The sequence below is a fragment of the Mesoplodon mirus genome (genome assembly GCF_964341445.2).
Source record: "Mesoplodon mirus genome assembly, chromosome: 13".
Lineage (NCBI taxonomy): Eukaryota > Metazoa > Chordata > Mammalia > Artiodactyla > Ziphiidae > Mesoplodon > Mesoplodon mirus.
Window position 1 is genome coordinate 72927559 of NC_138989.1, and position 72089 is coordinate 72999647.

Below are 72089 nucleotides of genomic sequence, written 5' to 3' on the forward strand. Positions count from 1 at the left end.
CTTAATACAAGGCCTCTCTCCTCCTTTCCCGGGATAGTGTCTAAGTACCAGACTATGAAGGGCCAAGGCAATGGAGGTGGGTGTCACAGGGAGAATGTCTGGGCTGCAGTCACATCAGATGTAACCGATGGTCCCCAAGGCCTCCACGGCATCTTCCTGGCTCCCCACTGCCGGGCCTCTGAGCCCACTGTCCTCTCCCCACCCCTGGGCCTCTCCTAAGCACACAGAAGACAGTTGGCCTCCCCATACCTTGTGGAGGGGTGCCTGAAGGTTGCTAAGCAAAGTCCAGAGGAGAAGCTGCTCTTTGGGCCCTGGTGCCCCCTTGTCCCCTGCTGTTCATGCTGCCGTGGGCCTGGCCTGTCATGTATACACCCTGGTTTTGAAATCCCCACCCCTTCCTTGAGCTCAGGAATTTAGACTAAAGCAATCAGATTATGTGGAGAAATACCATGAACATCAAAATATGGATTAACCTTCCGTGGAAAGTAGTTGCTAAATAACATAAATAAGTCTCTCATTAGGTGAACATGATGGAAGAGGAGTTTTGTTTTGGGTTTTTTTTAGCAGTCTCTTACCTATTTTTCCACTTGGGCAGGTGAACACACACACACACACACACACACACACACATCTGCATGCTCTAGAAAAACAGGGATCGGGAATCTGGCAGCAGCTACCAACAGATTGCCACTCCTGTCCTAAATGAACTGCCCGCCTGGGCCTCCTTTTCATCTCAAAGGCCACTTGGCATGCCCCCATTCATCTGCACAGACTGTCAAATTCTCTCTCCCAGACTTCTCCTGTGACCTTCATTTTATTCTCTGCTCTTGCCTGAGTGTGGCGGCTGAACTGGATTGATGAAAGTTTTAGCCCTGTCTTGTTTTAATTCAAGAGCTAAACGGAGCATTTAAACGAACTCGTGGCAGGACCAACTGTCAGAATCCTGAAATCCGGTTAACGTTTCTCCTCAGCAACACCACCCCCCATTATCACTGCTCTGGCTCCAGGTTGGTTTCTGGGTGATGTTCACAGCTGGTTCAAAATGACATCATAGGAGCAAGTGAGAGTAGATTAATGTTCATTTCCATCCATCCATCCATCACTGGAGGTCCTGGGTTCATTAACTGTGCTCCGGTCACGATTGCCCTCCACTTCCCATAATTCACCCAGGGCTCTAATGAAGCAGAATTGAGTTTGTCAGTTTCCCCAGTTTTGACCGGAAGGGAAAACAGTCCTCTGGTGTCGAGCATCTTTTATCCTGGAGAGAGAATGTGAGGAGAAGGGGACAGAAAGCTCGGCACAGTGACATAAATGTCAGAACATGCTCATTCATCACTTCTATTTACAAACACCGAGAAGGGCTCCCACAAGATCACGGACACTGAATTCACATCTTTTCTTCTGCCCTTGGTCTTCAGTCTGATTGCTGTTTTCCAGGGAGCCACATGGTCCCTCCATTCTGTTTTTCCACTGTAATTATCTATGGCTCCTCTTATGACAGAGGAAGGGACCACGCGAGAAGCAGCGCAGGCATCCATCACCCAGGGCTGGATCAAGCATATAACGTCACAGCCATGTCCCCGCTAAATTCTCAAGGGTCTGCTCATCCATCCATGCATCCATCCAAGTCAACCCATTCAATTCAACAAATATTTATCACTCAACTTCTCTGTGACAGGCACTGTGCCAGGTGCTGGGGTGTTTTCAAATGTACCAGGGATTTTGGTTTTAATTCAGGTTGAGTGAGGCTAACAGATCATGAGATAACTGTCCCTAAAAGACAGTTTCTGACACCCATCAGCAAGTCCTATAGATTCCATCTTGAAGCAGTGGAATACTACACAGCAATAAAAAGAGAACAAGCTACAAATACATGCAATGACATGGATGAATCTTGGAGATAACGATGAGTGTCAGAAGACAGATGCAAAAGAGTTCCATTGATATGAGTTTCAAGAACATCTAAAACGTATAGAAGTCAGAATAGGGGTTTACCTCTGGGTGGGTGGGTATTGACTTTCAAAGGGTACAAAGGAAATTTCTGGGATGCTAAAAGTGTTACATAAGATGCTCTGCATGGTTGTTATATGGATGAATACAAACATGAAAAAGAAAAGATAGTTTGATCCTTATAATTCCCAAGGGGAGGGTGTGCACCATGCCACACCACACCATGCCATAGCAGGGCCACACAGGGAAGCGCCAGGGTCAGTCAGGAGGCAGAAGAAGCAAGGAGAAAGCAAGGGCAAGTGTCTTTATGGCGGTTTTCTGTTTTCTTTTTTTTTTATAAACTTATTTATTTTATTTGTTTATTTTTGGCTGTGTTGGGTCTTCGTTGCTGTGCGCAGGCTTTCTCTAGTTGCAGCGAGCAGGGGATATTCTTTGTTGCAGAGCACGGGCTCTAGGCGCGTGCAGCCTTCAGTAGTTGTGGCACGTGGGCTCAGTAGTTGTGGCGCATGGGCTTAGTTGGTCTGTGGCATGTGGAATCTTCCCGACCAGGGCTCGAACCTGTGTCCCCTGCATTGACAGGTAGATTCTTAACCGCCGCGCCACCAAGGAAGTCCTTTATGGTGGTTTTCATGGGGAGGAATGGGGGAGGCAGGGTGAGCAGTGGAGCAAGCTTGGCATTGGATAGTTTGAAGAACTTCCACAGGCTCTGAGCTATAGAGAGATGGTCCCCACTTCTCTGGTACCCAGCCCTGGGGTGATTTAGGACCAGAGGATAATGTCCTAGACTGCGGAGCCTGATGAAAGGAGGTGGGTGTGGTGTATGGACTTGGGGATTGGCTGGTTTGCATATCAAAGGCATGCTTGCAGGGCTTCCCTGGTGGCGCAGTGGTTGAGAGTCCGCCTGCCAATGCAGGGGACACGGGTTCGTGCCCTGGTCCGGGAAGATCCCACATGCCGCGGAGCGGCTGGGCCTGTGAGCCATGGCCGCTGAGCCTGCGCGTCCGGAGCCTGTGCTCTGCAGCGGGAGAGGCCACAACAGTGAGAGGCCCGTGTACCGCAAAAAAAAAAAAAAAAAGTCCCTTCCCTCCACTCGGTTTGGGCGTGAGAACAACATCTGGGGACAGATATCTCGGGGTCACCTTCGTCATGGGGCTCAGTGTCCCCCCCTCTGTGCAATCCAGAGTGGACCCTGACCTCTCTCCAAGGACACCCCTCACCCACTTCTGGTCCCGTTTACAGGCTTTTTCCCACCTCGGCATCTTATCTGCAGCCGCAGGTCTCGAGCCGGGCCGGGCTCTGGTCCTTCCTGCTGCTGTGAACACTTCCCAGGCTGCTGTGGAGTGGAAACCCTCCTCGTGTGCATTTTTGAAAGATCTTGGAAACCTCAGCATAAATCAGTAGCAGCCCATTTATGATTTTAGAATATTCTGGATAATTTATTTGGTGTCAAGGAGCCTGAACCCTCACTTTCCACCTGGGCCCCGCAGGGCTCCACTGCGTTTCCCTTGCATGTTTGTTTTGGTTTGCCCTGAAATGCTAGCCAGCCACAAGGAGACCTTTATCATTATTCCAAATAGATTTTTCCCCTTTGTAATGACAGACTCTGGGGAGGTTGGACACTGAGCCAGGGCTTCTTCCCCTTTTAAAAAAAACAGCGGCTAATATAGAAGTCTTCTTTCCATGCCGGGCAGGCAGCAGCTCTCAGATTTCAGCCTTGGTTTGCTGTCCTTCCTGAGAGCTTGAACACTGAATGTCAGCACAGAGACCCTCTCCTGATAACTTCCTGCCGCCTTCCTGCTGGCCAGGGCAGGCAGCACACAGAAAAGTGAGCCTGGTTAAGATGAATTAAAAAATAACATCTTCCACCCAGCAGGCTCGGATTGGGGACGCTGCATACTCTCGGGACTGTCCTTCCAGAAACGGCTGAGAAAGATGCAGCTGACATTTTTAGCAATTGGCGTAATGTCCCTCCCCCGAGGCTCCCTCACATCCTTCCTGGCCGTGGATCGAGATTCAGATGCGCAGTGCTCCCTGCTTTTTTGCTCTCTCAGTATTTCCTCCACCCGGAATCATGTGATCCAGCCCTAAACTCCTGTCCTTGGAGGACAATCAGAATGACACCTTTAGTGTCTGTGCCTGATTTTATGGCCTCATGATCTTGTGCCCTTTGGAGTTCAAAGGTCACATCAGGCAGCAGGCAGGGAGGTTTTTGATGTAACCTCTGAACCCCAGAAAACAAAAAGACAGAGGCCCACAGCGACAATCCATCTAAAAATGGTCATACGAAGAATGCAACTCAATCAGCCCAGAGCATGCAAATTACCAAACATTTTTATGGAGCATCCTGCTAAACCCAAACTTAGACCAGAGAAGGGACACAAACCCCATGATCCCAACACATAAACCAAAGCTTGAGAAGAGCAAAGAAATGAGTTTACAACCTGCTCAAAATGGAAGGATTTGTAAGATGGGATTTATAAATTGGTTTCCTCCCCTCCTCCCCCCCACATCCACATACATACACACACACACATGCTGGTCAATACGCCACCACCATTCGAAAATCAAGCATTTTCCTTTCTGAAGTTTTGCCCAGCAGCAAAGCCTGCCGTGGACAGTTGTGTGAGGCCCATCAAAGGCCAAGGGCTTTCTCCTTGGCCACCAGAACCATCCTCAGAAACAGGCTGAGAGGCAGTGGATCAAACAGCCAATAAGAAAGACAAGGACGTGTCAGATAAGTGAAAGGTTAGCCCCACAAAGCAGGTCATGTTCTGCAGAACAGATGTCACCTCCCATACCACACAGATTGTCCCTCATCAGCCCTTAATACCTGGCACACATGCCCCTGGGCAAAGGTCAGACTAATTTCTGAATTGATGAGAAATACAATTCAAATAGTTCAGGAGCTGAACAGGCGGTGCTCTCATTGTTTATTACTATAGCAGTTTTATTTCTTTAAAAAATATACACCAAAGTATATCTAGCTTAGCCAGAGAAGATGCTGGTGCTGGGAAGCTGATGAGTAGATCTTGAGAACTTTGCCCAATAACCTTGTATGAGCTAAAGTTCTGTTCAGAGACTAGACCATGGGGAGAAAAACATAGATGTGCCTTATCGTTTTAAATAAAGATTTGGTTTGCAAATAAAATGGTCTTCTTCTATAGTGAAATGGAAACATTATATAGGATCATCCAGATCCTCATCGCAGACCTTCCGTTTGGAAGATTTTTCTCTCTGCTCTATCTCATACAGCCTCCTCTTTTCCTTTTAACTTCACATCAGATGGTCATTTCCCTGGGAGGGGTGACTAAATTTTTAATGATATCTGAACAGGAGCACAACTGCGTTGAATAAAAATGTGTCCTGAACAGTGGGACCTAAAAGTCATTGTGGATGAAATAAGAACCCTAGAAAGAAAGAATGCTGGTCTGAGAGTTGAAGACCAGCTCTGTGTGACCTTGACCAGGTCACCTCACCTCTCTGAGCTTCGATTTCTTCATCTGTAAATTCAAATCGCACTTGTGCCTTCCTAGGGCCTGCTCAGCACAGGCTCTGCTCAGGTGCCAGGACAACCTCTAATCTGTCATGATTCCTCTGTTTCTGGACAATCGTACCTCAACACGGGAGAATGGACCAAAGAGCTGGTTCTCTAACCCTATTTTTTAACTCAGGAATCCCATAACCTGCTTCCTTCTCAGGAAGCGAAGTACAACCCACCAAAACCATTTCCCAAAGGGTAACTGAGCAGCAAACATTATTTTTAAATGGGCTGCAAAATCCCCCATACTATTTTGGAAGCCCAGTCTAAGAGTATATAGGAACTCTACTAAAGCTGGTCAAAATTGAGAGTTGCCAGAGCCTCGGAGCACTCCTCGGTAGTTTCTGCCTGGTTGAGGGTTCGAGGCCACTGTGGCTGGAAAGGGCTAGGCATCACTTTGTCAGAGCACTGCCTCTTTATCTGTTTCATTGATACTCAGAGAGGGCAGGACCCACCAGAGGTCTCGTGGCTAACTGGGACCAGGCAAGATGGAAGCACCCAGGTTCCTCCATTCCCAGCCCATAACAATGGCTACCATAGTGAGTGATCACTCTGGTCCACAGCATTTGCTTTTTACCTGTCATCTCGGTTTTTCTTTACAACAAGCTGCTAGTAGATATTACTCTTATCCTAGAGATGAGGAACCAGCATCCTGAGAGGTTTGATTACTCAGGTCTCATGTCTGGTACATGGGGAGCCAGGGCTGGGTTCCAGGTCCTGTTGGAATCCAGGCTTGTGCTTGTATCCACCCACCTCAGCCCTGAGACCCCATTTCTATGCTCTGACCATAAAGCTGGAGATGGGAGCATCCCAGATCCTGAGGCATGTGTGGGAATGGCTTCTGGGAAAGGCAAGACGGGGGCTCCAGGGGGTTGAAAGGGATCTCCCTAAAACACGTGTCTGTGGCTTAACCCACAGGACCTAGGATGTGACCTCTTTTGGAAAAAGAGTCCCTGCAGATGTAATGAAGGATCTTAAGGTGAGATCACCCTGGACTATCCTGGTGGGCTCTAAATCCAACGATACATCCTCTTGTCTGAGATGACAGAGAAGATGCAGACACTGAGGAGAAGCCATGGGAAGATGGAGGCAGAGATTGAAGTGATGCAGCCACAAGCCAAGGAACACCTGGCGCCACCAGAAGCTGGAAAAGCCAAGGAAAGGTCCTCCCTAGAGCCTTTGTGGGGAGCATAGCCATGCCAGCACCTTGGACTTGCTTTCCAAACAGAGACAGAATAAATTTCTGGGATTTTTAAGCCACTGAGTTTGAGGTACCTTGTTACAGCAGCCCTCGCGAACTGAGATGACATGGAATAAGGATTTCCTCTCGGAAAAGTTGTGTGCATTTTTAGGACTTGTGGAGCCAGAGGGAGCCGACCCTATCTGTGTGCTGCATCCTAGCCCTTCTCATTAAGCCAGAGTAAGTTAGTTACTTAGGCTTCTGAGGCCAAAGCAGCAGGTCCTGTCAAACTGAAATTTCTATTCTTGCAGGAGGGATGAGAACGGAAAGGCCACCTGGTAAATTAACACCACCCCCCAGCCCAGACACCAACGTGCCATCCTCATGCCCTTTACCATTATACAGCTTCTAATAATGGTTTTTTGGACTATTATTCCATCTACTTTTTGCCTAATGGAGCCCAGTTTCTTTCTCAGGAAGACTTGGCAACTGACCCCAGACAGGTTCTAGCCTGAGTCCAAAACCCAGATTTACAAATTAGCCGAGGTGAGAGTGTGTTAGAGAAACATTCTTTACTTTGTTGATGTTTCCCTTTAGATTCCTTTGCCTCCCAAATACATGTTAAATGTAATTAGATTTAGGAAATTCCCTGGCGGTCCAGTGGTCAGGACTCCGCGATTCTATTTCAGGGGGCACAGATTCCATCCCTGGTCGGGGAACTAAGATCCCACAAGCCGCACAGCATGGCCAAAAAAAAAAAAAAAAAAAGGAAAGAAAAGAAAAGTGTAATTAGATTTACAAAACCCACTTCCATAGAAATCTTAGGGACACGCTTCTTACTTAAAGTATGGTCCACGGTACAGATTGCTTGTTTATTCACGATGAACCCTCGGGTTGTGAGATGAAGGGAGCTGGACTTCCTTCTAAGATGGATCTTCTAAGATGACAGGCAAACCAGCAGGTAGGGCTGATGGACTGGATCATCCGTCCCTGTACCTATTCTTCTCAACTATAAATCGGAAGGACCATCTACCCCAAATGAGGGCAGCTTAGAAAAAGAACAACACAGTTTACTTCTTACACGGTACTGTGGACACAGAGGTGCATTTGATTGTCATCCCTGACACTTCTTTCCAGCATTTCCCAACCTTTTTCAGGTAGAACACAGGTCAGTTCCTGCTTTGTATGTGCTGCTCCGAAGAGCCTGGAACAGCACTGTTCTGACGGCCAGAGATGAACATCCTGGGAGGTCAGGCCAGTGTAGGCCACCCCTGTCCACCGCAAGGGCTGAGAGACCAGTAAGCAGCCAGACCACGAGAAACCTGCCCGAGCACAAGAGTCAGCAGGTTCTTCCTTACAGATATTTTTAAGTACCTATTTAATACTTAATAAACCCAATTTAAATTAATAATAGAGTCCCAATCATCAGACGCAAATCTTAGAAAGACAGAAATATTTGAAGATGCCTCCAAAAGCAGATAAAAGGAGAGTAGAGGTTTTTAAAAATAAGAGCTTATGCTAAGATTTTTTGATAAAATGAAATCAGCATAATAACAGATTCTCTGGGACTCTGCCTGTACCTGTGAATCATGCTGAGAATTAATCCTTAGACTCTGGAAAATCCTTGTGGATGTGTAGTTTGGGGAATATATACAAGCCCAGCTTTCCTCCACTTTCAGAACAAAGACTCCTTTCCTCCAGCTCTCCCAACCTTCAGGTGCACGCACGCACACACACACGCACACACACACACACACACACACACACACACACACATAAAATGAACCAAGAAAGAAGGAAAGAGATCCGTAATGAGAGAGCCCACTAATGGGTTGGTTTATGTATAGAACAACAGCCCATCGCTGTTCCAGAAAATAATCAATCAAGCACTTAATTTTAAACATAAAAGTAAGCTGCCAGGAGACTGTTAATAGATAACCAAATAAATTAACGGTTGTAGGTGGGGTTTGAAACCAGGTCAGATTTCCTTCTTCCCCAAGCTCCGAGCCCGCGAGTATAAAGGGTCTCCCCAGCTGGGCACTTGATGGCACACTGTTTCCAAGTGGAAATCCCCTCTCATCCAATATCCCCTCTCAGCAGGCTGGTCACTTCAGGGAACTGTCCTTCGTGCGTCTTCCATACATTTTATAACGCTGCTACTTTACAATATTGATGGGCAACTTGGCCTTGGCCCAGACCCGCCGTGGGTTAGCATGGACACGAAAACCTTCAGAAGCGCAGAAACAGGAAGGAACACATTCCCCGCTGACCTTTCTTAAAGGGACAACTGTGTAAGTGCAGTGGTTACCTGAGTTGGAGGCCGGCCCGGCTTTGATGGATGGTTCTGCCCTCTGAGAGCCACACGGGGACAGGCTGGCAGGCAGGACACACACAGGCAACGCTCAGGTACCTGCAGACCCGTAAAGGGTAAGTGAAATCCACACATAATCCCCCAAGTTGTTTAAACCTGAAACTCAACTTTCTCCCAACATTCAAACTGTTTGCGAAGTTACTGATGAAGAAGGATCGACAGCTTTAGAGTCTGTCTCTCCTCTCTCTACCTGTGACCTTCTCGGGGCAAGTGACCCAAAGTAAATGCAACAAGGAACATAAAAGGCAGGACTAGAGAATTGATCCCTGATTCCTGGAGGCTCTGTGAGTGCTCTGAACTTTGAGGATAACATTCGTTCTGCCGTCACATCTTCATGAAAAAACAACACAGTAAAATTCCACCTCCTAGAATAAAAGTCACACTGAGAACAAGACAGCCATCGTCTGCTAATCAAGGGAGTAACACAAGTCAATAATAGCTACCATTTATTGGGCCTTTAACACACACACACACCACACAAACACTGCACCTTACTAAATACATTATGCATGTGATCTCATTTAATCCTCTTTTAAAAATCTGCATAAACATCCTTTGATCCAGAAAACCCACTTCTAAGGGATATTTCCTGCGGAAATGACTGAGAATACGTACAAAGATTCTGTCTATAAGGATGTTTATCAAATATAAGCAAACCTTCGCTTCTCAGGGCCCCTGTTAGTACAACAGGCCCATGGGATTTTGTTGGACACAACTGGCATCTTACTAAAAAGATTAAAATTTCTAGTAACCATGGGGTAGCTTCCATTCTAAAGAGACAGCGATCTACAGAGCGAGCTACCTCTCTCTATGTAATGAATCTGGGAACAATGCAAGTATGCGATCCACATAGGCCACGTCCATCATCCCAGAAAAGTTCCGTTTGAGGCAGGAGTGTTTTGGTAAATGGTCAGCAACCAGCTCTCTGAAAAAACAATCTATACATACAGGTGTGTATGTTTATTATAACTTTTACCAGTATAAAAGATACAGGATGCACAATTTACAAGTAATAATAAAATACATAATTCTCTTTACTGTAAATTCCATATAATCAATTAATTCTCAAAGAATGCTTTTGTTGACTTTTATCAAGCTCCTGCATCTGTAGCCAACCTATATAGTTCTGACATGAATGCTGATGTTTTTATTTACATTAATGAGTAATACAAATGTAAAACAACTTTGTATATCAAAACTTCACTTGTATAAATCGGCTATTAGTTTTCACATAATGGGAGGATATTTCCTCAAATTTTTGTGCTATTCACGATGTAATGGCTAGAGACATGACAACTTTTAATATGTATGAACATTTTTTCCACCACTTTAAGTCTAGGTAATCAACAAAACAATCAAGGAAGCCCTAAGTTGTAGTCTTTGCTGATTTCCAAATGTAAATAGCCCTACTGTAGCCAATTTCAAGCTACCAACACGGTCACTGAACAAAGCTGGAGACCTACAGTAGCTCATCATCATTATATAGTACTTTCACCATATAGGTATCATAAACATAAATAACCTCTAGAATAAAGATGATAAAGTATAGTAAAATAATAGGGAAATGATTTTTGAGTATCTGTTACTTTTTAAAATATAATTAAACTGTAAGATATAACACTTTTAATGACTGCTATGTGTAACAACCTGAAATTTTAACAATGGGCCAGCAAGCCCCTGCTTGTATGCCTGTGCAGTTAATCCCATCTCATGTATATAATTTTTTTTTAAATAAGGAAAAGGTAAAAATACCTCGTGAATTCTCAGGGTAAAATCTATTATTTCTTAATATGTCAGGAAAGTAAAGCTTCAACCCCTTGGGGAGAGTGGAAGGAAAAAAGCCGGACTGCGTGATTTCATTTCAGGAAGAGGCTGCTGATAGCGCACCTGGAACATCAGAGTGACAGCTGTCAGACAACCAGAAACAGGACCCGGCCGACTCCTGCCCAAGGGCTTATAACACAGCTTCAAACCAGGCTTTTTTCCAAAAATGTTTTTAATTCCAACATCCCTCCTAATGGCTTACTGTAGACTAATTTAGCCAGGAGCTGTTAATGCTAAAAATGGAAGCTAATGATTTCAGCTAAAAACGACTAAGCCGACACTATCAGAGTGTATTGTAAGAAACTGATTATCACGGGTGCATTTGTTTTCCACTTCCTCTTCCCTGTAGAAAGGCTTAATAAGATTCCCACAGCAAAAGCAGAAGCACTTCTTCCTCTCCTGGGAGCCTAGATTGTGAATGTGTTCTCTGGAGGTCACCCACTCCCCAGAGCCCTCCTAAGACCCGTCTCACGCTGGGAGCCACGGTGCCACTAAAGGGCGCCCACTGCTGTTGCTTGTCATATTGGTGCCATTCAGCGAATACTGACAGCATCAGCTTCTTTCTCTTGAGTGCCCACTGGTATCCACCACTCACCTCGGTGCCTTATAGCTTGGCACACTTTATACTTTCCAAAATAAGTGTGTTGTGAAAAGAAGCATGCCTTTTAAGGCAAAGATTAGATAATAGTCATACCACACAACTGTCCAGCTGGAAGAAATCTAGCCAAAAAAAAAAAAAAAGATCAAGTTTTCAGGTGCCACTGTTTGAATTAACCAGGGATGTTAGAAAGCAAGCACACAAAACTTCAATATAATTATGACATGATTAAATATTTCAACTGGCAATGATTTAAGCAGAATTCAGGTTTCTTGAGCCATCCGATATTCAGGCTTAATTCATTTGAGGTACGTTCCCTGAAACCTTATGATGCTAGCTTCTATAAAAAGAAAGCTGAATGTCACAGAAAGCCACCTGGACTGGGAGAAGTTACTGAAGGGGTTTTTTACAATGGAATCTCAATTATTAGGCAATTAGAACAACACTCCTAGGAATGATATTTACAAAGTCTGGGGTACAACCTTGATGAAATGTTTTTAATTTTATAATTTTTAGAAATAAGGAAAGAAAAGATTAGCTTTTGTCTTTCTCTGAGGATTCCCATATTAAGATGGAGAAGCTGAACGATCTTAATTTAGGACACTAGTTTTGGGGTCAACTCAGAATTTTCTTTTTCCAGCTTGCAACATCTCAATGTATTTCCCATTTCCACCCAATGTTGGGAAGCGTGTTCCTGGGCCATCTTCAGGATCCAACAGAAGGGGTTTTATAGGCTGGGTTGAGAGCTTAGAGATGCAGTACCAAGGGTGCAGTCAAGGGCTCTAGGCTTACACACCAGCGCACGCGTACACACACAGGTGTCAGTTCTTTCTTATGGCCGCCAGCTTTAAACTCTGCCTGCTGGCTAACACACGAGTGGCTCCTTACCCCATCCCGCCAAGGTCACTCAAAGCCTACCTTGAACCTAGTCCCCCTAAAGTGGGTGGAAACAGAAGAGGAAAATTCTAAACAACTGTCTATGCCTTGTACCCTCTTCTGGAAACACAATCTACTAAAAGGAAAGCCAATTTGGAAAAAAAAAAAAGTGTAGATGCTACTCAAATTTCAGAGCTGTTATCATTGTGGGAAAACTATTAACTAACGTGGATGGCATGTTTCTTTTCTTGTACTACAAAGTAAATTCCTCTTATTTAATAATTTTGATTAGTAATGAATTTGGATTACTTTTGATTTAACAGAGAGAATGAATCAGACTGGTTAAAACCTTAATGATGTCATATTTATTAATATAGTAAATACTGAATATAGAAGATCTATGACTCCACTAATACTTTCACTGGCTTAAAAAAAAAGAAATGCACTTTCAAAGAACAAAGTTATAAGGCTTAAAGGAAAGAGAAAGTAATTATTACAAATTCACGATGGATCCATCAGAGATTTTTAAAATCCATATAAATCCAGGTATAGAAGATCTGACTCTGATCCTACATTATTTTTACAATTTAGGACAACTTTTCACTCACAAATTCAAGGTTACAATGGCATCTAAAATATCCACAGGAAAAGACTAACATGAAATACAATAATACGAATAATACTTGTTGCATTAGAGTGGTTATTTTCCTTTTCTCTATTTTTTAAATTTCCTATAGCATGGTTATATAATTTTTATAATAAAAATTGTAAATTAAGAATTTGAGGTTACCACACATAGTTGACTTTATAAAATAAATCTTCAAACAAATATGCGGAAAGGGGACATTCAACCAAGATGAAGAAGATGCTCAATGGAAAGGTCCACGAGGTCCTGAGAGGAGCTCTGGACATGAAGCCCTTCATTAGCATTTCCAGCCCCCCTCTCCTGTGGCACCAACGATTCCCACCAAGGTGGGCATGATGCAGGATTGCTACACGTTTATCAGCCCTGTGTGCCTGGGGAATCTCAAAGCACTTTTGGAACCTACACTTGATTCGGTTTCATGGTGAGGAGACTGAGATTCACACACAAGGACCAAAATGACCGATTAATAGTGACGTCACTGGCAAGAGCAGCCACTGTAGGAACCACATCACCGGACCAGCATCCTGTAACCCGCGGGCTGAGGGGAAGATTAGGTACCCCTTCTTTTTTCATATTATATTTAATTTACTCAACTATGTTCACTTTAAAAAACAAGTATGAGATTGTAAACAGACCTCACTCACTCTGACAGCCCACAGAGGGCACTCTCTGTACCCCTGCAGGGGTTTTTTGGGGCAATAAAACCAAAATCGGTATTGAAAATACGTGTGCATCTCATAAGATAAACTTTTAAAACTCATTTTTAAAATAGCCTAGTGGACATTCCAAACTAGTAACTTTAACCCGGAGAGGGGAACTATAAACGCTTACTGATTTGGTCTATAAAAATACCCCTCAATAAGGATTTCAGAGTCCATTCCTCAAGAAGGTACACAATTTGTGGCCAAAGGCTACGCCCACACCAATGTAACTCCCTCCCTAACGCTAAATACATCCTCCTCCACCTCGGAGGCGTCTGGAGGCTGGGCACCTGCCAAATCCCAGTGGTGCTCTGGCAGGGTCACAGCTGCTGGCTGCTGAAGAAGAACTTGGTCTCCCTGCAGATGGGATTCACGCAGAGCGGGCAGCTCAGGGTCAGCTGCGTGGAGCAGCGCTCGTTGGACTGGATGTGTGAGTGCACCAAGTCGGCCAGGGCCTGGAGACAGACAACAAGAAGGAGAGACCCATCAGCAGCAGAGCGGCCGCTGCTTCCCACACCTCCCCTGGCCCATCTCCCCAGAGGAGCACTGTGGCATGAGGTTTCTTTTCATTCAAAACCTATTGAAACCTTTGAACCCAATTCTATAATGTCTTCCTTTCTTAAGAATTCTCAGCTTAGAGAAAAGTTTCAGATACAGGTTTTAGAAAAGGAAATCCTCTCACCCCACCTGCTGAATCTTGTCTCTGAAAGGCAGATTTTTAATTAGACATAGTGCTAGGTGGGTAGAAATAAGAAAACGGGGGCTCTCTAAAGGAGAAAAGAGCGGGAGCATAAGGAATTCGATTTTATTTTTGTAATTAATTGGAACTCAAAATGTTCTAATATGTGAGAAAACCAATATTCTGTAAGAGTTTCTCAGAGGACTGCTCTTCGACATGTTCTACTAAAATGGTTGTAACACTAGAGATACCTTCGAGAACAGTGGATTTCCATTAAGAGACTCTGCTCTTCTGATGTTTTCAACCCCACACTGAAATCAAATGAGAAAAGGGAGGAAAAACACATACATGTTTTATTTTCCTTTTTTTTTTTAAAGAAACTGCTACAAAAAATAAAATAAATAAATAAACACACATACACGAACACAACTCAAAGTCTTAGTACCAGAGTGTTCCCAGACTACCCAGAAATGAAAAACAGCCCCGGGACCAGACACAGATGCTGATTTTCACCCCTTTATCATAAAATTGCTCTTCAATTTCTATTCCTTCCCTCATCCCATTACCTTCCCATGGGTGCTTTGTTTCCAAACCATTTTTGAGGTTTGTATCTGATAGAATACTCAAGTAATTAAATCTGCTTACTATTCTTTTTTTAGTCTACCTTTCTAATGCATACTTTTACAGACTCTACCTAAGCAGAATGTTGCTTTAATGACTTAAATTTTAACACATGTTTTGATTCCAAGTGCCAAAAGAGGTAAATTAATTTAATGTATATTGAAACTAGATTGGATCCAATATGCAGAGTTGGGTTTTTAAATATATTCTTACATAGAAAAATCTAAATTAAAAACCTAAGGATTGTTTACAACCATCCCTGCTCCACTTTCCAAAAATATCCAGTTGATTCCAGCTAATTATCCCCCAAATAACTGAGAAATATCTAATTCTTATTTACTCAGGTAGCTAGGATCTTCTCTTTCCCTTTCTGAAATGCTGATGGCTTTTTTGTTGCTTTATCTTTTAAGTTAGAAGACTGGAAAGTGGAAAATGGTGAGATTCAGCAAACCCATAGTTCTCAATTTAAAAAGAGATCGATCATAGTCCAAAACTTCATGGAGAAGTAACAGCAGGATAACCAGTTGGTCAGTGTTCTCAAACACTGTTTTTTTCTTTCGGGCCACACTGCACGGCATGCAGGATCTTAGTTCCTGAGCAGGGATCGAACCCATGCCCCCTGCAGTGGAAGTGAGGAGTCTTAACCACTGGACCACCAGGGGAGTCCCAAGTGTTCTCAAACACTGTTCATTGGAGACTTAAAGGATGTATTTCTGTAGGACAATCCAATAAAATATGTATCAACATTTACATTCCATTGCTAGGAATTATTTCTAAGAAAATAATCGGAAAAATGATGTTTATTACAGAGCAGTTTATGAAAGCAAAAAATTAGAAACATCTTAAATGTATGCCTCCTAGAGAAATGGAAATAAAAACAAAAATAAACAAATGGGACCTAATGAAACTTCAAAGCTTTTGCACAGCAAAGGAAACCATAAACAAGACCAAAAGACAACCCTCAGAATGGGAGAAAATATTTGCAAATGAAGCAACTGACAAAGGATTAATCTCCAAAATTTATAAGCAGCTCATGCAGCTCAATAACAAAAAAACAAACAACCCAATCCAAAAATGGGCAGAAGACCTAAATAGGCATTTCTCCAATGAAGATATACAGACTGCCAACAAACAGATGAAAGAATGCTCAACATCATTAATCATTAGAGAAATGCAAATCAAAACTACAATGAGATATCATCTCACACCAGTCAGAATGGCCATCATCAAGAAATCTAGAAACAATAAATGCTGGAGAGGGTGTGGAGAAAAGGGAACACTCTTGCACTGCTGGTGGGAATGTGAATTGGTACAGCCACTATGGAGAACAGTATGGAGGTTCCTTAATAAACTACAAATAGAACTACCATATGACCCAGCAATCCCACTACTGGGCATATACCCTGAGAAAACCCTAATTCAAAAAGAGTCATGTGCCAAAATGTTCATTGCAGCTCTACTTACAATAGCCCGGAGATGGAAACAACCTAAGTGTCCATCGTCGGATGAATGGATAAAGAAGATGTGGCACATATACACAATGGAATATTACTCAGCCATAAAAAGAAACGAAATTGAGTTATTTGTAATGAGGTGGATAGACCTAGAGTCTGTCATACAGAGTGAAGTAAGTCAGAAAGAGAAAGACAAATACCGTATGCTAACACATACATATGGAATTTAAGAAAAAAAATGTCATAAAGAACCTAGGGGTAAGACTGGAATAAAGACACAGACCTACTAGAGAATGGACTTGAGGATATGGGGAGGGGGAAGGGTAAGGTGTGACAAAGTGAGAGAGTGGCATGGACATATATACACTACCAAACGTAAGGTAGATAGATAGTGGGAAGCAGCCGCATAGCACAGGGAGATCAGCTCGGTGCTTTGTGACCACCTAGAGGGGTGGGATAGGGAGGGTGGGCGGGAGGGAGACACAAGAGGGAAGAGATATGGGAACATATGTATATGTACAACTGATTCACTTTGTTATACAGTAGAAACTAACACACTATTGTAAAGCAATTATACTCCAATAAAGATGTAAAAAAAATGTATACTAATATACTTTTAATGTATACATAATACATTTTTAAGAGAAAAAAAGTTACAAAAACAGTGTGAATAAAATACCATTTTTATTAAATGTGTAGAAAATTACCACTTTCATTAAGATACACGCACATTTAGAGGGAAAAGGGGACTTATTTTTAACAAAATATTAACATATCTCTCGGGGGTAAGAGTCTGAGTGAATTCTACTCTCTATGTCATACTTCTCTGAAATGAGTTCTTTATTATTTTTATTATCAAAAAGCAATAATTTCTATTTCAGGCAAAAATTTCAAACTACGTTTTAGAGAAAGTTAACAGTTTTAAATGTAGTGTATCCTCCCTTCAAAATAATGAAATTAATTGTAGTAGATGGTTTTCTTTATTCTCTATATAGGCTAATATATTAGTCACTAATAATCCATTTGATTACTAAGGAATGACCTCAGTTTGGTAATATGAATGAATGTGAATTATCATGCAATACAAACAAACATTTGTTTTCCAAATACACTGGTAGGAACTACCTTTGCACTTCAGTTTTCTAGCAAGGTCACCATTAGCCAAGGTCATTGCTGGGATACAGAAGGCATCATTTTTTTGTTTTGTTTTGGCTGTGCCTCATGGCACGTGGGATCTTCGTTCCCCAACCAGAGATCGCCTGTATCTGTAGTGGAAGTGCAGGGTCTTAACCACTGGACGGCTGGGGAAGTCCCTCGAAGGCATCGTTAAATGAAGTCCATAGACAACCCTACGACCTCAGTTTAGCCAACTACAACTTTCCCATAAATTCCTTATCGGAACTACTGACAAGTAACTTAGGCACCCTCTACCTTCATCAAAGTGTGGTTGATGACCAGTACGTCCGTACAAAAACCTGTGGGGTCGGGTGCTGCTGAAGCTCTCCCCCAGCCCACTCTCCACCCTTCCTTGCACCTGCCACCTGGTCCCAGAGAGGGTGAAGTATCCTTCGAGGCCAGGGCCCCATCCATCACACGTGGGATGACCGGGGCCAAGAGGTCTGGTGGAAGACGAGAGGGAAGGGCTCCTTGGGTCCCAAGGGTTCCACAATTCCCATAGAAACAATGCTAAGAAGTGGACTCAGGTTTCAGGCCGGCCCTCAGAAGCCCTGAGATGGGTCAACAATAGTTTCTCTCCGTGTGAATGACAATCACATCCATCTTACATTACAAGACAACTCAGAATGGTATTTGTTATTTCAGTGATCAGATTGCTCACAACATAGGAGCAAAGAGCTAATTAAGTGAGTGCATACAAGAGGTCAAGGGAGTTACACATACTGTACCAGTGTCCATTCCATGCCCTTCTCTTAAATGGCGATGACTCCTACGTGCCTCCAAACCCAACCAGAAGCAGTGTAACGGCCCAAGGAAAGGGACTATTAGGTGAAGAAGAGGAATTATAGAACAATAAAATTCTTTTCCTCCAAACTGGTGAGAAGTACAATTATTTTTTTCTTAAGGAAATGTAGTTTTTATTACTTTCAAGGGGTATAGTAACTCAACTAAACAAAATGATGTTACCCACAGTGATCCCTGGGCTACCTAGTTTTACAAAGGCACAAAAGTGCTTTCCCACTGCAAACATGCAATTAAGTTGATGTGTTCAGAGCAGTGCTCAGATGAAGCATTATTCACAACACTGAGGCCACAGTACCTGCAAACATATACACTGAACAATAGTTTTGAACGATACAATCAGATCACCGCAGAGAGGGTTTCCCTTTAAAACAAATCACAATGGGATTAATAACCACACTCACCTCACTGGCTAGAACTTGAGAGTACTCGATGTCCAGTTCATACAGCGTTTCAATGTGATCGCTGGTAAACGCTATCGGAACCAAAAGGATATTCTTCCTCCCCCTCTCACAAAGCCCTCTAATGGCCTCGTCTGTCAGAGGACCCAGCCAGGGCATCGGGCCAACCTATGAGAAAGGAGGATGAATGCACACAGGGACCCACGTCTCACCACAGCCCACTGCCCTGGACATACACACACCTCCCTGTAAGAGGGAGGGCCACGTTTTACACTTGCTCTAATGGGTTCTGGTATTTCTATATTAAGCTTGAATCCTTCTCGAAATGGGCAAAATATAAAAAATAACAATGTCTATGATTACAATTAAAAATAATCTGTTCTTTCAGTGGAATCAAGGAATTCCAGTAGTCACTTGATTTTCCCTCCATCTTATTTGCTTGCAGAGTTCTTTCTGCTCATGGGAGCAGTCGGGTTACAGAACATTCTGCCTACGTGAAAGGGCCAAATCTAATCACTTTATAACTAAGCCCTAAAATACACATCCTCAAGAGAGCTGACTGCCTGCAGATGTGTGGAAGCCACCTACCTTGGACTGCCAAACCAGTCTGTAGGGATTGGAGTAACCCAGCTTATCCATGACTCTCTGGACAGTGGCGCCCACCTCCTGAGGATAGGGGTCTCCTCTGTTGACCACCTGCAAAAGAGACAGAGGTGTTCAGTCACCAACATCGTGAAGGGTTCCAAGAGCCTTGGACTGTGCGGTGAGGTGGCGTGAGCCCTGGACCTGAGGCCACCCCTTGTCTTCTGCGCTAACGACCATGACGTCTGAGCTCAACGCCCAACTTCCTTGGATCGATTTCATCAGCCAAAGGAGAACACTGTTCTCAATCATCTCTAAGGTCCCTAAGAACACGTCAAATTCTATGTCCATGTTATTCACGGGAGATTGACAACGTGTGACGATGGAGGATGGGTTTCTTCAATCCCCCATCTGAAATAGGGAAAATGAGACAGAAAAGCTGGGAAGGAAGAGGCAACAAGGGATGGGCCTTCACTCTTGGTAGTCACCTGAGGGGCTGACTTTATTTCATTTTATTTTATTTTTATTTTTGGCTGCGCTGCACACCTTGTGGGATCTCAGTTCCCCAACCAGGGATTGAACCCAGGCCACGACAGTAAAAGCCTGGAATCCTAACCACTAGGCCACCAGGGAACTCCCTGATTTTAGAAATGAAATTGAAAGAGTGCTGTATGGACAGTGTACAGAACTACTGAGTCTATGGGGACCCGGTGGACACAGAGGTAAACATTAGTGGAATAAGAGAAAGAAGCAGCACGCGGGCTCAGACTCCAGGCTCCTCAAGAGCGTGGCCTGTGCCTTCTAGTTTCTTTTCCCCACTCTTCCCACAACAGCGGACCATGGCAACGCTCTGTGCACAATGTCTGTAAATGCTACTCACAGCCAGAACAGCTACTTTTACTTCTTTAATATTTAGTTGTGTACTAACTCCCTAACCCCCCGATCCTGCTTTATTTCTTCCCATAGCACTTACTACCTCCTAATATTCCAGATTGTTTTCTTATGTAGTATGTTTATTATCTGTCCCCCTTCCCCCATTCTCTGGAGGCAAAGACTTTTGTCTATTTTGTTCATTCCCGCATCTTATGATAGAGGATGGAAGACTGCCTGGAATATAGTAGGTGTTCAACAAACATTGTCGAAATAAAATGATGAACCTTTTCATGATATTACTAAAAGTTAGTTTGCCATTAGAAACATAAATGCAGAAGGAATGAGGGAAATATAAAGTCACCATTAGAACAGCGCAGAAATATCCACTGATGGAGGCTAAAATTAGTGGGCAAAAGTCTGAGGAACAACAAGATATTTGCACCGTCTCAAAGTAGCTTGCGTAAGATATCTGTAATCACAGAGAGAAAAATAGTGACCTTATAATGGACAAATCCAGAAGATACCACCTTAGACAAATGACCAGGGATCACGTCACGAGTAGTAAGACATATTGCCAGCGTGTTCCCTGGATATGCTACACCGAGGACAGACCACCCCAGGGTTTTTTTTTCCTGATAATACACTGAGAAATCATGAGAATTCCTGATAATCATGAGAAAATACTAGACAAATCCAAATGGAGGAGCATGCTACAAAATAACTAACATTCTACTAAAATCACTCTTCAAAAATATCAAGGTCATGAAAGACAAGGAAAGTTTGAGGAACTATCACAGACTGGAGGATCCTGAGGAGACGTGACAAGTAAATGCCATGTAAGATCCTGGATTGGATCCTGGAACAGAAAAGAGACAACTGAGGAAGAAGTGGTGAAATCTGAGTAAGGCCTTCAGGTAACAGCACTGTACCGCCGTCCGGTCCTTAGTTTTGATCGCTGGACTCTGGTTATGTGAGATGTCAACATTAGGAGAAGCTAAGGGAACACTGTACTATTTTTGCAACTTCTCTGTAAGTCTAAAATGACTTCAACATAATACGTTTTTAAAAAGTCATTACGGGGAGGGCTTCCCTGGTGGCACAGTGGTTGAGAGTCCACCTGCCGATGCAGGGGACACGGGTTCGTGCCCCGGTCCGGGAAGATCCCACATGCTGCTGAGCGGCTGGGCCCGTGAGCCATGGCCGCTGAGCCTGCGCGTCCGGAGCCTGTGCTCCGCAACGGGAGAGGCCACAACGGTGAGAGGCCCGCGTACCGCAAAGTCATTACGGGGAAAAAGTCATTAGAAGCAAATGCAGGGGAAAAAGAAGAGCCTGTGAGAACAGTTTTCTTGCTCGACAATCCCTCTGCCTTCCCTACCCCATCCTTATCCTCCCGACTTCATGGTATTTCTCAGTCTTACCCAAGACCCTGGGCAGCAAAATAAATAAATAAACAAACAAGGAAGCATCATGTTCAGTCCCTGAGGGGAAGAACAGGAAGTGAGGTGAGAGACGAGAGGAGAGAAGGCAGCACCTGGAATCGTTCACGTATAAAAACGTGCTTCCTCCTTTCCTGGCTAGAGAGCTTCCCTGCTGGCACTTCAGACACGGCCTCATCACACACAGGAAGGTTATAAAAAGGAGAAGGACGGAGCAAGAGGATGGATATGTGAAGAGAATTTGCATGGGACCAGAAAAGAGAATAGGCAGGCTTCCAGAAGAGAGAAATTTCTCTCCAGAGCTACCTACTGCTGAACCTGGCACCGCTTAGGTGACATGCAGGAGAGAGAAGCTGCAAAGGGCTTGCCCCTGGTGACCACCAGGTGGCAGCACAGACCAATTAGAAGAGTGGCCCCAGACACGACACTTGCATTAACTCCATGATCCCTGGAGTTAAAAACCTTAATAACACCGAAGAAAATGTAATTCTCTACCTCTCCAGCTTTGAAAGCAATGTTTTTAGGGTACAATGCTGGTTCTAAGCTGATGAAACTGGCTGCTTATCCCAAGCACTGCTGTATGTCATACATACACCAGCCCCATCATGCTTGTCTCCACAAATTCGACAGTGATGGCACAGATGTGGTATCTTAAGGAACACCCAGTGTAATACGAGAAAGTCAGGAGCAACCAGATCATAATTTGACACGCTCTATATTCACTGGCCAAAATGTGCTCCCTAGCCTTGGCAAATTAAAAACGAATCACTTCCCGGAATTCAAACAGCCCAAGTCGTGGGGACAAAAGAATGGGGTTGAGAGTGCTGGGCTCTAAATCCAACACCCTGAAACATCAGGCTGAGTTCCTTCCACGGGGCAGGCAAAAGCAGTCTCCTTTTAACTGTCCCACTTATTAAAAATTCTTATGTAGGGATGTATCTCCAAGTTACCATTTTAAAGGGACTTATTAAGACAATGTCTATTCACAATAGTATAGTCTGAATGAACTGTTACTAGGCTTCAAGAAACGAGTCTAAAATTAGCACCAAGTTCAGTGTGAGATTTTAGAGCTCCTCCTTGCCCTGGGCTTAGGCCGAATGGAAGCTGAGTCCATGTCACACGTTTCGAAATCCTCTACCACTGGTTCATCCAGCAGAATGTTCTTACTTACAGACATCGGCAGTGAGTGAGCAGAAAAAAGAATGACCACCTCGCGTCTCTTCTCAAGTGGAAAATGGTCCAGTTCTTTCAGAATGTGGTCGGCAAAGCACTGTGGGAACACCAAGAAAGGGGGATGAGGAGGGAGTGGGAGGAAAGACATGGAAGGAAAAGAAAATATTTTTTAAATGAGAGCGACACCAAAACTCTCAGAGAAGCCCTCAAACATCAGAACTGTCTTTGTAAAAAAAAACTGCAAACTGTACAGTCTCTCTTGCTTTGGTTCATCATCAAAATGGCTCATAACGGTTTCAGGGGCCTGGGGAATTTGATGGGAAACTTCTAAAGCTCACTAATGGCTCACTGAAAACGAACGCTCTGGATGCTTCCCCTTGGGAGGCACAGGGCACACTTCCAGATGGAAGGGAAACACAGATGGGAAGGAGAAGTTGTTTTAAGACCTCCCGTTTGCTCGGCTAGCAGGAAAACAGCTTATAGGGTCTTACTAAATCTCCCTTAGCTGGGCTTTCAGGCATATCACATTAAGGTACATTAGACAGAAATAACAGAGGAATAAGAAAATATGATTCTATTTTTACGACCTTTTCCTCACTGAGTCAATCTTCATGACAACCTTTATAACGACAGATGAGAGGTTGTACAACTCTCGTTAAATCCACAGAGGGGGGAGCTGAGGCTGACTGGGGGGCCCGTTCGGCCCGCTCAGCCGCATGGCATCTGCGGAACCTGGGCTAGAACGCAGCCCCCTTCCTCCTCACATCTCTCTCCACCAGACCAGTTAATTCCCTTCCTTAGTTGGCACGTCCCCCAGTCACAACAATAGGTGCTGAAGTACCAGATCTGAAGAGGCTTTCTTTTATCCCACTCTTTAATCACTCTGTCATTTAACTTATAAAGCAAATGCTACAAAGGACATTAATGGGTCAATTGACAAAATTGGAATATGAATGTAGATTAGATAGATTTAAGTATCAATGTTAAATTTGCTGAAGTTGAATATTGTATCATTGTTATGGAAAAGAATATGCCTGCTGTTTAGGTGTAAAGGGTGGTTTTTTTTTTTTGTTTGTTTGTTTTTTTTTCTTTTTTTTTTTGCGGTATGCGGGCCTCTCACTGTTGTGGCCTCTCCCGTTGCGGAGCACAGGCTCCAGACGCGCAGGCCCAGCGGCCATGGCTCACGGGCCCAGCTGCTCCGCGGCATATGGGATCCTCCCAGACCGGGGCACGAACCCGCATCCCCTGCATCGGCAGGCGGACTCTCAACCACTGCGCCACCAGGGAGGCCCTAAAGGGTGGTTTTATAAGTCTGTATGTATGTGTATGTGTGTGTGTGTGTGTGTGTGTGTGTGTATATATATATATATATATATATATATATATATATATATATATATAACTTATTCTCAAAAGGTTCAGGAAAAAAAATTATGTATACATAGACACACATACATATGCATACACACACACAGAGCATGCAAATGATAAAGCAAGTGGGATAAATGTTATTAATATGTGAATCTAAACAAAGAGATGAGAGTTCCTTATATACTATTCTTAGCCTTGTAACTTTTCCAATGCTTGAAATTATTTCCAAATAAAAAGGCTTTTAAAGCATTATTTAAAAAAATGATAAAGGACAATTTACCAGAACCATGTAAATGCGTACTTGTTGGCATTTTGATATATCAGTGGCTAATACTATAGGATGAGCAAATTATTCCCTAATAAATATTGGGATAGTATTAATCTTTCCAGAACCCACCAAATTTGACAAATTAATGCTCTAAGGCACAAAACGGTGCCTTGAGAGTTAGCTCCCTTTTCAAAATTTATAATTTACCTACAGAGTCAATGTGATAGGATTAGATACAGACAAAAGCAATATTTTCTGGTGGTCTCTGCAGTGTTTGGAGACTAAGGATGCTCAGAAAAGACTGTTTGTACAAAAGCCTAGATAAGGAGGCCCAATGCAAAGTTTAAGTAGGAGCCTGGAACATACATTTACACCAAATATTCCAACAGCTAGATACAGTAGTAAAATGACTATTTTGAGTAATTACTACCTACAATATGTATTGACAGAAATGTAGACTAAACACAAAATTTTTAGTTTCAGTTTTTACTTTTAGTTTTTGTTTAGTTGGTTTTTTTTTCTATTTCCACTAGATATCAAATCTCCTCATGTACTTGTCATAATACTAATAAAATCTAACCATAAATTTTTGTTTCCTCAAAATTTTAGTAGTATTTTTTCCTTTTATCATCTTGCATAACTGCAAGTAGAAACACAATTTGTTACAGCTTACAACAGACTCAGCCTTCATCAAAACTGAGGAGCCGTGGGGGAGCAGAAGTGTTCCTGAAATCATCTAAAATCCATCTGCGGTATTTTCTACGCGCAATCCCTCTGCAGCATGAAAGAAGCAGGCGGCCCTCAGAGCCTTCAATCACACCATATAGGAGGGCAGATAAATGCCTCTAAAATTCCCTTTCATTTTATGAAGGGAGACTTCCTCAGTGAAGAGACCTTTCCATCTTTCTGCTTCCCCCCTTTTCAAAGGACTGAATTTTAATGCAAATCTAATTACTCCCTCAATTAGGGCAGGCAGATGCTGTGCAGATCCCTCGCTTCTCTGCGGCCACATGTCAGTGCTAACCTGAAACCCCCCTCGTTTACAATCACAGGCCTCCAAGAGCAGAACAGGCAGGCCAGGCTGGGGCTCAGGCGGTCCGGACTGGACCCAGCAAAGAGCAAACTGGGAGGGAGGTGGGGGGGAGGACACCACACTGAGACCAAAACTACACCCATCCCTGAGGGAAGGTGCCTCCTTTTCACTTCGCACTTTTTACTTAAAACTGGATTTCAACCTAAGCGTTAACCCTTGACAGCACCTACAGGCCTAAGGAAAACACCGTCTGCTCAGGGGCGAGCCGGCTGCTTTCAACGATGTCTACCACCATCTAGTGGTTATTGATTTTAAGTTACTCCAGGCTTCAAAAAAGTGTTAAGCCTGGAGGGGTGGGATAGGGAGGGTGGGAGGGAGACGCAAAAGGGAGGGGATTAAAAAAAAAAAAAAAAAAGTGTTAAGCTGGTATTTTGCCAGAGACGGTCCGAGGAATGAAAAAATAAACGGATGAAATCCACATCACTTAGTATTTCTTCTACCTAAACTAACTCGAAGGTAGAAACTTCCGCCAACAGAACAAAATAATATTTGTTTGATCAAGGACAATAACCAGTAGTACTCCCCTATTCAAAGGGCGAAAAAGTACATAATAACACGAATTCAAAACTTTAGAATTGTAGCTTTAACTGATTCTCCTAAAATCAAACATCTATTACTATAAATATTATAAATATAAACTATGTAGGAGAAATTTGAAATTTCTTTTAATATATGAAACTTTCTCAATTGAAATGTTAAATTTATTCTATCTCAGAACATGTAGATATATTACCTTTAAAATTTTTTGATCTTTTGATATTTTAAAGGACTTAGAAAATAGAGGATCTATTTGTCAGCTGTTCAGTCTATGAATGGAGGTTAAATGAAACAACTTGAATAATCTTTTTTTTTTCTCGCATAATCTTTAACGTTCTTTTGGTCACTGTGAAACACAAAACTCAAAACATAATTCTGTCATGGTCTGTAACTAATACTATTAATCTGAGGAAAGAAAAGAGTTTACTCTTTGATCTTTAAATTTATTTCCTCCTGTCATAATAAGTCAAGACTCTAATACCTTTTTTAAATCCCCAGCACACAATTTAAGTAAGAGAACAGTAAGACTTGGGACACCCACAAACCAGGCAGGGACAAGAACCTGACTCACACAAGCTCACAGAAGCTGGGGTGACAGACGCAGCTGGCAGTGGCTGACTTACCTGAATGAGGAGGGGGTGTGTGGGCCACCTGTCAATCGTGCTCCACTTCATCGTGGGCTTCTTGCCCACTTCATTATAGTATCTGTAAATGGCATTTAAGCTGCTGCCTGAAATAGACAGGGGCCAGTTAGTACACGCATGTGGGCTATGGTGAAAATAAAAAACAGACTAGTAAAGGCAGTAATTATAAGGTCAAAATAGGTAAGTCTTCTGCACTGAATCAGTCTAATTACAATCACTTCAATACTCTAAAATGCATATAGATTTAACTACCCTGCAAATGAAGATCACTAAAAAGCAATCAATTTCAATGGCCTTTCAAAGAGTATTGAGGCCACTTCTCTAGAGAAGCACAATGGCAGCGGATTTATGAAATACAAGCAGTCATTATTTGCAAGGACCAAGTCTTACAATTGAAAGCATGTTAATTTTTTTTCCCATTATGAAGGTAATCAACCCCATTTACAGAAAATGTAGGGGGTGGGAAAGAAAGCAAAAAAGAAACTGGCCATGACCCCAGCATGCTAATACAGTCATTGTTTTATTCTAAGGTAGGTCTTTCCAATTATTTTTCTTTACAGCTGTTTTGTTTTACAAAGTTATACTTTTAGGACATGTGCAGTTTTGTATCCTGAGTATTTAGGGCATTTTTACTTAGTATTATGAGATGAATATTTTCCACATTACAATAAAAGCTTTATAACCATCCTTTTTCATGGCTTGTTTGATAAGAAGATCAGCTTATTAAGGTTTCTAAGCGCATTCTCTGTTTTTACCTGCTTTATAAAATTATCATCATTCCCTAGAATAAGTTAAATGAATACCAAATCCTTACAGGTAATCTAACAAAATTTGTATTTCTAAGCAAGAGATGGAAACCATGAAAATTCAAAGACTAAAGGAAAGCAGATGGTGCCAACCCAGTGCAATTTTTTTCCTGGCCTAGAGGAGCTGGCACTGGAGCCAAGCCTTAATCCTAGGAAACTAACCCTGACATGGGGCCTCCTCCTCAATCTTCACATGGGGCAAATGCTCCAAAACCTTGCCATGCTTCCCAACACCACTGGTTTCTCCATCAGAACTATTAATCAGTTAGGTCTCCAAATTAAAATGCTAGCCAGGACAAAGCCATATTTAAATCACATGTACTCTCAGGCTAAGACTCAATTTTCAAAAAAATAAATGGAGTTCCATTTCTCTGAGCAGAATACAATGAGTCAGATAAATCCAAATTGAGTCCATTCCAGGTTCAAAAACCATCTCTCCAGAAATCACAAAGTAGTCACCACCATCTTCACATTGCAAACCACATTTCACAGGTGAATAGCATCTTCAGATGTACAGAAGGACTTCGGGAAGCCATAGCAGGTCTTCTGAATCACTCAGAAACATGCAATGAACTATCAAAAGTAGTAATTAAGGGAAAAGCATAACTAAAAAAATTGCATGATTAAAAAAAGTGATTGATACATAGAATATACTGGTGCTGCCACAGTATGTGTCTAAATAAAACAACAGATGAATGACACTCTAGTGGCCTCAGAGAATGCACATGCTTCCCAAAGGCTTTCACATCTCTGAAGTAGGGATGTACCTGCCCTTACACCAGAGGTACTAGGGAAAAGCTGCAGACACTACTGTTTTAAACACACTGCTAGAGCCAGCTGTGAAGTGAAACCCTAGTCAACCCTTTGTCATATAAATAACCATCTTCTTGTTTAATTTTGAGAGCGGACATTTACATGCTGAGTTATATTTTTGAAAGCCCGGCCAAAGTATCGTTTAGAAATTTATAAAATCTGATTTATTCTCCAATAACGTTACCAGACATTTAAAAGTTATCGAGGTACATGTCCAAAAGAAATCACAATTCAAACTCTTGAGGGTGTCTGAGAACTCAGACATTGTCACAGGTGCTCTGAATAAACATTTAAGGCACACACCAGGCTTCCAAGATTTCTTCCAGTAGCCTTTTGTTTTCTCCTTATAGTTATAGAAATAACATGCACTAATGTCCAAAAGCAGTTTGGGAGTAAAAATGTGCTGACCGCAAGCCTTGAGAAAGGATGTAAACAAATGTATCTGTGGGTCACAGTAGAAGATTCACCTATACCTCATGATACAGAGATGGGCAAAACAGATTATTCTCCAGCTCCAATTAAATATATAGGAAACAACACCTAGTAACATTTCCCAAAGTCTAGAACGCTGAGAGAAGTTTGCAAAGGAAACCCTAAACTGGGTTTTGGTTTAAGCAGGAACCAACCCCTAACCAAAGCATAACCAAAATACATACCAATATTTCCAATGTTACATGGACATCTCTGCTGGCAAAATGGAAACAGCTATCCACTTTGCTATATTAATAAGAATATTAGGGTAGCCATAAAAATAAGGGTTATTACACAAACATAGAAAGTGGCTTAAGGTTCATTACTGATCCATTATACAGCTGCATTAAAGCACTGAACACTGGAAGCCACCGCCTTTCACCCACCATTTGTAATTCTCAGTCAACTGGTTAATGACTCAAGGGACAGATGAACCATGAGATTTCCAACGGACTGACCTGAACTCTCATGTTTAACACAGACAGACTGGACCTGCCATTCAAATCGAAAATGCTTTATCGTTTCCTTCCGCGCTCAGGTTCCCTGGTTATTTTTGCCAGGGCCAGATCTACCCTCCCACTGTCAGAGAGAAGCCTTCCTTACCTGTGGTAGAGCAGCTGTACTGTGGATACTGTGTGAAAGCAATCGCCCTCTCCAGCCCATCTCTCTCCATCTCTTCAACTGCTTCTTCTGTTAACGGGTGGACATACCGGAATCCGATGTAGTATTTGTGAGGGGCTATTAGGAAGCATGTGTGGAGACAGCATTCATCTTGATATAGATTCCAAACAGAATGCAGTGTCCAGAACAAAGACACTTAACCTAATTTCCTATGATGCTGATAACATGAGTGAGTTTAGAAGAGTCCTTGGATCTTAGCCAGTCTTCTGCTAGTATATGGATTTTTAATCACTATTTTCTGTGTTCAACCTCCCCTCTCACACACACACACACCTTTATGTAGCATATGGTTTTTAAAACTCAAGCTTCTGGGCCTTATTCTCTGCTCTTGGCTGAGATAAGAGAGACTCAAGAGCAGAGAGCATTTATCCTTAAAGTATAACCTCCTCCTATGTACCAGATACCACGGGAGACATTGTGCTTTTTTTTTTTTCTCATCTAAACCCCATTTTTCAGATGAGGAAACCGACTCTCAAAGGTTAATGAACCTGCCCAAGGTCACAACTAGCAGATGGTTGAGATGAGATTGCAACGTGGGTCTCCCCACCCCAAAGCCTGTGCTCCTTCCATGCCTCACCCCCAGCCTCTTCCAACACCCAGGTCCCCTCCTTCTGTTCCCTCAGACCCCAGGCCACCTAGTTTATATAAAAGCTCTGGGATACTCGATAAAAGTGCACTAATAACAAATGATTCCAATGATTCTCCTCACTTATATGAAAACCAAATCAACGAACAAACCAACAACAATGCTTAAGTTGGAGGCGCTAAGTGGGATTTAAAAAATCATTATTCTGGCACCTAAATGGCCCAAGTCAGGGCACATCTTTGCATTCCTTCTCCTATCACTTTACCAATATCCTCCTGTATTTTAAAAGCATCCTCAACCAATTTCTTAGGCATTTATAAAATCATAAAACTGAAAGTTTCCTAAAGTTACCCAGTTTTATTTCCTTGTCTTTTCATAGGATTACACTCAACTTATACTCAGGGATGAAGTTGAAAATACACTACATAAACATTAAGTAATAGTAAACCTGAGAAGACGTTACTGTCCAGGCATAAGCCAGGGCTGCAACTAAGAACATGACACTAACTTGCCACATGAAACATTTAGGTTGAAGTGAAGAAAAAGATAATACATTTATTGCATGTGTGTGTCTCTCTCTGTGAGTGTGTGTATACATATGTGTGTATATTTTATACATATGTATATATGTGTGTGCTATATATAGATATAGATATAGAAAACATTCCTCAGAAACTTGACCCAGGGGACTGAATCAATGGAGCATGCTGCCAAGAACAGAAGCAGAATATCAATAGGGAAAGAGAAGCATGTCTGTGCAGGGGAAGGACAGTCTGATTCAATATTCTCCAGTTGGGAACTAGAAAAAGAAGAAGGAAGGGATACAAATGAAATCATTCTCAGCTGCCTGTCCCTTCTAGGCTACCAATTCTTTGGTCTCTTGCATAAAATAGGACGACCTGCAGTTAAAACACCCCAGAGGGTACGGCCCTGTAAGCAAACTCCAAATGACCGATTGTTCAAAGATTACGTGGTTCGTGCTAAAACTGCCAACTATCACAATATCATCAAGTCCATTTTTCAGGAGCTCTTGGTGCTCTGAGCTGAGGCTGAAGTGGAATTTGCTTTCTAATCTATCTTGAGACAATCCAGTGATCAGATTGACACAGTAAGGTCCCCTGAATGCTGTGGGTCAACCAGCTTCTCCCGTTATCTTTTCAGCTGCCCGGTAGTTGAAAGTTGTAGCCTAAATGCCTGGGGTCTGGGAGTTCCTCAAATGTTATGGACTAAGAGAGGTGGAGAGGCCTCCCTCACAGATAAAGGCAGGGCGGTGACCATATCTGGAAGTGAGACAGATAAAATACTCTGGAAAGAACAGATAATGCTTTCTAAACGGTCCAATTCAAGATGGCCTGCAAAAACATATTTTAGAAAAAGTGACAACGCACTGTCTCCAGCTGGGTCTATCCTGAGGAGCTAACAAGCATGCACGGAGGCTCCTGGCTCCCCCCGCAGGAGCGTGGGGAGAGGAAGGAGTCTCCTGGATGTCATCTAGCACCACATCTGGTGGGCAGCCCATCTGGCCAGAGTGAGCGCCAAACACAGGACTCGCTGGCCCAGCCCCGTCCACCCTCAGAGCAGCTGCTCGGTGAACACTCCTGGGTGAGAACGACAAAGAAGTAAAAAAAGGAACAAATAGAAAAGCCATTTTTTAAACAGTAAAACTTCATTAATCTCCAGTCCATTCATTTAGCACATGCAATAGTTCAAATGTCTGATTCGTACATGATTCTTTGAGAGAACGGTGTGAAGTTATTATAATGCTTTGTAATTTGTATCAGATCATGAACCCTATGCCAATGGTGAATAATAAAAGCTCACATTTCCTGAATTTTTATCATGTACGCTGCACGGTGCTAATGCCTTTCAGGATTATCTTATTTCATTTTCACAGTGATCCTACGAGTTGGGTTCTGTTATCATCCCCATTTTCAAGATGAGGTTTAGTCGGGTAAGTTATTTGCCTGATGTCATACAACCAGGGATGGGGAAGCCAGCTCCATCTGAAGTGAACCCATTTTGCATCCAATAAAGAACGAAATTATTTTACTGAGGAGCACTTACTTAGAGCTTCATTAAAAGCAGCCATATATAACTAAACTATAATTTTTAAAATGTATTTTAGATTTAGACTTTTCATGAAATGCAATGATTACACTTCGCATCTATTTCCCTCTGTGTCCACTAAATGACTGCAATGCAGTATTACTACATGAAACCAACTCCAAGTCACGTTCCCTCATGCAACGCACTGTAACTAGTCAATAGTAATTCTATGCAGAGCCTGTGCAAGTCTCAAAATATCTATACCGGCCACCAAGCAACAACTACTTGCCCCAAAAATGAGAGTCTGAAACATTTTTATCTGGTTGTAATCATCACTTTTTTTTTTTTTGACTAAAGAGAACTTTTCCAAATACATGTAAACAAATAGACACAGTTCAAAAGTAAACTTTATAATTTTGTAGGAAAAAAAGTATAAGAAGGGAGGAGGAATGAGAAAGAGATGAATAGAAAGGAAACTCGATGATGGCCATTCTGGCTGGTGTGAGGTGATACCTCACTGTAGTTTTGATTTGCATTTCTCTAATGATTAGTGATGTTGCGCATCCTTTCATGTGTTTGTTGGCAATCTGTGTATCTTCTTTGGAGAAATATCTATTTAGGTCTTCTGTCCATTTTTGGATTGGGTTGTTTGCTTTTTCATATTGAGCTGCTTGTAAATTTTGGAGATTAATCCTTCATCAGTTTCTTCATTTGCAAATATTTTCTCCCATTCTGAGGGTTGTCTTTTGGTCTTGTTTATGTTTTCCTTTGCTGTGCAAAAACTTTTAAGTTTCATTAGGTCTCATTTGTTTATTTTTGTTTTTATTTCCGTTTCTCTAGGAGGTGGGTCAAAATGGATATTGCTGTGATTTATGTCATAGAATGTTCTGTATAGCTGATTCACTTTGTTATAAAGCAGAAACTAACACACCACTGTAAAGCAATTATACTCCAATAAAGATGTTTAAAAAAAAAAAAAGAAAGAAAGAAAGGAAACCTGAAAGCAGGAAGGAGAAGCAGCAGGAAGGGGTGAGGGAGGGAGGGAACCCAGTGCTAGCCCCACCCAGTGGCAGCTGGGGCTTCACTGCCGAGCTTCAGGTCCACTCAGCGAAGCATGAACAGCAGAACAAGAAACTTCTTTCTGGGTAACCTGGGCGAGCCCCGAGGGGGCCCGAGAGCCACATCTGGTAATCTTCTTGCTCTTCAATGCAAAGTTCCCCCAAAGAACCTGCTAAACTTTGAGACTGTTTCCTGTTTCCTATATCCACACTCTGTGTGATCATCAGCTGCTATACTCGTTTTGTAGGGTATCCCTCCAATAAGTCTTCAAAGGATTTTTCTCTCTGCCCCTGGAGCAGACTGGCCTGCAGCAGCAAGGCCCCACTAGACTAGAAGCTTCTTGTAAGTAGAAACCATGTTTTTCAACTTTGAGTAGCAGCACTGACCAGCGCAGGGCACTCAGTAGGCCACTGATGAATGAATGCGTGGGTGGTCTTGGGCCACATTAAACACCCCCAAAGCAGGCTTGCTTAAATGATGAGGTGGTCACCTACCACGCAGGAGGAAGGCAGAATTGAACTTGCCTGCCTCAGAGGGTCCCAGCGTGGGCCACAGAGGCTGGTGATATGCCCTAGGGTCATCAGCACCAGGTATCTGATAGCGAGTGGGACACTGCTGTACATCCAGGTCATTCCATGGGACTCTTTCCAGACCAACCAGGGAGGCAGAGGCCACTGCTGGCCTGTCTGGTCTGGACAAGCCAGCAGTCTCACCACAGAGAAAGAAGGATGCATCTGTACTCCTTTTTCAAGGCTGACAGCTCTACTAGGGCTTTTATGGTGACAGATGCTAGATTAAGACGTCAACAGGAAAAATGGCATCTTTCCGCCGCCTTCGTCCACCGAAGACAGCATAGCAACTGCAGATCTGGTTCACGCTAAACATTTTATCGTGATAAGCGGTTCATGACTAGAGAGTTTGTTCTCCATCAGGTAGGTGAGAGGTGAGGTCAGCCAAGAGCCCCTCACCCGACATTTTAAAAGATACACTGCATCCCATGTGGCTGAGCTGTATAAGAAATGCCCTGAAGCCACAAGGGAAGGCAGGGAGCAAACCTAATATTCAAAATCACAATTGAACAATTTTCCAAGTGAGATGCTCTGCCGAGGGCTGGAGCCCTTTGTCCCGTGTGTGACACAAACAGTGGATTCTGAGAGCAACTCGAGCTGATGCTCAATGAAACGCTTTTGGTCCTGCCTAGCGGGGCTGCTCTCCGTGAAGGTCCCCACTGTGTCACACTGTCCTGATCCTGAGCCCTAAACTGTCTGCAATGAACACATTTCATGTGTCCTAAGATGCACAGTATTTGTTTTAACACCTTATATTGGTCTACAACAGACACCATCTTAAAATTAACTGACAGAGGTCTTGTGTCTTCGTATCATATAAAAACAATGGTGTGAGCTTCCCTGGTGGCGCAGTGGTTGAGAGTCCGCCTGCCGATGCAGGGGACACGGGTTTGTGCCCCGGTCCAGGATGATCCCACATTCCGAGGAGCGGCTGGGCCCGTGAGCCATGGCCGCTGAGCCTGCGCGTCCGGAGCCTGTGCTCCGCAACGGGAAAGGCCACAACAGTGGGAGGCCCGCGTACCGCAAAAAAAAAAAAAAAAAAAAAAAAAAAAACAGTGGTGCGTCCTGCAATCAATGGTGTCTTGAATGCAATTAAATACGGCACTTAGAGTCCTTTGTGTAGTTAATGTTTCATTCTGCACATTATAATTTGCGTTAGAGGCGCTCAGAGAACAGTCACCAGATGTGTGCAATCCTCTTTTTAGTGCCATGCACAATGAGGCACTTAAATGACTCATGATCATGGTATTGCCAAGAGCTGAAAGCGGGTGCTGAAAGTTGCTTAGAGCCTCATGGCTGCGGTAGCAGGTAGCTAATTCTGTTCTAAATGCTGATCAAATTAGTCATCCACACAGAAGAAACTACAATAGCAGCGGCCTCAACCTATTTCCCGAAGATTTCTTTCCGGGACGATGATGTATGCATCGTTTTTTTCATGGTAGGTAGCCTCTTCCTTATAATCCAGCTCAATTTAACACACACCTCCAACTTCCTTTTGAGACTAATGTTCCAAAACACTAGCTTTTTTATTTGTAACATAAGGAAGTAATAGAAAAGGCATACATCTGGGGACAAAGGAAAATGCCACAAGAACTGAGTTCAGTGGCCGGGCATCATGTAGGAGCCCCTGCAAATCGAGAGCTGCTGGTACCCAGAACTGCATTTGGCTTCCAACAGTGTTGTGAATTTCGTAACTATACTTTGAAAGAACAAACCTAGTGAGATGTGAGTTGAGAAACACCATACCTGTGTGCGGGGACAACTCATCCAGCAGCTTCACCATGCCTTCCCCTTGCTTAGAAGTCCACATCTTGATGGGGGATCCGCCTCCAATCCTGCGGTACTGCTCCTGAATTTTGGGGGTTCGGCGTTTGGCAATGAATGGTCCCAGCTTACTAAATCATTGAACATTGAAATCATTTTATTCCAGCTAAGCAACCTCAGAAACATTTTCTACTCAATTAAAAAAGAAAAATAAGATAAGCAAAATTTTAAGAAGAGCCTATTAAGATCAAGCCTTTAAAAACAGAAGCTCGAGGTCATTGACACCAGCCTGCTCTTTCGGCCCAGATTAGAGAGAACCAGACAGTCTCTGAGGAGTATCCACCCTGCCCTACAAACTGTTCTAGCAGCAGGCCCTGAAGATTCAGGAGCCCAGACACCTGTGCAGAGCACGTGGCTGTGTGCTAGCTGCTAACTTACCACCTCTGGATCCTGCACCTAATAGGAGCTAGGACATACAAGACATTAGGCAGCGTGCAGCCCTCTTATTTAAGAAAATGCATGTAAATCCTATGATAGACTTGCCCACGTGAGCAAAGACGTATGCACAAGAATGTTCATTGTAACACTGAAAACAATCTAAGTGTCCATCAGTGAGGCACTGGTTAAATAAATTAAGGTATGACCATACAGTGCAATTCCATACAGTCATGAAAACAGAATGAGCCAGATCTATATAATCTGTTATGGAATAATCTCCAAGAAAAATTAAGTTTCAAAAAAAAAATAGCAAAGTGCCAAATGATGTACATAAGTACATTCACGTTTGTGTAAAAAAAGGGGGGGATGTGTGTGTGTGTGTGTGTGTGTGTGTGTGCATGTATATATACACCTGGATGTGCCTGGACTATTTCTGGACCTAACGGTGCTTACCTCCGGGGTGGGTAAGTGGGAGGCTGGAGTCCAAGGGGAAAGAAACACCTGCTTTTTACTATAAACACTTATTAACTATTTGCAATTTTTTATCATATGCATATATAAATTTTTTTTTAAAAAAAAACCTATGCTGGGTGCTCTGTGATGACCTAGATGGGTGGGATAGGGGAGGGGGGTGGGAGGGAGGTCCAAGAGGGAGGGGATATGTGTATGCATATAGCTGACTCACTTCACTGTGCAGCAGAAACTAACACAACATTGTAAAGCAATTATACTCCAATTTTTAAAAAAAGATACTGTGAAACTCAGTCATATACATCAAAATATACAACAAATATCAATCATACCTCAAAAAAAATAAAGAAAGAAAGAAGAAGAGAAAGGAGGGAAGGAAGAATGAAAGGAAGGGAAGGACAGCAAGAACTCAGTTTCACAGCACGAATGAATAATACTCACTGCTTCCCTGAGTGTTAGACAGTTAAGTACAAAGTACAAACACATCTTTAAAGCTCCTTCAGCTGTGTCCAGACCGCTGCAATTTCCAGAGCTCTGGGGAGGAAACGGCCCAAGGGGAATCCTCTCTAACTTGCTTTCTCTCTCCCCTACAATTCTTCTTACATCATGGCCTTCTCATAACTAATAGAAAATAATAATGCTGCTCTAGGACTACCAGATGTGTGCTAAAACCATTTATTTATTTATTTTTTAACTACAGAACTGAGACACATGGAAGGCAAAATGCACTGCACAGGTTATGGATAAGTATAGGCATTTACATGTATCTTACTTTTGAACAGGAAGTGTCATGAGGTCTCGATCCAAGAAGAGCCTCAGGAGGAAGTCGTGAACTTCTCCAACGGTTTCAGGGCCTCCCATGTTCAGCATTAATATTCCAGTTTTCGGCTTCCTACGTAAATCAAAAGGCAACAGTTGATTTGTAACACTTCTAGGGTAGAATTTTGTTTCTGCTAGCAAACTCTTATCTAATCTGTTCAATGCAAAGATGAAAAGCTACAGATCTCTTCACTGCCGTCACAGTGAACACATGAGGCCTCCAGCTCTGCACAGTCCAAGGTCCAAGCTCAGACTCTGACTTTCACCTCCTGGCTCCATGCCTGTCCCTGGACTTTCCCTGGGCTCCAAATATTCCTCTATTAAACTGTCAGCCCTGACCAAAGATCCCATTCGTTGGGGACTGAGGGTCAAGGAGTAAACCTAAAATTGTCCTGAGGCGGAAACATTTGTTCATATGACTGCCCCGTGCCTACACAGGTTACCTGATCTCTCCAAGCTTAAGTTTCCTCATCTGTAAAATAGAGAGTCCACCAATTACCTCAAAAAGTTATTTTGAGGGCTTCCCTGGTGGTGCAGTGGTTGAGAGTATGCCTGCCGATGCAGGGGACACGGGTTCGTGCCCCGGTCGGGGAAGGTCCCACATGCCAGAGCGGCTGGGCCCGTGAGCCATGGCCGCTGAGCCTGCGCGTCCGGAGCCTGTGCTCCGCGACGGGAGAGGCCACAACAGTGAGAGGCCCGCGTACCGCAAAAAAAAAAAAAAAAAAAAAAAAAGTTATTTTGAGAATTAGTGCATAATGTACTTATTCAGCATAAGCTGGCACAAACAGTAGGTTCTATTCTACACAGAGGAGCCGTGGGTTTCCCTATAATTTTAAACCTCCCCAGTAAACCACCAGCCCATCTCTCACACCCTTATTTACTCCCTTCTCTTTAGTTAATTATTAAATTATTAATGGCTTAAATTATTTCTTGCTACTCTGCTTCCTTCTCCAGAGCCTGCCTTTACTCCTGTTCAGTGTCCCCTGCTGTGACAAACTACATTTCTCACTTTACACTCACCACGCCATCCTTCCTCTAAAACCCACTACTTAGGTACTTCCTGTAAAACACTGTTCTGAATTATTCAAATTAGTCCCAAGCTAAAGACTCAACCACTGGATGAGCAAAAGGAAACAAAAAGAAAGTCAAGCAGCTTCTGGGAAATTTTTTTAAAAAAGGACGGTGCGAAAATGTAAACTTATAAAATCCAGAGCAGCTCTGAGGCCTGCACCGCCGAAGTGAGCCAGGCCAGGATGAGTTCTCTATTCCTAAACCAGCCAGGGGGCAAGATGGAGCCAGAGCAGGACCAAGTGTCTCCCCTGAGCTTCGGGGAGCCACCAGAAGACCATGACTCTGGTCGGAACCACAAGGTCAAAGCCTGAGATGGGAGCGTGGAGAATTGCGGGCCTGTCTTTCCCCATGTGACAGGAGTGAAAGAGGCTGCCGGTGGGGAAAAGAAAGGACAAGGAGTGTTTCTTCCACTCATCCTTTCTTTCCTTTTTGTGCACTGTAAACATTTAGATATAATTCACATACCATAACTCCTGCCATTTTAAACTGTACAATTTGGTGGTTTTTAATATATGCACAAGGTTAGGCAACCATTACAGCTATCTAATTCCTAAACATTTTCCTCAGCCCCCAAAACCCCACTTATCCGTTACAGCCATTCCCCATTCTCCCTCTCCCTCACCCCTGGCAACCACTAATTTACTTTCTGGGCCTATGGATTTGCCTATTCACAGAAATAGAATCATAATGTGTGGCCTTCTGTGTCTGGTTTCTTTCACTTAGCATAAAATTTGCAAGGTTCATCCATATCATAGCATGAGTCAGTACTTCCTTCTCTTTCATGGCTGAATAATATTCCATCGTATGGGTATCCTCTCCATTCACTCTTGATAAAGCAGGCGAGGAATAAGCAGCCTGGTGTTGATTTAAAACACCATTATTACAAATGCTGAGCGGTCTGCTTTCTAAATCTCCTACGTCAAGACCACCTCTAGCTAATGCAGTGACTACAGCAATCCTGCTGAGATGGGTCTTGTTTGGAAGATTGCTCTTAAAGTGTTCTAAAGCTAATGATATCATGATGACATTTTAATTGTAATTTTAAAAAATGTTAATAATGTTTGGCAATAGTTTTAGGTAACAGAGTGTGTCAAATTTATACAAGTAGGAACCATTTTCTTGATCAAACATAGTATAGGTAGATGAAGTAGAAATCTGAATTCTCAGCCTAAGTTTTCAAAATAAGAACCAAATCCTGGGGGAAGGGAAGTGCTGCATTACAATGAACTCAGGGATTTTCTAATTTAGACCTCATTATATAGATTAACCAAGTTCACTTTTCACATCATTGTCTTAGGCCAGGGTTTCTTGACCTCAGCACTGCTGACGTTGGGGGCTGGATAATCCTTTGTTGTGGGACTGCCTTGTGCTTTGTAGGAGGTTTAGCGGCAACCTTGGCCTCTACTTACTAGATGGCAATAGCACACACCCTACCCCAGCTGTGACAACCAAAAAATGTCTCCAGACATTGCCAAATATGTCCCAGGGACAAAATTGATCCCCCATCCCACCCTCTGTTCAGAACCACTGTGTTAGAGGAAAGGGGTTTAATCTCTTGTTACTAAACCAAGCAACCACTTTGAAGTTGTTGTTCCATAACTTTTCTACCCCCTTGGGCCAGAAGTCCTATCAATGAGTTAACAAACTGGTGTTTTGTTTTCTTGATACCTGAAAATTCCAGATTCATTATATTGTGAAATTGTAATATTCCCTTAATCTTTCTACTTAGGCCACTGGTGTTCTGGGATTCTGTGTCTCACCCTCAAAAGCTGTGACTCACAATAAATTAAGTGCATTTTTCCATGGATTGCTGCCAGTTAACAGATTACTGGTTAAGAAACCCCACTCTAAGAGACTTACCTAAGCCACAGAGGGCATCAATGTGCAAATGGGATTTAGAACTGTTTTTCGTCTATAACACCTGAGCTCAGAACAAGAGTGGCTTTAAATGGGATGTTCCTCTGCCCTGCAAACCCATGTTTTGCAAACCATGTTGATCTTATACATGAAAGAAACACACGATTTGAAAATACCTAAATACGCTTGCACTTAATTCAAAACTGTGTTGTGCATGAGGAATGGGGCATTAGGAAGCCCGAGTCCAACACCCCTCTATTCCCGAATGTGAACTGCAAAGCTTTAGTCAAGGGTTACTGTCTCTTCTCCCCTCCAGACACAGAACATCTGACACCAAGGTCTGAATGGTCAAGTTCCCCTTGTTTGAATGTAAAAGCGTATACGGCAAACATATTGAAAGCTTCTCATTTGAAAACGTGGCCACACTTTGCCATTTATATTCTTGCACTCTCAAAATATGAGGTTTTTCCTTTGAACTATTAATTGGACAAACCAAAACTTAAGCTCATCAATTAACAAAGGAACAGATTAATTCTATTCTACTATATATAGTCATCATCAAGATAAAAAAAACAAATCCCAGCTCTTCATTAAATCTCCAAGATGTAATTGGCCAGAGGATCTATGCTGCCTCTAGAACAGGGTTTGGCAAACTCCAGTCCATGGGCCAAATTTGTCCACACACCCCCTGCCTGCTTTTGTAAATAAAGATTTATTGGAACAGGGCTTCCCTGGTGGCTCAGTGGTTAAGAATCTGCCTGCCAATGCAGGGGACACAGGTTCGAGCCCTGGTCTGGGAAGATCCCACATGCCACGGGGCAACGAAGCCCGTGTGCCACAACTACTGAGCCTGCGCTCTAGAGCCCATGAGCCACAGCTGCTGAAGCCCGTGCGCCTAGAGCACGTGCTCTGCAACAAGAGAAGCCACTGCAATGAGAAGCACACGCATCGCAACGAAGAGTAGCCTCTGCTCGCTGCAACGAGAGAAAGCCCACGCACAGCAACAAAGACCCAACACAGCCAAAAATAAATAAATAAAATAAGTTAATTTTTTTTTTTTTTTTTTTTTTTGCGGTATGTGGGCCTTTCACTGTTGTGGCCTCTCCCGTTGCGGAGCACAGGCTCCGGACGCGCAGACTCAGTGGCCATGGCTCACGGGCCCAACCGCTCCGCAGCATGTGGGATCTTCCCTGACGGGGGCACGAACCCGTGTCCCCTGCATCGGCAGGCGGACGCCCAACCACTGCGCCACCAGGGAAACCCAAGTTAATTTTTTTAAAAAACGTTTTATTGGAACAGAGTTCCACTCATTTGTTTACGTATCACCTGTGGCTGCTCTCACATTATGATGGGGGAGGTGAATAGCAGCAAACAAGACCAAATGGCCCACAAAGCCTGAAAACATGTACCATTCAGCCCTTTGTGGACAAATTTGTAGTGTAGTATTGTCTAGAGTAGTCTGAGCACTAAGCAGCACAAGGCCTTCATCATATCTGGCATCAGAATGACTCACAAAGACACTCACCACTTCATCATCTCTAATATTTAAAACCCAGAAATAACCTATGTGCCCCATAACATGAGATTGGATAAATAAATTAAGATTTAATAAAATACTCTTAGGCTATTAAAATTATGTAGACTTTTTATAGTTATGTGGTAGACATTAAATAAAAAGAGGAAGTTATAAAAATAATATATGTAGTATTATCACATTTTGATAAAATATACTGAGTAAATATTAATAGATACAGGTATAGAGACAAAATACTGGGTAGTGAGATTATCAGTGATTTTTTTTTCCTGTCTGTATTTTCTAAAATGAACTGATTTCTTTTGTATAAATATGATATAAAGTTACTTACTAGAATTTGAGAGTGTTTTTAGATTTTTATTCAATTTTAATAATTTAATCTTAAGGCGATTTATGTTGTTGACTTTTGCCACTAGGATAACATAGTAATGAAATAATTTTTCTCCCAGGGTTCCACATCCAATCAGTTCTTCAGTTTATACCAAATACTTACCCCAAACCCTAAATACTTAAAGCACTTTGTACTATGGCTGAGGTGAGAAAAGAGGGGCCGTGGGGGGCAAGGAGGAGTGGCGTCCTGCTGGGCATACCCCCAGGATGGAGACAGTGTCTGTGCTTCCTGTCTCCCTTCCCACGTGTGGTTTTTCAGGAGGCCGGAGAGTCGAAAGGAGATGATTTGGGACCCCACCCTACTGCCCTATCCCCAACAAACCTCAGTTCACTAAGCGCTCCATCATCATACCCAGGATCACACAATGAAAAGTAACAAACACAAAATATGACTATTTTCAAAGCTATAAAGCTCTCGTGGAACATGTGGTCTACCAGAAAGGTCAAGGCGTTAATAGTTCACACCTACTTTCTCTCTGCCCAGTGTTAAAGTGCATTACTCCTATCTGTGTACTCATCTAAAAAGCGACCTTTACAGTCTTCTGTTGCCTCTGTACCAGAGGAAGACTTGAAAACAGCTGTGGCCTCTGATATTGAAGAGGACACCCAGTAGCAACGCCATGCCTGCTGACATCCACCCGCAAACAGCGGAGGTGAGGTAGGGAACGTACATTATTTCTTTAATAAACTGTAAATCACATTATGTCATTTACAATAATATTCACTGCATTAACAGTTTACTACAGAAATTCTTGGTGGATTAGTTATTCCTTTTCCTGCACAGGAGATGTATTTCATAAGTATAATATGTTAGGTTCATATACATATTTCCAGCATACACATAATTTCTGTTATGGGACATATTCCAAAACTAAATTCCCACACGATTTGAAGACTGTTTGTACTCAACTCTGTGTCCTTTAACAAAAGCCCTGTGGGATTTTTATTTGTCAACCAGACCTCAATAAAGCTGGGGAAAAAAATTTTAATAGAAAATGTAAAAATCTGTCAAAATTCAAAAACACTTTTAAAGCCTTAATTGGGGGTGAAATCTATAAGTTTAACAGCTATTGAAAGGAAGCCAAGAAAATAACATACCACTCCTTACATACTGGGTTTTCCCAACACCTCTCCTCCTAGGTAGCTGGTATCCACCGGTGTTTGTGTCAAGAAAGAGAAATCCGCATTAGTACCTAAAATTAGATTCATACCTGTTCCCCGGCTGAACTTGAGATCTGGGGCTTCTGGCACGTTGGGCTGTTTCTGTGGCGGCTGCTGCTGTGGCTGCACCCGACTGGCACCTCCGTGGCTGACAGGGCCTTGAGCCACCATATACCACTGTGACAAAATTAAAGTGGCAGCATGAAATCTAGCTGGAAAGTAATTGCTTTTGAAGAGGTCCTCAGAACATAATTCCTGGATCTAAAATTTGAAGAGATGCTACAGCAGAGGTGACTTCCCCAGCATTTCACTGCAGGTGGGTGAAGGCTCTTAAGACCTCTCTGAGGGGATGGGATGGCGTCCCCTAGGATGGCTTACAGGACTCGCATGGAGCCTTTTTAGAAGCCACACACACCCCCTCTCACTGCCTTGGCCGCCGCTTTTGATATGACCCCTCATGAGATCACTGCATGTTATGATGGCAGCATTACTGCTCATATGAAAGGTAAGGAGCCTGCAGAAAAGGTCAAGAGCCACTGATTGAAGGAGTGGAAACTGGGCCAGTTTTCCACCACTTGCACAGATCTCATAGCTGCCTCCTAGCCTTCTCCAATATGGTACCAGAACTAAGAACCCCAGAACTGCCCTTGGACTCTGACACGGGCCGGGGGACGGAGGTGATCTGCTTTCAAGGGCCGATCCTGGTCCGCCTCCTACTGCCCCCTGCCCCATGGGGTATGCCATCTGCATGGCCAAGGATTCATGGACCCCCAGAGTCCATGCCCCCCCATTCCTGATCAGGCTCCCAGGACCCAGGACCTCAGAATTCCCTGCCCCAAAAGCTCCACTTCCAGGGTCTGGCGCAGGCCTCTTTCCTGCATCCATCCTCCTGATGGCAGATCCCACCATCAGTATAAGCAATTCTTGATCTGAAGGGTAGCCAACTGGTGGCTGTTCATTGGGTCAAGAATGGAGCTTGAACATACATACACACTGGAGTATGCACAAGACTCTTCACCATGCCGGGCAGGCCAGGAGTGGGAAGAGAAGAAAGGAAGTTTGCCCGCCCGAGGCAACTTTCTCAAGGCCGCGGCATTTCTGTCGGAACTGTGAAGAGTTCAAGAGTTCACCGTTCCAGGCCGTTAGCAAGGTCTATTTGTCAGCACAGCAGAACAGAACATAATTCACAGTCTGTTAGCTTGCTGTATACGGGTCTTGTCCTGGGCACCACAAAGTTAGCTGTGGGCCTGGAGAGCCTATCTGAATTGAGGAGTCCATGGGCCATATCCAGTTATAGCATGAAGGATATTCAGCCTTAAACAACACAGAGTGAAATTAAACTGAAACCACACAGTAGGTACTCAAGATGGCAATGCAGGACAGTAGTTACTACCGTGCCCCAAAGTATACACACAACCTCCCTTCCCCAGTCTCAAACCAGCGGGTCTGAAACCAGCCTGAGATCAGTCTCCTACCCTCCTCCTACTTACAAGTCAAAGGTGTTCTGGTGAGGAACCCGGGCTGTGGACCAACGGACCCGACTCTGAATCCAGTTCTGCCACTTACTAGTAATGTCACTGGGGCTGCGTTGTAATCTTTCTGAGCCTCAGTTTCCCCAGCTGTAAAATGGTGAAACCCTGCTATCTGGATCCTTGTAAAGATTACAGCAGATAAGACCAGTGAAGCACTCTTCACAGGGCCTGACTCATATAATTGGTACCAGTATTATTTTCCTTGCTAAGTGTCTAGAGCATAGGGACTACAACTTCTCTGATTTTTTTCTTTCTTTTTTTTTTATCACCTAGCAGGTCTATAAAATATAGGAGAATGATATTTCCAGGCCACTTAGATTTCCAGCTATCCAGATTGTGCACATTCCCAACAGAGCCAATTACGTGAGCTTGAGCTGAATAATCCTTAACTCAAAACGGAAGTGCAAAGATTGACATAAAGAACTTCAATTCCGCTCACATGAAGTCTCAAACCAACACACATCTCCTTATTTCAGACAAGTTCAATTCTGAACTGCACGATGAGATTTAACCAGGTTCTCAATCAAGCTGCGATGTCTGCAATTCCTTATATAAATGAGGTTATATCAGATTCCATGGGGTATCAGAATAGAACTTTGGCATTACATAATTTGACTGCTGGTAATATAATAAGATTTCCTCCTGCAAACTTTAAAAGGGGGTGGGGCGGGGTTGGGGAATAAGGATGAGACTAGAGTCTCCAACCAGTACATTAGCATTGCTTAGTACAGTTTGGGAGCTGGTAGCTTTTCAAGCTGCCGAAAACTATTGCCATGCCCTCTACTTACAAAATTCTCTTCTCTGAGGTTAAATAAATTCTCAAAGAAGGTGATGCTGCTAATGATGGATCCTTTCTGCTCAGGACATAGGGTTAACACACCCACCTCTCAAGGACTTCTCTAAAACACTCCTCTCCCTTGATGATCTGAAGACTCTAGAAAAACAGAGTATCTCCTACCAAATGATTAGTATTAATCTAGCTAAAGGAGTTTAAAGTAATTATTCAAAGAACCAAATGAGACTCCTGAATACACTCAGCTCACAGCTTAAGAGAAATTCGAAGGCACAGGCACCATCGTGTGGTGTAGAGTGTGTGTTCTGGAGCTAGAGAGATCTGAGCAGAAATTCCAGATAGGACCAAACAAGCTGTGTGACAGTAATTGGGCAACTCACTGAGCTACTCCAAGCCTCACTTTTCTCATCTGTAAAATAGTGATAAGGCCAAACTTGCAGGGCTGTTGTAAAGATTAGGAAAATTTTTAAAGATCTATGTCCAGCCCCAAGAACAGTGTCTGGCACAATGCATGAAGTAAGAACACTCAATAGTAAGGATCTGCCCACTTATGAACTAAGACCAGGTAATTCTAACCCTACTCTTAGCATGGACAACTGGTCTACCTTTGGAAGGCCTACGAACAATAAAAGCTATAAAACCAAGGGATATGCAGAAAAGATGATGTAAGAAAACAAAACTTCATTAATTCCTGGACACACCCAATAGGTGAATCATTCAAAAGTATACCTTCGACTTAAGAAGTTCATGGGTATCAAGTGATTCTCCAAAACAATTATTTAATATTTTGGATGCTTGGGGGTGGTACGTGGGAGGGTAGAAAACAAGATACACAAGTATCTAATAAAGCCCTTTTCTATCACACAGGAGATGAAGACTATTTCAAAAGGTCCTTATAAACATGAGTATCATTTTAAAAATTAACAGAAATAAGGTTCTGTATTGTAACTATTAATAAACACTTGGCGAGGGGAGGATTTAAGAAAAAAATTGTTATTTTTCTAGTATGGAGCCAGAATGTTCTCATGTATTAATTTAAACATTGATTTTCTTTTTTATTATTCTAGATTTGTTTTTTCCAATTACAAAAGACATATATGCCTAACGTAAAAAATCTGGAAAGAAAACTTCACAAAGAAACAATAATTCTTTATTCTATTAACTTTCTAAAATATACGTATATACTATATACATATATACTAGGAAGCTTCTTATTAATTCTGTACTATGCTAAAAACATAAGAGTGTAAAACTTTGCTTTTCTACTTTGAGAATTCATTTTGAGAAATACTACTCAATTTTTTCTAACCCAGATGTTAATCCCTTCATATAAAACAAGATAATTAAAGTATTATAACTACATCTAAAATCAGAGTCTGTAATTCAATTGAACTTCAAACCTACTTCTGCTGTGGTTTCTGAATCCTTCCACTTGGTTACTTATAACCTGGACAACAAAGCATTTAAAGTTTCTCATATTGTTTTATGACCTCAACTCTAGAGCCTGTCAGACTTTCTTTGCCACAGGAAGGGTCAGTGAAAGAAAAGACTAATTTGATACTTCTTTCAGCCCCATTACTGGCACTGTGCTTCCTTTTCTTAAAAGATAATGTCTTTCGTCTCCCAATGCCCTTAGTGACCTGATTGTCATTGGACACTGGGTCCTTATTATTTTCCCAACAAAGTCACCTGTAATAAGATATGGAGGTTCAGAGTGGACTCTCCACTCCTTCTCAGTAGGTGACAGATTGATGAATTAGGGAACTTCTTAGAAAAATAAGTCAGGTCTGTGTCCAGTCGTCATTCAAATATACAAATTAAGCATCTTAGTAGGTGGCAGCCTTTTACATACTAATAACTGAACATTTTGAGGTTATCTATGTATCTACTGTGTGCCAGGGACTGTGCTACAGGCTTTACCTATATCCTGCTAATCTTCACGACAAGCCTATGAGGTATTACCTTCTTTTATGTTTAGCAAAGTTCAAGCTGGGGTGAGTGCCTCACTCAGGGGGGTCACAGGAATTCTGCAGAGCTAGTGACCCAGCCAGGTGTGTCTGAACCAGAGTCCCGTTTGCTCATCCTGTGGACACAACTTACATTCACGTCTGTATCAGAAACGTGTGGGGTTGTCCATGGGTCTTATTTCTTCTCCAAATATCTCTAGAAAATACTAGCCTGAGCTGCCCCGAGGTGGGTCCTGCTGCCAAGGACAAGTGAGCACCGGGTGATGCCAGGGGCCAGGGCAGCAGTGGGCACAGTGTGACCTCCACCACCAGAGAGGGAACCCCAGGGTAGATGCCCATGGTGATAATGAGGATAATGATGCCAACGGTACTGTCTCTGTGGCAGGCCCTTAACACACTCTGCCTCCCAAAATCACAACAATCCTGAGACTATCATTATTCTTATTTTACAGATAAGAACTAAGGCTCTGAGAAATTCAGCCACTGCTCACGGCCACCCAGCTGACCGATGTGACTCCGGGACCCCCCTCCGCGGCCTCTCAGGGTCCTCGGGGGACCAACGTACCCCACTCTCGCCCCTCCCAGGGGAGCGCCCCTTTCCGGATCCCTTCTCCGCCCCTCGCCCCGTCGCGGGCAGCTTCCTGCGCAGCCCGCCGCCGCTCCTTGGAAGTTCCCAGGCCTGGGGACCCCGGCGCCAGCTGCCCGCTGTCCCCGCCTCGGCGGCGGCCGCGACAGCCCCACTTACGCCGATCGCGGAGCAGGACGCCCGCAGATCGCAGGGCCGCAGCCATGTTTGTGCTGACTAAAACCATTCCCGGGGCAGCCTCGGCCCGGGACCTGGGTTCCTCCCGCTGCAGCACACCCAGACGCGGGCCCCACCAACGGCTAACAGCAGACCTCAGCACCCACCACCCACGCCTCCTTATCAGGCGCGGCCACTCCCTGCGCCCGGGCTGTGCGCCCGCTCATTGGTGCCGGGCCGGGGCGGGGCTTCAGGGGCGGGGCCAGGTGGAGACACGCCCCTCCCCGGGAGCCCGCCCCGCTGCAGCGAGGTCCCCAGGGTAAGAAAGGGTTCCAGGCTGTGCAATTGGCACCTTCCACCCAAACCACCAAAAATCCGTGCGGGTCGCCCTGAACGAACGCCCTGGTTGCATGCGCCCACCTGACCAAGGCAGGAACTGCAGCCACGACAACGCAAAGAACTTTCTTGACATTTCCACTACTATCACTTACATATGACAATGCTTTTGCCTCAATTCTCCAGTTTTGTGGCCTAGTTACAGCACAACTGTACCGACCCGGGTTTTTTGTTTGTTTGTTTTTTGCGGTACGCGGGCCTCTCACTGTTGTGGTCTCTCCCGCTGCGGAGCACAGGCTCCGGACGCGCAGGCTCAGCAGCCATGGCTCACGGGCCCAGCCGCTCCGCCGCATGTGGGACCCTCTCGGACCGGGCACGAACCCGCGTCCCCTTCATCGGCAGGCGGACTCTCAACCACTGCGCCCCCAGAGAAGCCCCCCCCCGACCCTGTTTTATTTTGCTTTGTTTTCAGAATGAGAAAAGGACTTATTTTATATCAGACACTCATGACATACTTGTTAAGTTCCTCTGTAGTATGTCTATGCAGCAGAGTTTGACAGCTGGGACCAGAAAGCAAACATTAGACTGCTAACGTAATAGCATTAGGAAAAGTGAAGGCGAGTCCGGCAAACGCATTTTTTGGAGGGCTGGTACGGTGAGGTTCATCAGTATCATGTCTGTGCACCTTCGCAGGGTGACTGCCTGGCCCCAATCCCACGCACAGAACAGGTGCCCCCCTCATTTCTAGCCCTTGCTACATTCCCACACCTCCGCCCGCCCATCTGGCCCTAATGCTCAGTGCGTCTCGAAGTACAAGACCAACCTTTGGAATAGAAAGGTGTCGGGCACCATACTTTCATTCACTGAACAAGTATTGAGCACCTACTGTGTGCACTGGGAAAACAGCAGTGAACAGAGCAGACAAGGGGCTTACATAGGGATTAGGGGAGAGACAGAAAATAATCACAATATGTAGTATTTAGGGTGATGATGAGCGTTAGAAAGAATGAAGCTATGTAAGGGAGATGAGGGAGGGGAGGCTAGTGCAATTTGAAATAGATGAGTCAGAGAAGACCTCACTGACATTTGGGCAAAGACCTGAGGAAGTAAGGGGGCAAGCCACGTGGAACATTCCAGGAAAATGGAGTCTAGATTGAGTGCAAAACCAGTTTTCTGTAGCTAAAATGTATGCTCTTGATTGAATTCGTTTATTTATTATTAAAGTGGATCCTCTTTCTGGTTGTCAGCTTGGTGTAAAATGTCAAGTTAAATGGATTGCCTTTCATATTATCTACATGATCTTCAAATCAGGCAAGAGGTGTCCCCTGAGAAGCAGACAGTAAAACTTGCTCCTCGTATCAACTGCTTTCCTATACATTTTGCTAGCTCTCCATTCTCAGAATGAAAATTACATTAGTTTAATTTGCCCTTTGAAGAGGTGATCTTTATAGATAATATACTCCTCTACCTAAAGCCTAAACCCATTGCTTTTAAATCAACTACACAAAACGTCTCTACAGTTTGAAATGCTGTGCTGGAAAAAGTGTCAACAAGGCCAGAGAAGTAGAAAAAGCCAAGGTTTTTTAATGACTGAGCTATGTGGGCTCTTCTCGGCTCAGGAGGCTCAGGATAAGTCACCCTTCCATCCCGGGTGCTGTACCGCTCCTGCTAAGTGGAGATAGCACTGGTCCCTCCCAGGGATATGCTGATGATTAGTGACAAGGCATAAAGGTGCCAAATCTCATGTAATCAACATTGGGGCAAGTTAAATTTGTATCTGGCGAGAAAAAAGAAAGGAACTAGCAAACCATGCTTTATTAAATATATCAACATAATAACATTTTAAAAAATGAATCAGCACCATTTCATTCATTTTCCTTTTACTGACTCTTAAAAAACTCATTCAAAATTATACTCATGTATAAAACCTCCCGACACACATATTAAGACTCATAGGTTACAAATGGAAACAGAACTTCATTATTTTTCCCCAGAGAGCTCTTCATGACATTTGTTATTTCTAATCTATGGCTCATTTCTTACAAAAAGCATCAAATACAACAGCTTTTCAGTGAGTAAATTTTTATGTTCTTTTGAAGTGAAAACAGATAAAATATGCTTTATATGGGTCCTTTTCCAAACTGATAGGAAAACACAGCCCTTTAATCAGAAGATGTGAATTCTAAATATGGGTTTTACTAAGAAATCCAGAAAGCCCTTGAAAGGCTAAAGAAATTTATAAAACTATATGAGATTTATATATATGTATATAATATTTTTATGTATATATACACATATGTATGTGTATATAAATGCATTTTTTTCTGGCTTAAATATCTGTACCAAAATTATAACCACTTCCCTTAACAAACAGAAAGCACATTCTCTGGGCCAACTCAGATAAGCAGCCCTCCCACCACCTGGGAGAGGGTTTGCCTGAGCTCTGGTGACTTAATTAGTGAAGAAAGCATTCTCTTCTCAGACAGCACTTCTCAGACAGCACTTCTCAGACAGCACTCAGAGTTCAGCCTGTGATCCTAAATAAAATGAATTTGTTGGTTTCAGCTCAGTGCTTCAGGAAAGGGGGGGGTGAGATCCCCTAATTCATTATTTGCCATGATTGGCACCTCTGAGCTACACAAACTAAATTTAGATTACTCAATTCTGTCTCCTTAATCAGAACAACTGGGTGAGGATGGGGGCATTCAGTGCAAGAGAAACAGTGGCTGCGTGAAGCAGACAAATGGTGAGCTCTGATGATTACTCAGAGGAACCTGACCGATTGTCCCCACAATTGTTTTAAGCAAAGAGGCCACCAAATGCAGGCCAATGCGATGTGCATTTTGACTGCCACTCTTAACCACGCAGAGCCTTAAGCCCACTAGTGATGATGGGTTTATTAGTTCATCTGCACATATTTTCTGAGAGTCTACTATGAGCAAAGTGTTATATCGGATACTGGGAAGGATAAAAAAAATAAACTGTACTCTCAAGTAGCTCATTCATTTATGAAACAAATATGTATGGAGGGCACGCCCAGGTCAGGCACGTGGTGGGCACTGAGCATTACAGCAATGAATTGGACCATCTCTACTTTCATGCAACTTACATTCTAGAAGGCAAGGCAGGCAATAAACAAAAGATATATACTGTAAAGTTAGCTATGACTAGGAACCATGAAGAAAAATAATAAACGAGGCAAAGGAATGGAGAGAGGCAGGAAATGTTAGTTTCGGGGGTGCAGTGGGACAGGGCCTCTCCGCAAAGATGTCAGTTGAACAGGGGCCTGTGGGGAGTGAGGGAGGTTCTCTGTGGAAGGGCTTTGCAAGCAGAGGGATCAGAAAGTTCTGGAACACATTTGAGGCTTGTATTAGTTCCCCAGGGCTGCTGGAACAAAATACCAGAAACCAGGCTGCTTAAAACAACAGAAATGGGGGCTTCCCTGGTGGCGCAGTGGTTGAGAGTCCGCCTGCCGATTCAGGGGACATGGGTTCGTGCCCCGGTCTGGGAAGATCCCACGTGCCGCAGAGCGGCTGGACCCGTGAGCCATGGCCGCTGAGCCTGCGCGTCCGGAGCCTGTGCTCCGCAACGGGAGAGACCACAACAGTGAGAGGCCCGCGTACCGCAAAAAAAAAAAAAAAAAAAAAAAAAAGTTATACTAAAGTATACTATTCGTACAAAAAAGGGCACACATCATAAGTGTGCAACACTACGAATTTTCACAAAGTGAGCACATCATGTACGCAGTTCCTACAATGCCCACCCTACACTCAGACAGGAAAGTGGACCATAGACCCCTCCCTGCATGAAACAGGGACTTGAGGGGCTGGCCCTTCTGTGAAATCTAGAAAACTGGCCCTGTAGCCCAGAGAAGGACATGGAAGACTGCCATCTGCCCAGGGCTCTGGACAGGGAATGAAAGCTTGCTGGAAAAAGTCAACTTTCTTGGTTTGAATGTATCTGCGAGGAGCAGCACTACCAAGCCAAGAAATGCACATAAACCCCATCTAAGACTGGCGGGACCCTGCAGTCCTGGCAGAGGCAGACCAGAAATGCTCTGGAGGGACCCTCCCACCACCCCGGGGGCAGAGCCCTCTCTGGAGAAAAACACTCTTGCCCAATATGATCTCAAAAAGAATTAGAAGCCTTAGGAGAAAATGAACTCATTTAGTCATGTGGTACATGTCTTAATACTGGCGCAAGAGCTCCAGTTTCTCTCCACACCGCAGGCAAAGTGAACCTTTTGAACCGTAAGCATGGATCATTCTGTTAGAGGGAGATCACTTGATAAGAAGAAGTCTTTCATCACCTAATAGGCCGAAACTCCTTCCCCTCCACCCCACACACTCTGCTCAAGACACGCAGTCTCTTTACTGTCCCTCAAGGCCTTGTTATGGGGTGAACTGTGTCCCTCTCCCTCAAAAAAAAACCCCGATAGTTGAAATCCTCCCCTCTGGTACTTGGAAACGTGATCTTATTTACCAATAGGGTCTTTGCAGATATAACCAAGTTCAGATGAGGTCGATAGGGTGAGCTCTTAAATCCAATACGACTGGTGTCCTTCTAGAAGGGAAGATGGTTATGGGAAAAGAGACACACAGGGAGAAGGCTACATGACCACAGAGGCAGAGATCAGAGTGATGCTACAAGGTAAGGAGAACCAAGGGTTGCTGGCCACTGCCAGAAGCTAGGAAGAGGCAGGAAAGGATTCTCCCCAACACACTGCTGAGGGAGCATGGCCCTGTTGACACTGACTTGGACTTCCAGCCTCAGAACTTGAAGACAATACATTTCTGGGGCTTTTTTGTTTGTTTGTTTGTTTTGCGGTACGCGGGCCTCTCATTGTTGTGGCCTCTCCCGTTGCGGAGCACAGGCTCCGGACGCGCAGGCCCAGCGGCCATGGCTCACGGGTCCAGCCGCTCCGCGGCATGTGGGATCTTCCCTGACCGGGGCACGAACCCGTGTCCCCTGCATCGGCAGGCGGACTCTCAACCACTGCGCCACCAGGGAAGCCCTAGCATAACTTTTAAAAAGACCCCCGAGTGCCTTTATCTGGGTTCAATTCCCCCTCTAACTCCCATACCCAACCTAACAGCTCTGGTTTAGAGACCCTCTCTAATCCCTCCTCTCCAATTCTGATGCCTAGAGGTGTTTCTTTCACTCAGCTAAGAGGAGGGTCTGTGTGGAATTATTATGTTTATCCAGTAGAGTTACCTGTTTATAGCGGGAGAGGAAGAGGTGAGCAGAAGTTTCCCTGATAAAAATGAGTGGTGATTTCAGGCTGAGAGGATGCAGGGATGCTTTTTCATCAGGGTGGTATAGAATTTACAAGAAAAGTAGGCTTGTTGTATACTGAATGTGAGGGGACACTCTGGAGGCAGAAGAGCACACAATTATCAAGAGCAAGACGTTCACTTGGCCACCGCACAGCATCTGGAAAGGATTCAGAGATAAGCGTGGTGAGAGAAGGCTGAGGACCGAGCCTGAATGTGCTGAGAAATTGGACCTTTGTTGGTAGGTGAACGGGAGTCATGCATGGTCATGACAGTCATGGAGAAGAGTAGCCTGTGCTCTGAGGAAAAGGATGGAGCAAGCAGGGTCCAGGCTATAAGAGAGGAGAGACAGGGAGAACAAATAGAAGACAGTGGCCACGGTTCACAAAAGAGGTGTTGAGGGGCGTGGCCATGGAAAGTGAAGACAGAAATAGGCAAGTAATGGCACACTGGAGATTAGAGGGAGGGCAGAATCGGGTAATTCAAGGTCTTCAGCAGTACTGAGACCAAAGAAGAGAAACACATCAGTCAGCAGGACAGCTGGTTTGAGGCAAAGATGAAGGCACTTTTTTATATTTGTTGTTTTCATATTGTCTTTGTTTTTGCCTGAGTATGTTTTACATTGCAAGAAGGACAAACAGGTACAGCCATCCAACAGAAAGTTGTGGTGGTCATCTACATCTACATCTACCGACCATTCATTCAACCATTCATTTTCTTAAAATAAATTTATTTATTTGTTTATTTATTTATTTATTTATGGCCGCGTTGGGTCTTCGTTGCTGCGCACAGGCTTTCTCTAGTTGCAGCAAGTGAGGGCTATTCTTTGTTGTGGTGCGCGGGCTTCTCACTGCAGTGGCTTCTCTTGTTGCAGACATGGGCTCTAGGTGCGTGGGCTTCAGTAGTTGTGGCTCGCGGGCTCATTAGTTGTGGCTTGCGGGCTCTAGAGCGCAGGCTCAGTAGTTGTGGTGCACAGGCTTAGTTGCTCCACAACATGTGGGATCTTCCCGGACCAGGGCTTGAACCCGTGTCACCTGCATTGTCAGGCAGATTCTTAATGACTACACCACCAGGGAAGCCCTAATCATTAATTTTTTTTTACAAAATAATTTACAGAGAATTCATCACTCTCCTTGCTAATTTGTCCTTCCTAATAGCTAACAATAATTGAACATTTATTCTCTTTCACCTATGCCCACTCCCTTTTGATTTATCTTCAAATACAGAGGGAAGACCTCTGGGTTAAGATGGGGGCTTGAACACATGGATGTAATTTCACTCCCACCTCCAAACCCCACTAAAATGTCAACAGAGGTTTTGTTGTTGTTGACAGTGATGGTGTGTTTTGTTTGTTTTCAAGCACAAACCTAAAATGATGGGGAAAAAAGAAAGAGGAATGACAGCAACAAATTTTGGGAGCTGGAAGGCAGATGGATAAATGGTTCATGATTTAGCAAAGTCAAAAAACCCTGAATCTTAAAATGGCCAACCTAAGACAAGAACCATCCAGATTTACATGACAGAATCCCTAGGAGGTTCCAGACTGGCAGCAGCCCTGGAATTGGGGATGAAAGGGAGAGATGCTACATTGAGATAGATTTGGGGAACTAGACTTACTGAAGTTGTGGACACATAGCCCTCTTCACCCCTTTTCCTCCACAGGAGGTGGGAAGAGTCTGGAATCCAACCCGCCCAAGAGGAAAGATCTAAGGATGTTGACATCTGGAATCCAACCGGCCCAAGAGGAAAGATCTAAGGATGTTGACATCAGAGACTCCCATACTCCACATACTCAACAGTTCAGGCAGCTCACCCTACAGGAGGGCTCACATCTCCTCCCACACACTTCAAAAGCATTTTATCTGCTATTTGGAATTCTCAGCAGAAAACCAAGTATCACCTCACATCTGAGAAAAGCCTCTAAGAGGAAAGACAGAGACCCAAGCAAACAGAAGAAAACATGGAGGAAACTGCCAAGATACAGGAAGAAGAAAGCTTGGGTAAAAGACCATAAAGATGGAACTTTCTGAGGTCAGAATAAAAATTTTTTTAAATTTTACTATGCTAACAGAGATGAAAAATTCAATAGAAGGATTGGGGAAAAGTTGAGGAAAGCTCTCAGAAAATAGCAAGCAAAAAAAAATTAAAAAGATAAAAGGAGGTCTACTATCTGAATAATAGCAGTTGTAGAAAGAAAGAAAAACAAACAAAAGAGGGGACACTTTAAAAAAACAGTTTAAGAAAGTTTTCACAACTGAAGGCCCTGACTTTCCAAATTTAAAGAGCCTACCAACTGCCCAACAGAATGGACGAACAGTCCCAAGGAATATCATCATATTTCAGAACATGGGGACAAGCTTCTAGAATAGACAGGTCATATGTAAAGGACCATGTAATGAGAATGTTTGGGAATTCTCCATAGCAACATTGGAAGCTAGAATGGTAACACTGGAATCCAGGGTTTCAAAATTCTGAGGGAAAAATGCTTTTTAACCCACAATTTTATATAGAGACTATGGTTGTGAAGATAGATTAAAAACATTTTTTTTTTTTTTTGTGGTACGCGGGCCTCTCACTGCTGCGGCCTCTCCCGTTGCGGGGCACAGGCTCCGGATGCGCAGGCTCAGCGGCCATGGCTCACAGGCCCAGCCGCTCCTCGGCATGTGGGATCTTCCCGGACCGGGGCACGAACCCGCATCCCCTGCCTCGGCAGGCGGACTCTCAACCACTGCGCCACCACAGAAGCCCCTAAAAACATTTTTTAGATAGGCAAGTTCTCAGTGAATTGATGTTCCATGCACCCTTTCTCAGGAAATTACTGGAGGATGTGCTTCACCAAAAAGAGAAAGTAAACCAAGAAACAGGGAAACATGGGATACAGGAAACAGGCTGTCCATAGAGGAGGAAGGTGAAGGGGATACCTGGGATGACAGCGAAAGAAGATCCCAGGACGACAACCATGTTTCAGGATTGGAGTGTGGCTGGTTCACACTACAGCAGACAAGCTCTCAGAGAAGCTTCTATGGGAAGATATAACTGATGAGCACCTGATGTGTCTGAGCATCTTTGGAAATTGAATTAATGATAAAGAAAAAAATAAGATGATTGTTAATTATGGGCAAAATGAAAAGTTGGCCAGAAAAGGAGAAGCGATCATAGTATACAACATGGTCAACCAAAGTAATGATTTAACTAAGCTGGGAAGAGGGGGAGAAGAGAAGCATGCACATGAAGGGTGGGACAGGGAAAGGAAGAAGCGCAATCTTCTGCAGAAGAGCAGTAGAGAGTGGCTAAAACCGAATAATCGATAAAGTAATAGAAGCATGTTTTTCTTCATGACATGGACGTAAATGCCTAAAGAATAAGCTAAAATTTTGAGCACCACCATTTCTCTGAGCCAGGGTGCTACACTGTATTAAATTTTGACGCCAGAAACCAGCATCTTTGAACTGCAGAGCACACCAATGTTTTTTCAAAGATAATATTCTTCATCTTATCATCAAGTTAGTAGTAATCTATGAGGTAGAAGGAAACTTTTCAGCATAAGAAACTGAATCATTTAATTGACCAGCAATTAGCAAATACCATGGATGACAGTATTTGTACATCATAATATCTTTTTTCCTTAGAAGGACTGAATGAAATAATAGGATTCTAAGTTTAAAGGAATTCAAGCTTTGGAGTTTCAAACTTCATTCTGTCACTTTTAACAATGCATTTTCAGGCATGTTTTTTAACTTTTCTCAACCATTACCTCAGGGGTAATAAGGCTATTATCCATATATAGGGATTATAGGGCTATAATTTATATATTGTATAAATTTATAATTTATATAATTATCACAAGAGGTTATTGTGGGGATTAAAGGATGTGACAGTACATGGCTGACACAAACCAGTACTCCATTATTGGCAGCTACTATCATTTTGAGAATTTCCCAGTATGACTTGAAAGCTAACAAGTGCACAGGTGTAGTGTTTTTGTGGCCACTGGCAATACTGGACAGTCTCAACCTTGCCCCAATGTTCCCATTTTAACATTGAGATTGGGAACAATTTCAAAAGAGATTAATGTGAGATGAATGAGGACCTACAGTCATGATGATGAGAGGCTTAAGGCTGGCTTTAGAAGAGGGAGGTAGCTACTCAGTGACAGTCACACTAAGTCTGCCACAGCCTCAGCTGGGCGGGCTTTTAAAAAGCATCCTGGGCCCAGCCCTGAAATTCGGATTCTATTGGTCTGGGATGAGGCCCAGGCACCAGTATTTTTACAGTCCCAAGTGACCCCAATGCGTAGGAAGGTTGCTTATGACAGAATCTTATTGCTCTATACACTAAACAAGAAATTTTTAGGAAATGCTAGAGGCAGCCACATGTGGGGAGCTGGGTGGGTAGAAACGGCTGTAGGACATTGACAGTCAGTATTTAAGTCATTTGAATTGCTACAGTATTAGCCTCCCATCTGTCTCCAAAGCAGGTCAGCTACACAAGTACCAAAGGCGAAGGGGGCTGCTGGCGTGAGGATCACGTATCAGGAAGAGGTTTCAGGCAGGAAAGGGCCGTGAGATGAGTCCCACGAGAGGAGGAACTCAGAACCAGGTGTCTGTGAGGTGGACACTTGGCAGGGATATGGGATGGGCTTGTGACGCTCAGATTACAGGGACAACCAGAGAAAAGGGAATGCAAGTCCACGTGCGTGAGGTGCGCTGCTCGGGTTCTTGGTTTGACATCACCACAATCTTGACTCCGTAACCCCCACCTAATCCCACAGCTCTCCCTCAGTATTTAAAACTTTTAGCCCATTTATACAATTAAAATCTAATCTAATTGAGCCTAACCTCGTCATCTAAATTCTGATCAAATGAACTGCCTAGCTGCATCCAGTTAGAGCTCATTCCCATTCTTACACGTATTTTTCATTTAAAGATAGAGGCCAAATATACTACAAATGCCCCATTTCCATCTGTCATTTTACTTAACTGCAAAATAAGATATAATCTAATGTGTCCAAAATTAATACAAAAAGGATGATAAAAATGATGTAACTAGGACCCACATCTAATTTTTAAAAACCATTCCTTTCCATTACCATGTACTTTTACTAATAATACCTACCAAATTCAGGAATATCTAGTTTCACATGTACAAATCATGAAAAATAAAGATTTTAAAAAATGCAAAAGACATGAACTAATTTATGTGAAACAGAGACAATCAGCTTAAAAAAAATTAAGTCAGCAAAGAATTTTTACGTGTATCCATTTATTGATTGCTGGGAATAGAGCTTATTGAGGATACATGACATGCATTTTGGGCGAAAATTAACCAAATCTGAAATGAAGCCATTCAATAAGCCTGCAAGTTAATAAATTAGCACAGATTAGACCTAAAGACACAGTGTGGGGTGACTCCAAAAGCCATGCAGGGCTGTCATGAAGATTCCAGCTGCAAATACTTTTGGAACTTATTTACTTTTTAAAAATAAATTTATTTATTTATTTATTTTTGGCTGCGTTGGGTCTTCGTTGTTGCGCGTGGGCTTTCTCTGGTTGCGGTGCATGGGCTTCTCATTACGGTGGCTTCTCTTGCTGCAGAGCACAGGCTCTAGGCACGAGGGCTTCAGTAGTTGTGGCTCACAGGCTCCAGAGTGCAGGCTCAGTAGTTGTGGCACATGGGCTTAGGTGCTCTGTGGCATGTGGGATCTTCCTGGACCAGGGGTCAAACCCGTGTCCCCTGCATTGGCAGGGGGATACTCAACCACTGTGCCACCAGGGAAGCCCTGGAACTTATTTATTCTTAATTACTTAGGAGCTACCAGGGAAGAGTGAAGATCACCCTGCCTCTTTAGTTTGAACTAATGCTAGGAAGAATGCTGTTCACTGAAGTGCCAAAAAACAAAAACAAAAAACTTGCTCTTACTTCAAACCGTTTAAGGCCATTCTATTAGAAATTCTTCCAAATAAATTCGTATGCTTTAGAATTATATAAGCAGCTATCAGATTTAGAAAAGATTAACAACTGAGGCAAAAGACTATTCATTTCATTCCTGTATCTACTGCTGATTTATACTCTGTTCTAATACTAGCAGATTTTTACAGCATGTTGTCAATTTTTCCCCAGTGTTTGTTTTAACTCACTGATACAATAAAATGATATAAATTAAAGAATCCCAGTTACACTTAAAAGGACAGAAAGATTAAGTTACTGGAATGTCTCAGACTACAAGTTAAAACTAATCATATATGTGGTATATATGACACAAAGATTATAACCTAAAATTGGATAAAATGCTGAAATATACTCATGACTGCAGAGTTACATGCCACATATTTTCCCCCAAACTTTGTAATGGGTTTCTTTTCTTAAAATGACACCATCAATGTCACTTGATATTCACATGATTTGGATTGCTTTTCATGGTAGCAGGGATAAAAAACAAAAGGAGAAAACAGAAATGGATATACCCCAGTGGAATAAAAAAGGGAAGATTTTGGCTGTTTTTTTTTTTTTTAGAAGAGGCAGCCTGTTCCTTCCATGAACTGTGTTCTTTCCTGAAATCTCCAGGAGGAATCGGTTATGGCTTGCAGCGCTGGACAAATCGAGGGTATAAGCATACATCTCGGATGTGGTATCTATCCAGAATCCAGGTTAAGAATCGTTCCAAGCCCAGGCCATAGCCTCCATGTGGACATGTGCCGTATTTTCTCTGTTTAAAAAGAGAGAGAGAGAGGGAGAGCAATAGAGAGGAATAAATGCTCAGTTTAAAATTTTGTCCAGAGTCTCCCTGGCGGTCCAGTGGTTAGGACTCTGTGCATTCACTGCCATGGCCCCAGGTTCAATCCCTGGTCGGGGAACTAAGATCCCGCAAGCTGCACGGCATGGCCAAAAAAGAAAATTAAAAAAATAAATTTTGTCTGAAATAGTTAAAATTTTCTACTGTAAAATGAGTCAGCTTATTGTGGTTAAGAATTCAACCCCTTATAGCTGATTCACTTTGCTGTACAGCAGAAACAAACACAACATTGTAAAGCGACTATACTCCAATAAAAATTAATTGAAAGCAACAGCAAACAAAACAACAAAAAGAATTCAACCCTTAATCTATACTCCTTCATGGACCACATGTGAAAAAATAATTTGGTATGAAAAATAAACCAAGGATTTGCCACCCTGGAAAGAAGAGATTTCAAACTTTTAAATTAAGTTAATGTCTGTGTTTATCAGAAGAAAATGAAAGACTAGATATTGGTAGGATCTAATGACATTTAAAAAAATTCAGTAGCTACAAGCAAGGCCAGGAGTTAATAGGTTTTCAAATTAAGTTAACATATTATTGGCCAAAGATAAAACTAGCAGTATTCACATGCCACATTATTATAACCATGAAACTGAATATAGCTCATTCAAATGTCAAAGTATCACCCTGAATACTTCCCTTTTAAAAATTTCAATTTATACAGAACTATTACAGTGAAAAAAAGTTAAAGTGATTAACAAAATTCTTTTTACCTGATCTGTGTACCAGTAATAGGGAGTGGGGTCAATTCCTTCTCTTTTATAACCTGCCAGTATCTCTTCATTATCCCAGATACGCATCGAGCCTCCCACAATCTCACCGACATTGGGCATCAACACGTCGACCTTTCAAAATGAGTAAATAAAATGCGGTTACTACTAGGCTCTCAGTCACGGCTTTACTCTAGAGTTTAAATGAAAATCACAATTAAGCTCCTATAACTAAAGGAGCACAATGATCATGCAAAATTCAGATATTATTCAAATTCTATAATTTAACAAGACAGGTTAAACCCAATCAGAGGACAAAAAACATTTAAGTACTGTAGATTTATAATGAAATATTTGCTGTGAGCTGTATCTTATTCCAGTGGCAGTGCCCGCCCCTTTAAAAAGCAAAAAATCTCTAATACTATTTGAATCCCAAACTGACAGATTCGGTAAGGCGGGAATCCTCGGGACATCGCTGCATATAGAAGGACTTGATCTCCACAGGAAATCGACACAGCAAGATGGGCTCATTAATGGTGTCTGTCATCAGTCTCTCAGGAGCTTCTGGGATATCCTGAGGTTAAACAAGACTTCATTAACATTTACAACTCGAAAGGCAACGAGACAGAAGCAGCTCTTTGACCCAGTAACAGCCCTTCATCTTATTCATGCAACAGAGTCCAGAATACACACCCACCCATAACCCATAACCACGTGGGTGCTAAGGACAATTTCTGCAAAACGAACTGTAAATAGATCTGCCTCCTCCTACAGTATATCTGTGCCATATTGCTTGAGGAACGAAAACACACACAAAAAACAAACAACCTCCCAGATACGGCTCAGTTATTTTTTTTTTCCAGGGGCCAGTGTTATCTAGGTCTGAAGCAAATGCAGTCCACTCAGTCCCACAAGGCATAAGATCACCAGTAAATGCTCCACAACATCAGTGATCTACACACAGAGTATGTTATGAATAACATCAATCTTTAAACTCTCCTGTTCTCTCTGCTTCTTTCCTGTTACAATAAATCTGCATGCCTTCAGTGGCAGTAAGACACAGTCATAAGACAAATAACCAGTGTCAAGTTTATAAGTGGAACCACACCTGCAGTAGTTAGCCAAGACAGGTTAGATGATGATGAATCAAGTTAATCTGCTTCCCTCTCAAACATCCTTCAGTAAACCACACATAAATTCAAGTTAAAAGTGAAAACTCATGTCCCAGTAAAAACAGATTGAGAGAATTGGACAAGACTCATTGATTTGTTTAATGTAAGAACCTGAGAGGGAGCTTAGCCATCACCTGGCACAGCTGTTTTCAAGCTCTCGTCCCTGGAGCCCTGCGTCGTCTAAAGTCCAGAGAGGAAACGGGAGGTGAGTGGGAGAGCTCTGGTCTCTCCGCCTGTAACTGCTTTACATACTAGAGTCCTGCATACAATTGAACTGGGGGAAAAGGGGTCGTACTGCACATTCCGAAAAGTTTGAAGTCCTCTTCTCTACTCTAGCGCCCTCGTGTGTATGGGATGATACCGACACAAAGAGGAAATGCTGACACACATGGAGGACTTCCTGCGCCTCGGCCCTGCTAAGCATTTAGCTCATTAAGTTCTCATAACTTTGCAAGGTGGATGTTACCTCCAAGGCAGAGATAGGGAACCAGAGAGCGGGGTCGCTGGCCTTAAGTTACCCAGCAATAAGGACAGAGGTGGGAGCAAAGCCCACCTGGGGGGCTTCTTACTCCAAAGCTTGTGTTCTTTCCACTCAACCACACTACTTTGCTGAGTGCTGGGTGCTAACAGTTCTCAGGTTTTCAGCACAGAATTTGGTTATTATACATCATCAACTGAATTCATGATACAATAAAAGTAATTTACATAGACCTAGTACACTGTCTGTCCTCTGTAAATTCTTTCTAAAAACGAAAGAAAACTCTAGTTAGCAGCTATTACTCACATTTCATCTGTAAAACGGATTTGCAAATACTATGTAAAGAGTGGTTAAATGCACAGGGAAGAGGGCTTAGAATAATGTTAACAATCTATACCCCCAAAACATGCTGGGAGGGTGCTCCTGGGCAAGACAGACATGCTCAGTGTATCTGGGGCACCGGGCCACCTTCCCCAACAAAGCCTCCTCTCTTGGTTTTGCATTTTAATCAGTGGTGATTTTCTTCTTTGAATTGCCTCCATATGAAGGAGTTATAATTCACCGTTTTGGGGGGAGGAATCCTTTTTGAAAAAGCCAGACGGTTTCTCCAGAAAACCAAAACAAATATATACACATACCAACACTTTGCATGTGATTTCAAAGTTTATAACTTTCTTAGGCACCCTGCCAGTCTAGAGAATTACAGCTAGAGCTTGTAAGTCAAGACCACAGAGTGATCATGGAAGAGGAAAGAGATAAAGGATGGGATGTGAAGGCTACAAACTTGCTAATATTTACTGAACACTACAGAAAAGGCACTACTCTAAGGTCTGCTCTACATCTACTAAGCCATGGATCCTCAGACAACTCCAAGAAGAAGGGTCCATGGTTATCATTTATTTGACAACAGCAGATGCCTTCCGCATTACTCGTTAATTAACCGGAAGTAGCAATCCACTTAAGCACAAGGCTACCTTTGAAACAACGACTAGAAAGGAATACATACCTCTCCAAATTCATAGAAAGTTCCATCTTCTTTCTTTATATTGTGTTCTTTTAGCCACACAATAGCATCTGAATAGTTCATCCGTTTGAAAGGCCGTTTGGGGGGCTTGAAGTTCTACAGTAGAAAGGAAAAATACAGTGTATATAAAGAAACCATTCACACTAACATTTCCATTTTAAGAAACACTGTTTATCATTATTATAAAATATTATTTCAGACTTAAAAACAATGTGGTGAATTCCCTGGCGGTCTAGTGGTTAAGACTCCACACTTTCACTGCTGAGGGCCTGGGTTCCATCCCTGGTCGGGGAACTAAGACACGGAAGCCACGTGGCGTGGCCAAAAACAAAAACAAAAAAATTAATTAGTCTGGAAATGAGTGAAGGGAGTCAAAAAGTATAAACTTCCAGTTATAAATAGGTAAGTTCCATTAACAAGATGTAATGTACAGCATGGTAACTAGAGTTAGTAACTCTGTATTGTTTTAGATATATAAAATTATTATGCTGTACACCTAAAACTAATATAACGTTATATATCAATTATACCTATATATATATTAATCATTTATTTCAAAGCTATAAAACCTAAAAAACCTATAAAAACCTAAAAAAATCTATTGAAAAAACCTAAAAAACATAAAAATCTAAAAATAAGCCTTCACTGCCTTCTGAAGCAGGATCCTAATTTTGTGTTTCCATACGATGGCAGACCTACCGGGTTGAGGTCATGCACTACGCTTGCTGCGGGTGATTTCAAGACTCTATCGACCACGTCACAGACCAAGTCCTCCAATCGGTTCAGGAGCTCCTCAAAGGTCAGGAAAGGGCACTCTGCTTCCACGTGAGTGTATCTGAGGAACAAGACAGTAGCTCAGAGCCTCTCTTCTTTTCACAAAGTTTCTCTTAAGCAAGGGTTTTAATGCTGGGAAACTGTCCAGAAAGGGAAAACTCCCACCCTGCTAATCAACTCCCAACTCTCCAAAGCAGTTTTAGCCCACCTGCCTTCCTTTCCCCCTTAATAGTCATTTCTTGTTTATTCCTCAACACATAAAGGATCAAGACAAAGTGAATGAACAGACCTTAGTGAGTTATGGCCTAAGAGGCAACACTTCTTAGACAGTTTCCATTAATTTATTCAACTGCCCTTCAAACAGCCTCGTAACACATCAGAGGTTTTTACACAGACATCATTTACCTACATCAAGGTTGCTTCTCTAAACATATTTTCTTTAAAAAAAAAATTTTTTTTTAAATAAAAACAAAATGACAATTATGTACTCAGCCAGGTGCCTTCGTGTTCTGGATTGTTCTGCCCTGTATGACTGTGCGATACAAAAAACATCTCCCAGAGCTGGAATGCAGGTCTCCAGGTACAGCTGAGAGGATTGAGTCAGATACGCCTCCTCCCCAAAATAGTCCAGCTTGAAGAGTGTTGCACCACCTTCCACTTGTGTTTGCACTAACGTTGGAGGACTGATCTATTCAGGTGGAAAGGAGTAAATAAAGGCCTTCTGTGAGCACCACTGTTCAAGCTCAAAAATGCCAAAAGGCATTGTTTGCAAAGCATGATGAACGCATACTTACTTCGTAGTACCCCCTATCGAAGAAGTGATCTCTAAAGCACCTGGTGACCACAGAACGTGCTTTTAGGATTTTGGACATGTTTTCTCCCCGGATCATCATGTGTCTGTTGTTGAGCTGGACGTCAACGTCAGACTCCTCATTGATTAAGTTATCAGCGCCTCCAGCGGGGGCCAACCCGATCAGTTCCCAGAAGTCACAATTCAGCTCATGGCCCCCTGGAGCCTACATTTTTTAAAAAGGGGTAGGGAGGGAGAAGGAAACAGAAAATTTACAGTATGAAAGATTCTAATTTGTGTAAAAATGTTTAGTAAGCTCATATTTCTAAGAACCTTATCATTATTAGCCTACCCTTCTAAAAACGAAGACCCAATAATTGTATTTTATATTTATTTAATATTTCTTTCAGACTAAATACACATACACAATTTTTAAAAAATAGAAAAGCACAAACCAGAAAATAAAATAAACTATAATCCCACGACTCGGAGTAACCACTAACTATTGTCAACATTTTGGTATATCTTTCTAGCCTTAGCCCAATAATTTAAAAGTAACATAATACACACATTGGAAAACTCCTTAAATACTAAGGTTTTACTAAAAGGTGTTTCTCTTTGGAACATATATATATATAGTAAAAATTCAAATTCTCCCTAATAATTCCATTGAAAGCATTACATTTTAGAAGCCACACAGTATGAAATATATAGCTATCTTGGTACCAAACACTGGACAGCAAGTAATATCACAAAAACCATTCCATTTTGCACATTACTTTCAAGGAAAATTCAGTAAACTTGAACCAGATATTCACTCTTAACATAGGTTCTTCACATAGACTCTGGGAGACTCTCTTTTATCAGTATTTCTAGTCTATCAGGAGAACACTATGGACTCCCTCTGGTGGTTGATATGTCACGTCTGTTTGTTTTCTTTCCCAACAAACAAATATAACCATAACTGTTACTTGACCAATGATTACCAACAAGTAACTCTAACTGGTATAGGTTACATGCCTGTTGGCTGGGGAACAAACAACTGTCTGACTATCAAACCTAGCTTTAAGTTTTTTTAAAAAGAGGCTTTCAAATTCTATCTTAAAAGTTTCACATTTATTTTACTTTATTTATTAAATATTTATTCGGCTGCGCCGGGTCTTCGTTGCAGCATGCACGATCTAGCTCCCTAACCAGGGATTGAACCCGGGCCTCCTGCATTGGGAGCAAGGAGTCCTGACCACTGGACCACCAGGGAAATCCCCAAAGTTTCAGATTTAGATCACTGTTCTTTCCTGAAAAACTTTTGGTAGACTAAATTTTCATTTCCACTTCGCTGAAAAAATTTTCACATACACACAGCAAATTGTTCTCACCCATGAAGTTTATTCAGGAATTCCTTAGGTTGAAAATCCCTGAGATCGTTACAAGGGCACACAAGCTGTACAGTCTATGTATCTCACCAGAAAAGGAAAAGGCATTCTAAATTTAGCAAGTGCATCACATTTGTATATTTATATGCCAAATACCAAAAGTATCGATACAAATAAAGACACTGGAAAACAAATAAGTACACAACTCCTCTCTCAGTGAGGAACTCAATGCACTCACCTGCTTGCCCTTTGGGGTAAGATTTAGCGTTCCATACACTGCGACACTACTCTCAGTGGACAAGACTACTCCATTGTAACACAGACACTGTAAGAAGATCAAGTTCAAATTCAGGTACTCACATTTACATTAAAATAGTCTACCATATAGAAAGCAAAGGGAATTATTCACAAACAAGTTCTCTCATCCAAAACTAGTAAAATAAGACAGCCATCAAACATTTATCTTTATACAGATACACGTGTATATATATGTAAATACATACTTTACATACATACACATGCATAAATAACACTAGCCCATATCTCTCAAAAATATCTGGAAAGTTCATTTCTCTTTTTCTTTAAAATTTAGACTATTAAAATAATACACAGAGTTCACTTAGACTATGATAATCAATACTTGCTAAAATCATTAGGAGAAAAGTGATGGAAAACTTTATAAAGGAGGGATCAGACCATCAACATCTGAACCCACTAATCATAAAGACAACCAGAATTATGTGCTTCATGATGTGATGTCATTGGAAGAATACAGCTTTGTCCATGAAGTAGTTATATCAAGAAGAAAAAGAAGCAGAACGTGAATCTGACCAGACCTAACCTCCAGCTTATAAGAAATACAAAGGATATAGGAACATGTTAAATGACACCTTTTGATGCAATCAACCAAATCCAGAATGTGAGAAGTCCCACAGGACCAATGACCAGACTTTTTCCAATAAATGGCAAGGGGGAGTGGGGTGGAGAAAAGAGAATGAAAAGGGAGATCTGTTATAGATTAAGAGTGTTTTCAGAGACATATCAACTAAATGCACCATGTAGATCTTGTTTGGATCCTCATTCAAACCAACCAACTGTAAAAAAGACATCAATTGGGAGAATCTGACTGGATATTTAGGAGTTGTGCTAATTTTAGGTGTGTGTGATAATGGTAGTGTGGTTATATTAAAAATATTTCTTCTTGGTGATGCATATGCAAGTATGTTTATATGAAATATGATGTCTGGGAGGTAAAAGGGGGGAGCAGTGAACCAGAACTGGCCAAATATTAATCATTACTCGTTATGGACTTAACGTGTATCTGCTGCAAATTCATATGCTGAAACCCTTCTCTGCTCTCTGCTACGTGAGGATGAGCACACTACAGAAAGTGGGTAGTCTGCAACCCAGAAAAGGGCCCTCACCAGAACTTGACCATGCCGGCACCCTGATATGGACTTCCAACCACGAGAACCATGAGGAATAAACTTCTGTTGTTCACAAGCCACCCAGTTTATGGTACTTAGTTACGGCAGCTCAACTAAGACGTTACTGAAGCTGAGTGATGAGCATGTGAGGTTTCCTCCTACTGTTCCATTTTTGAGATGTTGGAAATTTTCCACAATAACAGTTAAAATAAGTACAGACCCTAAGATTCCCAAAACTAACAATAAAGTAACCTATTGAAAAAAACTGACTTTTCATTGTAAATATCAAAATATTTACCAAATCATCTGACAAGACACACTGGAGATAACCTGTACCATCCCGCAACACCAGAAACATTAAATTCTTTCCTAAAAACGAGAAAGAGAAGTTTAGCTAGATTGTTCGAGAGGCACTTGAAAGCACTTTCTCATAATTTAATCTTATGTAAAGGAACCGCCACGGTTAAATGTTGAAAGTTCAAACCTCCCACATGGCCCCATTCCTCTGAAGGGTTCACCAGTAATATCACTACTCAGTATCTGGAAAGTATTTTGCCTTCTTCATTTTTCAAATCCTTCATACTTTTAAACCCTATGTGAGCCTCCTGACCCGCACGATCATGGGAAAGCAAGACAGTAAGCATGGGAGTCGAGGGATTAAGTCTTATTCACCGTTGAGTCCCCTGCAATACCTAGCAAAGCGCATTCAGCGGGGGGTGATATATACTGCCGCACAGAAGCACTCTTGGTTTTTTATGCCCCCTTTCTTTTTACGAAGGATTTGACAACCACTTACAGTAAAAGACATGTAATAAAATAATAAAATCAGAAAGAGAAAGCAAAACATCAGGACCAAGTACAAATATACTAATTATAAAAATCAACATCTCTGCCATCAGTAAGTTTCAGGTTTGGCTCCGCACTTCCGGTAATATACCCCCTGCTTTCCTTAAAGAATTCAATTCAATTAGACAAATATTTCCTGGATACCTCCTGATCACTGTGACTGCTTACAGTTAAGTACCATTTAAATAACTTTTAAACTTTCAATAGTCATATTAAGTAAGAACCAATTTAGGATACAAATTAGTACTTCCTTTAAAAAGCTAGCATTCTCAAACAAAAATACCCCCAAGTAAATGGGTTTTTTTTAATGTTCTTCATCATCTAAGAGCAGGGATATCGAAAATTAAAGAGAGAAAAGGACAGCCATGCCAGTTACCTTGCCTACGCAGCCTGTGGACCCAGCCAAATACCTTTACTCTTTGGCCTCTATATCCTTCTAATTCACGAATCTTCACCTGTCAAGTTAAAATAAAAAACATTTGACCCAGCATGTCATTTATCACACACCAACTTTGTCACGAATATTAGATAGATGGCAGAAAAGTGTTAAAAATTCACAAGTGGTGTAAAACTTCTGACAGTCACTCTACTACAGGTCAGAGCCAAAAAATTTCACCACACTGGAGGGGTTAAAAAAAAAAAAACCCAAGTCTTCTTTCTCCTAGTGTAAAACTGTCAGTGAAACAACCAGAACGTCAGATATTGTTATATAAAATCAGTGAATTCACAATAGCAACAAGCCTAGTCCACGCAGAGCCCTCTCCCTGACCTCACCATCCCTCCCACCACTCTGGGTGGTGGAAGCTACCGAGGCTGGCTTTCCCTCTGAGGGATGGAGGAGAGAGGGGAGGGGAGGAAGGGGTTGGTGGGTGTGGCCAAGAAAACAGCTTCCTCACTAAGGAAGCAAAAAAAATGACAATCCAGCAGCAGTAAGAACCATTCGAATTCTAACCATGTCCATTCACAGTCCAGCATTCTGGTCTAGAAAGAATATAGACATAATCAAATTTCTAAACCTTTTTCTTTATTTAAGAAATCATGAAAATCTTGGATTTCAACCTCTTCTTTTTACTGTGAGGAAACTGACACCCCGGGAGGGTAAAATCACTTGTCTGAGACCACACAGCCCACCAGGCCTGGATTCCAGGGCTGCTAGCTTTTAGTCGGGACAGAATTCGTTCAACATGCAATTACTAAATTTTATCAAAAAATGAGCCCCGCAAGGACCAGCCTCATAACTCTCAAACATTATTGTGCTCTCTCCCTTTTGAAAGAAAAGAAGAGACAAACAGTGCAAAGGAACAAAGCACGTGGCATGCCCCTCAGACACAGAAATAATAGTTTGACTCCGTGAGTCCATGATATTGGAAACGATACACATCACACTTACGCAATTTGGCTCTGGAAGACTTGGGTCGTTTTTAATGGTAATCTTCTTTGCTTCTTCCAGGTTCTTCTCTCTTCGTAAATTGTCTTCTGCCTAGTTTTAATAACCGGGCAATTTGTTAACATGGCTTCTGGTGTCCCAACTTGAAAAAGGTTCACAGAGCAAATCTACTGCTCACCTCTTTCTTTTCCCGGGATTCACTCTTCATCTGTTCCCTGTGCCACAGTTTTCTAATGTTCTTCATCTGTGATTTAGAAATGACATCCCACCTCTGGAGGGATAAACAGATATTTAATGTTTTCAAGACCGCTGTATTCTAATGAAAGTTTCTTCACAAAATCTAATTCTGTAAAGCTTTGGGTTCACCCTACCTCATTTTCTTTTTGTGAATCTACGTAAATGGTAGGAAAGGGTTCTTTTCCAACTGTCATCAAAGCCTTGGGGAGGGAGGGACAAAGAAAAAGGACATTTCTTTAACATTGTACAATGTTTAAAATCAAAATAACACCTGAATTATGAGGTAACTTTGATCACCTAGAACATAATCGAGAGCCCAGAAGAAAGCATAAGACCCCACCAGCCAAAGGTCAATGTCAACAGAAGGAATGGCGGAACATTCAAAGAACATTTTCCTTAAGGTAGAACGTCCTTTCCCAAACAATTCTAGCAAGTTCGGTGACATAGTATATAGTTTCCCATACTAGTGGACTAGAAGCAACAGATTTTAAGTGGCCATGGGGACCGACAGGAGGTACGCTGACAAAAACAGAAGAGACAGCTGATGGCAAAGGCCAACTGCAGGGCACATCCAGACGATTAATCCTCACGAAGAAACGAGGGAAGTCATGTCTGAAACTCTCAAGAGCATAGTGGTTAGGTACACAGAAGGCTAAGTTTCATTTAATTGGAAAAATCCCTGTGTGTAGAATGTATGTACCTCTTTTCACCAATACTGGGACATATCAGACATCAATATTATCATTTAATATTTTATAGTTTGTATACTTTAAAAAAGTAGATAGTTGAAAGTATGTAAAAGATAAGTGTTTTATTAACTGCTTCAAATATTCCTTCAAATTTTCTCCTAAGTTATCATCAACCAAGAAATGCAATGGGGCTTCCCTGGTGGCGCAGTGGTTGAGAGTTCGCCTGCCGATGCAGGGGACACGGGTTCGTGCCCCGGTCCGGGAAGATCCCACGTGCCGCGGAGCGGCTGGGTCCGTGAGCCATGGCTGCTGGGCCTGCGCGTCCGGAGCCTGTGCTCCGCAACGGGAGAGGCCACAACAGTGAGAGGCCCGCATAATGCAAAAAAAAAAAAAAAAAAAAAAAAGAAATGCAAT

The 72089-nt window shown here is 42.6% G+C and overlaps 2 protein-coding genes across 3 annotated transcripts in view; both read right to left on the reverse strand.

The window, feature by feature from the left end:
- Nucleotides 1–12687: 12687 nt before the first annotated feature.
- FECH (ferrochelatase) lies at nt 12688–48527 on the reverse strand. Its single transcript, XM_082641331.1, has 11 exons — nt 48367–48527; nt 43380–43506; nt 37270–37389; nt 35571–35719; nt 29487–29621; nt 26773–26879; nt 22879–22977; nt 19405–19512; nt 18820–18984; nt 14615–14674; nt 12688–14139 (listed from the first exon to the last, which is right to left on the reverse strand). Exons 1-11 carry the CDS (start codon nt 48431–48433, stop codon nt 14005–14007), a joined length of 1272 nt encoding a protein of 423 aa, XP_082497457.1. The 5' UTR covers nt 48434–48527; the 3' UTR covers nt 12688–14004.
- Nucleotides 48528–59214: 10687 nt separating this feature from the next.
- The window catches only part of NARS1 (asparaginyl-tRNA synthetase 1), a 15804-nt gene continuing 2929 nt past the window's right edge, over nt 59215–72089 (reverse strand). For both annotated transcript variants that reach the window (XM_082641150.1, XM_082641149.1), the window contains exons 3-15: nt 71121–71186; nt 70928–71020; nt 70753–70842; nt 69739–69817; nt 68815–68885; nt 67328–67414; nt 65721–65942; nt 65415–65614; nt 64852–64987; nt 64135–64248; nt 61921–62052; nt 61482–61613; nt 59215–60678 (exon numbers count right to left, since the gene is read on the reverse strand). In XM_082641150.1, the coding sequence (XP_082497276.1) occupies nt 60547–60678; nt 61482–61613; nt 61921–62052; nt 64135–64248; nt 64852–64987; nt 65415–65614; nt 65721–65942; nt 67328–67414; nt 68815–68885; nt 69739–69817; nt 70753–70842; nt 70928–71020; nt 71121–71186 (1554 nt within the window). In that variant the 3' untranslated portion in view covers nt 59215–60546. The remainder of the gene's footprint in view (nt 60679–61481; nt 61614–61920; nt 62053–64134; nt 64249–64851; nt 64988–65414; nt 65615–65720; nt 65943–67327; nt 67415–68814; nt 68886–69738; nt 69818–70752; nt 70843–70927; nt 71021–71120; nt 71187–72089) is intronic.

What these genes read in the sequence shown, in the direction of transcription:
- FECH (XM_082641331.1), bottom strand. Translation starts at nt 48,433, where the DNA reads ATGGTTTTAGTCAGCACAAACATGGCTGCGGCCCTGCGATCTGCGGGC. An exon ending in TGAGTTGTCCCCGCACACAG is followed by an intron (nt 29,622 to 35,570) that starts GTATGGTGTTTC and finishes GCTTCCTAATAG; the next exon opens with CCCCTCACAAATACTACATC. An exon ending in CACACCCCCTCCTCATTCAG is followed by an intron (nt 22,978 to 26,772) that starts GTAAGTCAGCCA and finishes GTGTTCCCACAG; the next exon opens with TGCTTTGCCGACCACATTCT.